This window comes from Sturnira hondurensis, unplaced genomic scaffold (assembly GCF_014824575.4).
Source record: "Sturnira hondurensis isolate 20B ecotype Veracruz unplaced genomic scaffold, ASM1482457v3 Scaffold0018525, whole genome shotgun sequence".
NCBI classification, from domain to species: domain Eukaryota; kingdom Metazoa; phylum Chordata; class Mammalia; order Chiroptera; family Phyllostomidae; genus Sturnira; species Sturnira hondurensis.
Genome location: NW_028091156.1, coordinates 6,838,996 through 6,911,084, shown reverse-complemented (window position 1 = coordinate 6,911,084; position 72,089 = coordinate 6,838,996). Strand labels below are relative to the sequence as shown.

At 44.9% G+C, this 72,089-nt stretch overlaps 1 long non-coding RNA gene across 2 annotated transcripts; it reads left to right on the top strand.

The window, feature by feature from the left end:
* Positions 1–16,387: 16,387 nt before the first annotated feature.
* On the top strand, positions 16,388–47,777 carry LOC119003221 (uncharacterized). Of its 2 annotated transcripts, XR_005069904.1 has the most exons (6): positions 16,388–16,682; positions 38,183–38,264; positions 40,662–40,841; positions 42,814–42,921; positions 43,523–43,605; positions 47,408–47,777. It is a non-coding gene; the product is annotated as an uncharacterized LOC119003221 (long non-coding RNA). The 2 variants fall into 2 exon arrangements; XR_005069903.1 differs by lacking the exons at positions 40,662–40,841; positions 42,814–42,921; positions 43,523–43,605; positions 47,408–47,777 and adding an exon at positions 40,198–40,482.
* Positions 47,778–72,089: the final 24,312 nt, after the last annotated feature.

The following is a 72,089-nucleotide window of genomic DNA, read 5'->3' as shown; positions in this document are numbered from 1 at the left end:
AATTTCAACCGTTGGAACTGAAAGTTTGTTTATTTATTTAATTTGGGGGGTGCACATAAATGCAACCAATCAGGGGCCCAGTAAAAAAGAAAAACAACATATATTTCTCTAGCTCCTTCTAAAGTCAGGCCTTATGTGTGGCCCAGACCTGGGTCACGTTGCCAGCTCATCACTGACTATATTATGTTTATGTTTTAGTTTTCTGGTTTGGGTTGTGGCTCACCTACTGTCCTGTGAATTGCTGGATGTCTGAGACTATTATCTTATCGATCTCTGCATTACCAGTAGTACCTCGTGCTTAATAGGCACTCCCTCAATACTATGTCATAAATGAATAAATTAATGAATGAGTCTGTTATATGACATTCATGTATGATTTCTACAGGACTGCTTCCTGTTTTTGCAACACTACTTTGCTAGCCTGAGAGCTTAGTGAACCAAAGCCTTTCTTTCGTATTAAACTCAAACCTACCCCAGAACTTCCCCTTTCCCACCAACGACATCTTAGCCATGACTTTATTCTAAACATGAACTGAGGGCTTCAGACCCAGTGAAGATGGCAATTTGGTTTTCAACAGGAAGTCCTGAGCTCATTCCTTCGCGTGTCCCGCCATCCTCATTCCAGTGGCAAGCTGGCATGCCAGCCACCCAGGTCATTTGGGGAGAGTCCGAATTCCATGTAGACAGAGTCTGCACGCCTCTGAAGAGTAAGTGTACTTTCTCAGGCTTCCAGCGAGCCAGTGTTTATCAGTGGATGAGTACAGTTACAGAGAGATCAAGGACTTAGTTTATTCTGGGTCACATCCACGAAAACGGCCCAGTTTCAGCCAGGGAGTGCTTTCGTTCTCAACCTGGGAACTTAGACTGAAATTTTCTGCCATGCAGCCCTCCTTCCCAGGGTGAACCCGTGTGCCTGGGCCATGCCTGCTCTTTCTTTATTCTAGATCGGTGGCGCAGTTGGGCATAGCTTCTGCCTGTGCTCACTGCCAGAGGACACAGTATACATAACCCAGTATCTCACACTCTGATTTGGCTCTGGGCTGGCCTGTGAGTCACATGTCAGAGCCGGACGCTAAGCCCTGAGTTCCACGCAGAGAGAGATGATGCCATCTGTCAATTCAGTGACCACCCCCCCGCCCCCAAATACTGTCCCCTTCTTTTTTCCTTGCCTTTTTTTTTTGAGATGTTTAGAATTGTGTCATCTTTGTGAATTATGACTTTAGGATAAGGTATGTCAATATTGTGAATCTGCACTAAAAAAAAAAAAGACTGCAAGGAGTATGTGACCATGATTATATCAGCTTTGATCACACTGATGCCACTAATTAAAAATTCCAGTGAGGAGAGTGCTGTGGAATCATGGAAACCCTGTGAATTACCTAAGGATGATAGAAATATTCAAAGCACTAGTGATTAATGAACAGATGTGAAGAGGCAAAGTTATGGGAAACTGTTTCTGATGGTGATGTCAGCGAGGAACAATTTGCAGACATAATTACTAAAAAATTATCAGAGACTTCCTTGTCAAGTATTTTGTATGTTTATAAAGCTGTTGGTGACTCATTTTCAGAGTCTGGGAGACTGACTTGATTTGGAATCAGGATTTTATTATAGCTTAGCTGTTATGTAATAGTTTACTCAGCCTGATGGGGAGATAGCCTTCCACGTCAACCTTGCTTGTATATGTGCTCGTGACATTTCCTTGTAGCTCTTTCAGCAATTCCTATCCGAGTCTTCCTGTATTTTCACGTGTGGGGTATTGTCAGTTTGTGAGATGAAGCACAGGCATGGATAAATAGGTTACCACCAACGCTAATGGATTAGGGCACTGAGATGCAGGTGCATGGTGAAGTGGGTAATGTTGCACGGAGTGACTGTCTCTGGCCTGCCATGACTCCGTATAGGAGTGTTTTGTTTTGTCTTGTCCTACATATGTTGTGTTATTTGGCATAGGAAGTCGAAGTGCTCTCGGGCTGATCTAAGGTCAGTCTAATACGGGGTCAAGCTCTATCCACGTTTCCCCCCCAAATTCCCGTGTTTGAAGGCCAAGTCATCTGGGTCCATCCAGTTTGCAGGGTGGCTGGGGAACTACTGTTGGATCAACCCCTCCAGTTGCTAACTAGAAAGAAGCATTTTATTTGCAGTTTCCCAAATACCGACAGCAACCAGGTGGACATGCTGCCTGTCCCTCGCCTCCTATCTGAATGGTGGTGTTGGTTCCAGATCAACCTGAAACGTGGTGCTTTCCGAGAAAGGTTGGGTGTCATCTTTGCTCCAAAGGGCGAGGGTGGGAAAATAATCTGAGAGAATGAGCGAGGAAGGCTCCTGTGTTCTGTTTCTGGCTCTTCCACTGCCAGGCTGCTACTGTACCATTGCTAGTTTTTCTGGTTTCTCTCTGTAAGTTTCTTTAGCTATTGACTCAGGGAAGCCCAAGGTAGCCATGCCATTAGCTGCATAATTAATCTAAATATTTGCCTGCATGGGCTTATATACACATACGGGGCTGTATTTAAACACTTTAAAATGGATTTATTGTATCACTTGATATCCTCTGGGATAGTCCTCTTGTCTCTGAAATAGATATGAACATGGAGAGGAGCATGGGGGGAAGTGTAGTACAATGGACAAGAAGACTTCCAGATGGCAGGTAAAATACTGGACTTGGTCCTTTGGGGACACGAAGGTCAGTAATATGTCCCGGATGGGAGCTACAGATTTCTTCAACACTAACAACAGAAATGGCTCTGTTTTGTAGTTGTGAATAATGAAGGACATTTTATGATCCAGAAAAGTCACAGTCCAAAGGCACTACTTCCTGTTGGCCAGTTTTTAGTTTGCAATAAACAAAGCTTCTATTTTAATTCCTGAAGCACACGTTGTCACGCAAGATGGTCCCAAGAGGAAGGAATTCTGCTTCCGTTTGGCATCTTTGAGAAGTTGTCTAAGACAATGGTGTGGCCCTTCCATTGCTCAGAGTACATCCATTCAGCCACTGAACGCCAGGTGGGATAAGGCTGAGGAAGAACAGGGCCCAAGGTCCTCCAGTCAGCATCACACACACACAATTCACATGTAGTTTGCAACAAGGGAAGATGAGTTGGTGAGGTCAGTGGCAGCATAGTCCCCATGTATTGGGAAGTGTCAGACAGCTGAAGTCGGTCCAGGGTGGAAGGGGACACCTGGATCCGCGCTGGGAACAGGTGGGGAGCTTCAGTGGCTGACCGTGTAACTGAATGTAGCTCTGGCCCTTACAGGTTCTTCCATTTGCACGGGGCTGCCTCTGTATCTCCAACGATCCAGAGGCTGAGACACGTAATGTATTAGCACCCACATCCTCTTCCTCTTGGCTTAAAGGGTGGACACGAGAGGTGACAGTCACAAACACAGCCCTCAGCCTTTCCTGAGCCCTCCACGTGGAAAGCGAGGCTGAGAGAGAGACCTGCGCCAGGTCACCAAGCCAGTCAATGGCAGTGCAGAATTCAAACCCAAGCTCACCGACTCCAAGCCAATGCTCTTAAACACTACGCAGCCCCTCACATAAGAAAGGGGGAGGGTTTGGTGTCGGCGCAGACCCATGTTGTCGGTCAAAGTGGAGGAAGAAGGCAAAGAGTCTGTGATTCCCAAAGCAGCCTTCCCACACTTTATCACTGAGTTCCTGCTATTTTGTCCCCAGGGCTAATACTAGAATTCAGGTTGCCATTTCCTCTTACCTGAACTTCTTGGGAAAATGTTATTTCTTGCTAATTATAAAATTATTATATGTCATAAGTTCTTTAGATTCTGTATCTCCCATAGTTTTCCTGCCTTCCCCCCTGTCTGTTTTCTTCCCACTATCTATGCTACTTATTTTCTGTGCCTTCTCCCCCCTTCTCTTCTTCCCACTCCCCTGTTGCTAACACTGCATGTAATCTCCATTTCTGTCGCTCCGCTCCTGATCTAGCTGTCCTCTTGGTTTGCTTTTGTTTTAGGTGTGGTTGTTAATAACTGTGAGTTTGCTGTCCTTTCACTGTTCCTATTTTTTATCTTCTTTTTCTTAGGTAAGTCCCTTTAACATTTCATAGAATAAGGGCTTGGTGATGATGAACCCCTTGACTTTGACCTTATCTGAGAAGCACTTTATCTGCCCTTCCATTCTAAATGAAAGCTCGGCTGGATAGAGCAGTGTCTTGGCTATAGGTCTTTGGATTTCATGACTCGGAATACTTCTTTCCAGCCCCTTCTTGCCTGTAAGGTCTCTTTTGAGAAATCCACTGACAGTCTGATGGGCACTCCTTTGTAGGTGACTGTGAATGAAAGGGGGGGAATGGTCGGGGAGGGGAGTGAAGGGGGAGAATAGGACAACTTAAAATGGCATAATCAATAAAATATATTTTAAAAATAATGATTATAAACTCATTGTAAAAACTATGAAAAATCAGGAAAAGTAGGTGGCAGAAGAAACACCGTGCTTTGTGAGGACAGAGTCCATGACATACTTATTTGTGTCTTTTATAGCGTCTACCAAGTTCCAAGCACACACAGATGCTGGATTATCAAATGAATTGATCTGGCCTCCTGGCTCTCCCTAATGATAAGAAACTACGGGTTTGTGGTCACTTAGGCTAAAATTAGAATCACAGGTGTTTGGTTATTGAGTATCTAGTACTGCTCAGTTGATGCTGCTGCATAGGACTTTGGAAACGTTAGGATAGTTTCTGAAGTATATGACCACGCTCATGTTACAGCCTTCCTAAGACCATGTTACGCCAGCACTGTGGGATTTTCGCAGTCTCTGGATTTGACCATTTAGTGTTATGGATAAGAAAAAGAGACTGGAGAGGTGCCTGATGTCCTCAGCTACTACCGTTAGAACAGGGGTAGGGGGGCATGTCTCTGGGCTCAGAGGTCAGGGCTCATTTGCTAGCGTTTGCCTCGACTCTCCCCAAACAGGAAGATCAGATTAAAACACAGTAAGTCTCCGGCCAGATTTAAGTACTTCTTCGTACCAAGCTTGGGGAAAACTGGAAGCAACACTCAGCAAAAGTAGTTTCCTTTTTATTTAGTCGCCACCCTTCAAGAGCTCTTAATTTTATGTCCCTGGCATTGAAGTAGGTATTTGCATCTGCAAGCAAGGCCCCCCAGCGCTTCAGGAGACTTCAAAGGTCAGATTTCACTACTAAACTCCACTTCCTTCAAAATACACTTTTGGGTGCCAGAGATTCCTTCTAGCTGAGTAATGAACATTTCTCTAGTATTAAATAATCACAGTCATCGGAGGTTAGAAAGGATCATAAGACTATTAGCTCCAATGATCTTCTTTTATAGTCAAGGAAACTGGCGTTTAAAGAGGCCCCGGCCTCTGTGGAGGCCCCACACAGGACTAGAAACAGAAGTCTTTCTAACACAACGTGATGGTATCATGACCTTGTATGAAGGCTGAAGAAAATAAAGAAACCCCCAGGGCTTGCACTCATGGGGGTTACATAACAATGCTGCAGCCGTTGGTCAACTCCTTTGCTTTATGAACATGGAAGAGATGTTTCCAAAGTTAAACGAGCAAGACTCAGACATCGCCTTGACCCGGATGATTCAAAGATGAGTGTTAGGAAGATCAAGGAGAGCGATGATGGAGAAGGAGCTGTTGTTAAAATAACCCTGTGCTTTGTCTTGGCCACAGCGTCCAGCCAGTGAGCTCACGGGTGTCTGGCACCTTCTCTCACTTTACCTCCAGCATTTAGGGCCCTGGCCCCGTGGACCTTAGTGAGTGTGTGGGGGGGATGAATGAAGGGCCTGATGACAGAGTGGTGGCTAAGTGAGTAATAAATCTGTCATTTACCAAAAAATGAAAGATAAAAATATAGCACGAAGCATCCCAAATATATGTCTCTAGTACCGAGTTATAAGCATTCAAGCTGTCTTTAAATGCTTTGTTAATGAAAAAGCTGGCTTGGGAAACTGACGTCACTTGCTTAGGTATGAAAAACAAGAGGCAGATAAATACATCATGTGGCAGAAACCACAAAAATGGTATATGAGTGGTCAGATAGGCTCCACCCAAAGCTGTTCTCTCGGGCATAGGTTGGCTTGCTCCTTCATTCATCCATTCATTTATTCATCCACCTGTCCATCACATATCTGCCCCTTTGGTGGAGTCCAAAAATGTCAAGGTGACTGCCTTTAAGCAGCTCAGGAATTTACTCCGATTTTCCTCCTTCTTACATCAAATGTATATGTTATGTACTATAAAGTAAAATGAGAAAATGCTGAGTGAATAACATCTTAAGCGAAGTTGGCATTATTTGTTATGTGGTCTTAATAGGAGTTTGAGGATGCTATCTACATAAGTTTTTATTTTTGCCCCCAAACCTGGGAAGATGAAAATGATTCTGGAATTTCCTCCGAACAAGATCCCTTTCCTCCCGAGGCCTTTGTGCATCTCAGGAATGTGGTCATCGTGGCTGCCCTTCCAGCAGGTCTAATGACGTAAACCCTGCAGAAATCCGCCCTGAGGTTGAGCACTTTCGGGGCTTGCGGTCGCCCTTACTTGGGCAAGAGTGTATTTGCTCTGCGCCTCCATCCCCCACAGGCTAGTTAATCAAACCCACAAACAATGGTTTGGCTATGAGATGGCATTCTACTCGGAGCGGCCTATGATTTCCAAAAACGTCCACGTCGAGCAACGCTGAATGAATGACGACTCACTATGTGGCGAGAGCCCAATCAATCAATAATCAGAAAAGTGCTGCCCTGGCTGGTGTAGCTCAGTGGATTGAGCGTGGGCCTGCGAACCAGATGATCACGGTTCGATTCCCAGTCAGGGCACATGCCTGGGTTGCAGGCCAGTTCCCAGCAGGGGACTCATGAGAGGCCACTGTACATTGATATTTCTCTCCCTCTCTCCTTCCCTTCCCCTCTAAAGATAAATAAATAAAATCTTTAAAAATAAGTGGTAATTTATCCCTCATTCTAAGTAAAAAAAATTTTTGATGTTCTGTATTTATTTATTAGTTATTATTTGAAATTACTATATGTTACATTTTAATACTTTCCCAATTTTTTTATTTCATTATTTTTCAAGTACAGTTTTCTGTCTATTACTCCCATCCCATCCCACCCCCATGCTCCCCCCCCCATTTCCACCCTTCTCAGTTGTTGTCCATGTATCCTTTATATAGGTTCCTCTAAATCCCTCCCCTATTTCCCCTGAAATTCCCTCCCCTCTCCCCTCTGGTCACTGTCAGCCTGTTCTCTATTTCAGTGTCTTTGGTTATATGCTGCTTGCTTGTTTGTTTTGTTGTTTAGCTTCCTGTTAAAGGTGAGATCATATGGTATTTGTCTTTCACCACCTGGCTTATTTCACTCAGCATAATGCTTTCCAGTTCTGTCCATGATGTTGCAAAGGGTAGGCACTCCTTCTTTCTTTCTGAAGCATAAAATTCCATTATGTAAATGTACCATAGTTTTTTGTTCCACTCATTTATTGATGGGCACCTAGGTTGCTTCCAACTCTTGGCTATTGTAAATTGTGCTGCTATGAACATTGGGGTGCATAGGTTCTTTGGGATTCGTGTTTTAGGGTTCTTAGGAGTAAAAAAAAAATTTTAAAGTCCATTGTTAGTGACCTCTATAGAAAAACAAAGATTCTCAGGAAATTTTGATGACGTGCACAATGACTATGGGTAAAGGTTATGATTAAAACAGAGAACTCTGAGCAGGGATGAGCCTCAAATCTTGAACATCAATCAATCACATCAAACCATCAAATAGCGACCACAAACACCTGCTCTTTGCCCGTGGTTGTATTGTCAGCTCTGCTTTCATGTCACCATCACTGACCTGTGACAAGGGAATGACACCTAGATGGTACCCATGTACCTTGTGTAGGTGTAGATCAACATTACATGCAAACCAAAGTGTTCTAATGCCCTTTATACAGGCGGATATGAATTGCAAATTCAAGTGTATGCATTCTGTCTCACTTCATCAGTTTTCCCTTCTCTAGTAGATTCTTTCTGGTAAGTGTGAAAGTGTACCATGATATACCTGCCCACCTGAAAAAACAGAACAAACACCGTCCCTTTATGTTCTGCTCCTCCCTAATCTCCCTGTACTATTTCGTTTCCTTGGAGCACAGTTCTTGGAAAGACTTTGTTCACACTCACGGTCTTCCTGTCCTCCTTTCATTTTGCTCTTGAATCCCCTGCCACCAGGCTTTTTTTCTCTCTTCTGAAAATACTCTTGTCAAAGTCACCAAGGGCATGGTCATGGCCAAAATGGACGGGAGCCTCTCAGGTCACCGCCAGGTGAAGATTAGCAGTGTTCAGTGTAGTGGGCTTCACTGTCTTGGATATGTGTCCCTTCTGTGGCTTCTTGACACAACTTGCGGGCTCCTCCTCCTCAACTCATCTCCGCTTCCCACTGTGTGCTCGGTTTTTCCCCTCTTCGCTTTGAAATGTTGGAGGACTTCCGGCTCCATCCTGGGACCTCCTCTCTCTCCACACTGTGCACATACTCTCAAGGTGATCTCAGCTCCCAAATTTCAAGGGCTACTTCTACACCAATCTCCCCGCTCACTCTCTGCAACGGCAGTGACAGTCACCTTTAGACCCTGGTCCCACACTGTTTTTCTTCATTTTGCTTATCACTACCTGATACTCTGAGATATCTAGTTTTGATCCTAACCTGAGAGCAATTTTTCATTGCTTTTAGAGAGAGAGGTAGAGAGGGGGAAAGGCGGGGAGGCGGTGTGTGTGTGTGTGTGTGTGAGAGAGAGAGAGAGAGAGAGAAACATCACTCGGTTGCCTTCTTGTACTCACCCTGACCAGGCATCAAACATGCAACCTAGGTATGTGCCCTCACCAGGAATCAAACCCATGACCTGTCAGTCGATAGGATGACCCTCCAACTAAGCCACCCCAGTCAGGGCCTCTAGCATATCTCTATAGTTTGTTTATTGTCTTACGTCTCTTCCACTGCAGGCTCCTCAAGCAGAGCAACTACCCAGTTCACCATTAGTATCTCTTTAGTATCTAAAACAGTGCTCGGCACCGAGAAGCAGTTCAGTACATGTTTGCCGAGTAAATAAGAGAGGATGTGCAAATGAGAACTAAAAAGACCTCAGGCGACAATGGGGCCGTCCAGACAGAGCTGGTGCATGGCCAGCAAGGCTGAAAATATTTCCTCTCTGGGCCTTCCCGGGAAACGTTTGCCCACCCTGGTGTATAGGTGTTAGGGAGGCAACAATGTAAAGGGTAAGAATGTAGCTCTGGAGCCAGGTGTCCTGGGTTCAAATCCCAGTTCCTCTCCTCACTAGCCATGGCCTGAAGTCAGCTGTCTTCTCCGCACCTCAGTGTGCTCCTCTGTGAAATGGAGACAGCAGCAGCATGAACCACGCAGGGCAGGGGTGAAGACGGAATGAGTTAATATGTGTGTGCAGTACTTAAAATCTCCCCGAGACACACTCATCCCCATTATTGTGTAGTGAGAAAGTAATTGAGTGTGGGTGGAAAGATGCGCACGTCTAAGTGGAGGGATGTGTGTTTCATGTCTCCCAAGGGACACGGCATCGATGCTGACAGATGACTAAGCGCCTTTCCCTCCTTCGCTGGTTCGTTCTCTTGAATTTTGGGTTAGTTGGTTATGAGCAGAGACATTTTCCTTCTATTGCACATGGAAAAACTGACACGCGGGCTGTAGTTCTGCTAAACTCATCTTTGTGGGATACATACACGAAGCAAATCAATTGGCCTGTGTCGTCTACTCTATGTTTTGATGGAATTCAGGAAAGAAAAAAAAAAAACTGAGTTGAAATCAGTCTCACAGACATTTCATGTGGGTGTTTATATGACGACTGGTCTAATGCTCCTCTTTTTATTTGATTCTTGCACTTTCTAGGTGGACTGTGTCACGGGCATCTTAAAACGACTCCTAGAGCATCCTTCCAAATTTCCTCCCCTGGTCCTCATACTGAAACTTCTGTGTAATCTGTCCCTTTCTTCAGTGTTCAGGTCAAGTTCTTGTTCTCCCGAGGGGGGGTTCCTGGCTCTCCCAACTTCCTGAGTCCAATGAGCCCTCTGTTCTTTGAATGTCCATGACTCGATCTCTCCTCAGCAGAAGGTCCTGGTTAATGTATTCTTTTACTTAAAAAAAAAAATCATGAAAAAAAATCCTGTTTTTAAGAACTTGACTTCTCTCTGATTGAGGCGAGGGATGAAGCCTTACCTCCTTGGTGTGCTCACCGCACAGAACAGCGGCCTACATGAAGTGTCCACCCAGCAACAGGCTATTTCAGACGATGCTTCTAAACGTGGCTTCCGAGGATTTGCGGGGCTTGCCTCTCACTTTACTCTGGCGACCACGATCTTCCTTCAGAATGCCCCCCCCCCCCGCCTGCCCTGTTCTGTTGCACCTCCTGCTGGTCTGTATGTCCAACGCACTCTTTCTGCATCTCTACCGGGCTGACAGCTACTCCTCTTTCAGATGTTAGTTCAACAGTCGCTGCGGTTGACATAGGAAGGAAGCTTCTGGGACAGGCCTTCTATCCTTGACCAGGACCAAGTCGGGGCCTCTCTTCCTATGGCTCTGCCTTTTCCTTCCGGGTCATTTCTCATTACATATGGCATTTTTAGGTGGTTATCTGGTTCCCATCTACCTCTTTTATGAAACCGGGCTCTCCGGAAAGAAGGATGGCGTCTGCTCGGATCCCATTTCATTCCCAGGATTGAGTCATGGGATTGACTGCTCATTTTTGAATGAGTGAGGGGTGAAGAGCTGACAAAGGTGAAAAAGAGAAACAAAGGTTACACTCCTGTTTTGCATGCAAATACACTGAATCCATTTTTGCTGAGTCTACGCCACATGCCAGCTCCAAGCTAAGTATTCGGGGTGCAGCAAAGAACAAGGCAGGTTGGGGAAGAGGGAAGATTCCAATGAACTGCTGCTATATCTGTGCGCAGCCCAATGAACCGCTAGGGTGAGCCTAGCCTGGCTTCCTAAAGGCAGGGAAAGTGACTGGTTTTTGTCTCTCACTGCCTACCATGCTATCTCAATATGGTTCGCAGTAGCAGATGTTAAATTCACAAAACTCACTGCCATACCTCATACCCCAAAGTGAATGCTTTGTCAATCAACAGCTTTGAAAGCAAGATTTTCTGGAATTTTTGTCATCAGTTAATATCTTTCTTCTCTCCACATTGCCAATAAATCTAATATGGAATATCACAAATCTTGCTGCTCTCTCCCATTCTCCACATTTTACCAAGCCTTTGCCTCCATATGCTATTAATTATGCGTTTTATTTGTTTAACGCTTTCTTTTCAATTTATGTCTGTAGGATTCTTATCTTTCCCCCTCAGACGGTCGTTTTGTGAAAATGCGAATGGAGACTAACAACTTCTAACTAATGGCAGTTAACTGGATTTCCATTTGTGTCTGTTTGTTGGGGTGCACTGGCCATTATTAGAGAAGAAGGAGAAAAACCTCACCGACCCTAAACCCCAACACAGCTCCACTGTAGAAGGATGCTGAGGCCTGGTAATAAAGCCTCACACCACCAACTCTCACAACGGCAGGAGACTGGGGACAATCTAGTCTAATCCTCTGTTTTGCAGATGAGAACACTGAGCCCCACTGCGGTAAGGTCACGTGTCTTCTTAGGCTAGGACAAGACCCCAGGCTCCCAATTCTCACTCCGTGAGCTCTCCCACTTTCTTCCGGGCCATCCCACTACTTTTCACAAGCCTTATGAAGTGACAGAGGACCCTCTTTTTGGTCTTTGACCAAACAGGCAAACAGGAAGAGGCTGTGAACACTGCCCCCTTGAGCTTTCCCGCAATGAGGCGTGTTCATGTCATTAAGGGAAAGGGGACAGCCTTGCAGGTTGCTCCTCAGTGGTGTTTAAGAATCGTTTCTGTGTGAGAGTAGAGTTCTCAGTGCAGCCGTTGATGTCCTGGTAGATCGTGATTGATGAGCGTCCATTCCCCCTTCCCTGTCTCTGACATCATCCATTTGCAGACATGCCTCCAAGCACAGGGGGCTGACATTTCTCAGCCCAGAGCGCTGCCTGAATAGCCATTATGTTCTGTAGACACAGATGATTTTGTTTCCTTGAGCTTTTTCTAGGGTTGCTACCCTCAGCCTGGTCTGGAGGCATGGCCAGCCCCAGAGCAAGGTCCAAGTTTCGGGCACAGACCCAGTGAACCCTTCTGGAATGGTGAGGAGGGAACCCCGGCTCCTGCTCTGGCTCGCTCTTGTCCTCCCCAGCACCCTGGGGATAACCGCTCTGCCCCGCAGGAGCTTGGCTGGGCCAAGACAGCCCTGATTAGACTGTCTGCTGCCAGACAGCCCTGATTAGACTAATGCCCAGCAGGTTCCTCCTTTCTCAGCCCCTCTACCTCCACTTTCCCACCCTGAAATAAATGGAGGGGACTGCTGTTGCTAAGGACCCAAATAACAAGACCTGGGTGCTTTTCATTGTTCCTTCAGAGACCAGAAGCCCCTGTGTATGGGAAGGAAAACGAAAGAAACTGGGACAGCAATTGGAGCCTACTGAGCTCAGGGAATAAGGATAATTTTTTAAAGGAGGTTCACACTTATTTGGGGGGTGGAACATTCTTCAGTTTCATCAGTATTGGCCAGATCGGGCAATGGTTGGGTGTGCGCAGTGATCCAGTCCAAGTAGATGACTGAGGGTGTAGGTGGGACCTGTATCAGATAGAGTTTGATGTTGGCGCTAGGCCGGGCTTCCATGCTTTTAGTATCTTTAATGCTGCTGATCCGTACGGGTCAGAGAGCTGCTTCTCCTCCCCTCCTCTCTCTCTCTCGTTCCCTGCCATTCCTCTTGCATTTTCTTCTCTTCTCTCTCTTTCTCTTTCGTGGATCCTGAGTTGGAGGATGGAGACTAACGATTTAGTTCTCATTATCCCCTCGAGTCTCTCACAAAAGTAATGATGGCATTTCCTGAACAAAACACCTGCTCACTAACGAGACGTGATCCACACAGATGTGAATATATGACATGTGTCAACTGAAATTGGTTCTCACCTATCTCTATGTGTCTATCTTGCCTCATCATGGACATTTTTTTTTCCCTTTAGGGACACATTTTGAAATGCAAATGTAAATTAAATGCTAAAGACAGACACAAGTAACGTGGGAGAATTACTGGGTATATAAGGAAGTCAAAGGAAAGATGATTTGGCTTCTGTATTTTGGTAGCTATTAAACAAGCAAATCTAAAAGTCTTACAAAATAATGACCAAACCCAAACAAGATGGCATCTTATCACCCACAGTGGTTGAGCTATAATCATGGCCAAAGAAGTCGAGATATATTGGATGGACTATGACATTGTTCTGTCGATAGTTTCTGTATCTCTAATTAAGTTTTAAACAGAAAATCTCCCCCTTAGAATACCATTTGGTGAGACTTGTTAGAATAGAGTGGAATGGACAATGGAGGGTGATAAGATATTGGGAGACATTGCAGGACCCAGGAGTTTAAAATCATTTTAATTTTGCCTATCTACCTATCTTTCTACCTGCCTACATACCTACCTGCCTATCTACTTACCTACCTACCAAGACTACTGATTCTCTGGAGGACTGCTAAGAGAAGTCCTGGTCGGTGAGTCAGTTCAAGTCATTATGAGTGATGACTTAGGCTCTGAGCACTTTAGGGGAATTTGGAAGTGCACACAGTCCTGCTGGTAGCCTCAAGGGGTCTGTGTTCACAGTGACTATTACCTGTTAGGGCTGATACAGGCTGAGGCTGTAGACGGAGTCATGTTGATGACACACGTAAGTCACTCAACTCTCCTCTGAAATGAGCCTGGGGTGTTATAGGACACTGTTCATTATTAAGTGGTTTTTTTTTCCCCTCTTGGGATCTTTAGAGAAGAAGAAAATATTGGTGTATGTGTGTCTTCAACAGATCCTCCAATATGTGGATCTCTGATATTTGGTTCAAGAGAAGGAAAATATACACAGAATACCTATGTAAATACATATAATATATACATATGTTTGTGTGTAAATATCTTTGGTAAAACATTAATAAAATTGATGTAATTTTTGGCCACAAAGAATCCATATATACATACATACAACGAACCCTTCAGGCTCAATTTTTTTCACTTTGCAAAACAATTTTTTAAAAGATTTTATTAACTTTAGAGGGGAAGGGAAGGAGAGAGGGAGAGAAATATCAATGTATGGTTGCCTCTTGTGTGTCCCCTGCTGGGAACTGGCCTGCAACCCAGGCATGTGCCCTGACTGGGAATCGAACCGCAATCATGTGGTTCGAAGTCCCATGCTCAGTCCACTGAGGTACACCAGCCAGGGCAGCAAAACAATTTTTTTATCAAGTTATCCCTTTTGAATTATAAGTGAATGGGTAAGATCCCATACATCCTTAAAATAGGATTTTATATAGTGCGTAAATAACAATAGTTCACATTTACAAACTTTTCCTCTTATGCCATGTACTGAGCTAAGAGCGTTATAGGAAGCAGCTCATTTACATCTCCCAGTCACTTGAGGAGTTAAAGTAGTATCATTACCCTTTATTTCAAGAAATCGGGGTTTAGAAAGTTCAGTAACTCACCCCAAGTCACGCCATGAATAAGAGGTATAGCTGGGATTTGATCCTATGTACTTTGACCCTAGAGCCCATTACCATCTTCTCAGCAATAGCATTTCTACATTCTGGGGTCCCATAGTGGCTCTTACGCACGGAGAGCTCGGGACAAAGCAACACACACAACTAAGGTGTGACTAGAAATGAAATGACCGATCCTTGGTTTGGATCCGAATGTCACTCATTTTAGCTGATGTTCCTCTTTCCATTCTTAAGGATTTTGCTTTTATCCTTTGTCAAAGTTTGGGAAAACCGGGTATCAAATAAACTCACTGAATTCGTGCTGTGTAACCATGTGGCCAATGCTACTTCTCTCGTGGAGAGACCAACAGACACAGACTGAAAAGCCAGAATGAGGAGAAATGACCAATCTAGATTTTTCTCTGTACAATCCTCCTGATACAGAATGGGTTATGTGGAGATCAAAGCTTTTCACTACTGGGCAAGAAACTGTTGATTTGCATGTGGTGAATCACCCCGCATGCACAGATCTCATGGAAGAAGGCCAGTTCCGGTATTCAGCGGTGTTGTCCAAAGATAATTCAGTCTAGCACCAGAGTGCTTGGGAAATTCACTGGGTCCCTCTTGCCTTCCACATGTTCTCTCAACGGACACACGCCTCCTGCAGGCCTGGAGAGATGACCGGTGTTTATGCCGTTCATAAAATACAGAACTGTTTTCCTAGAAACTCCAGAGAGACAGGCGCGGGCCCTACCAGAGGGGTGAGCGGGTGTGAGAAAATGCAGGGCGACTTCTTGTGTAAACATCACGGAGGTTAAAGGTTGTGGTAGCCCCAGCCTGGCTAGAATAGGGCAGGAGGAATGTGCCAGGCTGGGCAGGCAGGGCCGCTGTCTGTCGGGGGAGGTGGGGTCCATGACCCCTGCTTATCTGTCCACTGAAGTTTTGATCTCAAGACTGGGAAAGACGCGGCCAGAAATAAATGTTTAAGGCATGACATTCTTTCCACGTTAGGACACTGCATTCTTGCAATTTGGTGACAAATGACTGAACAGCGAACTTGGTCCCATGGATGATCTAATTCTGTAAACATGAAAAACTCTAGGCATCGGCTCCAGAGCATTCCAGGAAAGAGTTAAAGCTAAACACCGCTCCCTCACTCTCTTCTTCCTTCCCGGTGAATGATCAGCGAGTACTGAACGGGGCACCTTTGAGGGGTGTTTTCTTTTGTTCCCCTCTAGGTTCTGTGGTCTGCCTTCTGTGGAACACAGCATCTCTCTCACTTTCCTCTCCTCCTTGGCTTGCAATCACTCCCAGGGAACAGGTCCCTTCGATCTTTAAAGCACTTTGCGATAGCATCTTCTCGTCCAGAGGGACTGAGCAGTTATCACAGCCACAGAGGTAAAGGTAGAAGGGGAAAGGGACCAGAATTCCCACTTCTGAAAAGCAGAAAGCAAGGGCCCTGGCTGGTGTGGCTCAGTGGATTGAAAAGCTGAAAGCGAGCGTGTGGGAGTGTGTGGGTGTGTATGTCCGGTATAGGAAGTGTTTGAATGGAGGCCAGTGTGGAGAGCTTGCCGCAGTAACTCCCTACCCGGCGGCACAAAGCTTCCAATAATACACGGTGACATTTACACAAATATTTGTGGTTGTGCTTTCCATTGCTCCTTATAGGAAACAAGTGAGATTTTTAAATGCCGCAGGGATGTGATCAGTAGACAGTAGTGGGAAAGAATTTTCCCGAAACTTGACTTGCCATCAAAATAAGGAAAGGAGATCAGAAAGAACTGAGAGTATTTCAGCTAATCAGGATGTGGCACTTTCCGACAGCTGATGTCCAAACCAGTGTTTGGAATTCGATCCTATTAACATGTGTCACGCTAATGAGTATTTTCCTTTGGAGCCGATTGGGTGGTTACATTTTTGGCAAGGCCCTCGCGGTCTGTTGATTACATTACCTGACCCGCATTTTCCTGGTGCTGGCTGTGGGAAAGAAAAACGTGGAAACTCTCTCAGAGCCTGGACGACGGTCCTGAGAATGCAACCCATCCTGAGTGGAACCACTTCAAACAGAAGTTCTTGAAGGACATTCTTCTCCCTGTGGAACGAAAGGAGTGAGTCCTCTTTGTATCAAAGATAGAACAAATCCCACATGAGGGGATGGGAGTTCTTTTCTTCTTCTTCTTTTTTCTTCTTAAGCCTGAAATAGAAGGCCAGTTCTTTGCGTTCCTCCTGCTGACTTTGAACAAAATCAACCAGAGACCAGCATCTTCCTTGAGGGTCACTAATGAGATACGCTAATCAATCATTTGAAAAGCTCCACACGCAGGAACCTCAAGCCTCATATTCTGAAAAATCTTTTTAGGCCTCTGATTTTTGTAGAACTTTTAAAATACTGTTTTCAGTGAGAGAGAGTCCTTGGCTAACTCTGAGGACTTTTATGAGGAGGAGGAGGGGAAGGAGACGGCAGCCCTGTGCTGGATGCCATATGTACATGTGTGTGTGCTTGTGTGTCCAAGTATGTCTGTATATGAGAGTGCAGGTGAGCCCATGTGTGCATGTGTGTGAGTGGATGTGTGCATGCCTACATGTGAGTGTGCTGCTCACTAGGCTCTTTGAGGTGGTTCGTCAGAAAGCTTAAAGGCAGAAACTCTGGAATCACAGACTGGGGGTTAGATCCAGGTGTGATCACGGTCCAGGTGCACAGTCCCTGATGAACTACTTCATCCTTCTGGGCTTCAGTTTCCTCACCTGTGGATGGAGGGAACAGGCGCACCCACCTGGCAACTGGGCGGCTGTTCGCTAGCACGTGGGGGGTGACTGCCTGCTGGAAAAGTTCTCCCAGGAACCTCAGATAGCATCGCTGAGCTCTCTCTTCCCTTCCTGGTTCCTGGAGGAGCTGGGGCTTTTGTTTTTTGTTTTTAAACCCAGTGGGTGTTCCACCTGCATTGTGGATTCTCTGACTCACCCAGCAGCATGTGGATTCTTGTCTGCGAAGCCGTGGCTCGCTCTTGGGAGAGGCACGGTCACCCTCCCTGCTCTGTCTGCTCCACTTCCCACCCGACGGGGCCCCGGGTACCGGTGATGCTACCACCGCCCGTGTCTGTGTGGGAAAGGGGATTCCACCTCCCTACACACCCCCTGGGCCAAGGCACTGAGAGTCCTCCGCTGATGGGAGGGACAGACGCCAGGTCTGAGGAATGCAGTGGGTCCAAGATCCAAGTTCTGTTTCACACTGACTTGGAATCCCATTGAGTGGCCTCCTCAGTCCCCACATGTCACTCTCAGAAGTAGTCAGATGGACGCCCAGCAGGCACCTTGCCTTCCCCTCCAGAGCCCAGGCCCAGCCAGGTTTGATGAAAGACTTCTTGGTGGGCTATCCCCTCTGGCTGCTCGTGACAGTCACTTTCTAGCTCCCTCTCCTATTTTCCTCAAATTCTCTGTTTTCTAAACTCCTTTGGTAGGGAAATGTCCTATTTAGACTGCTGATTAGTCAGTTACGGTTTCAGAATTGTTTACTTACACACTTGACAAATGCTCACAGGACACCCTCTCTGTGTGTTAGATACTGGGAAAAGAGACTAATTCAAGACACTGTCCCTAATTTCAAAATGCTCGCAATTTAGTGGAGAAAAAAAAAGACAAGTTAGTGGTTTCAGTGTGGTGTGGTAGCCGCTGGGATGGATGCGGTGGCCTAGGGCTTATGGGATGACAGAGGGGAACAAAAAGTCTGAGTAACCTCTCCAGGGGCAGGAAGTTTGTTTTGCGGGGGTGACAGGTTTGAGCCTGGTTTCTGTGACTATGACTTCTGCCTCTTTCTTCAGTTGCCCATATCATCAGTTCTGATAGATAACTAAAAAGTGACACTTAGCCCTGGCTGGTGTAGCTCAGTGGATTGAGCGCGAGCCTGCGAACCAGAGTATTGCGGTTTGATTCCCAGTCAGGGCACATGCCTGGGTTGCAGGCTAGTTCCCAGCAGGGGACACATGAGAGGCAACCATACATTGATATTCCTCCCCTTCTCTCCTTCCCTTCCCCTCTAAAGATAAATAAATAAAATTTTAAAAGTGACACTTAGACTCTAAGATGGAAATAATTCTACATTTATGAATGGGGGGTGCCACCAAAAAATTTTTATAATTACATTATTTTTTAAGAAGCAACATTTTACAATTAATAATAGTAATGTAAACCAGGCTAATAGAATGGTAAAAGCTAAAACATACAACTAGGTAGAAAAGAAGAATTATCTATGATGTGTCTGTAATGTCTATGTCAAATTGCATATAAGCAAGGCCTTTAAAAGTTTCTTCTGTCAATTAGGATTGTGTTAGGCTGCATGTAACCACAACTAGGCCATGGTGGCTTCCACAAGATCTGAAGTGTTAGCTCAGGACTAGTACAGCCACTCAAGGAAGCCATCTAGCACCCCAGCTTTTTTGAGCCTCCTGGCCCACCATTCTTACCATGTGATTTGCATCCTCATGGTGGCAAGATGGCTGCTTCACCTCCAGCTATTGCATTCACCTTCAAGACTGAGGAGAAGGGAGAGGGGTGAGGACCTAAGGCATCCACCAGCTGAGTTTGGCCCTTTAAACTGGGAAAAGAACCCTATCATATTTCACTTTTCTCTCATGGTCCTTTGCTGGATAATACAACCACCCTGAGCAAATTCCAATTTTTGGAATTCCAGAATTCCAAAAATTCTGGAAAGGAGAATGCTTCTCCCCTGCCCCCTGACTAAACTACAGCCCTACACAAAATCTGGGCTTTGTTAGTAGTAAGAAGAGAAAGAATGCATGTGAGACAGCCAGCACTGTCTGCCACTTTCCCTTTAACTATTCACTTAAACTCTTATTTAAGCCATTTGTTCATTCACAAAACTCATTGAAATACACATAGGGTGTGAATACTATTCAGTTCAGGTTTGTTTGAATGGTCACACAGTCTAAATGAGTCTAAATTACAGTCAACAATACAAATGGACTGGGCATCTCTTTACCCTTCCTATCATGTTGCTATAACCCCTCAAATTTCTTTCTTTCTTTTTTTTTTTTTTTTGGTGAGAGTAAACGTGTTTCCCTATCATTTTATGCTTTCAAATGAAGTATGTCTATGCTTCTCGTATTATCCAATTCTCTCTTATTCCTAATATTTTTACCACTAGCTATTTCATTGGGGTGTAATGAAAGGGCTTTTTAAAAATAAAATATGCCTTGAATTTAGAATAAACATGAACAGAAGAAGAACTGAATAAGAGTGTGAATACGGAAACCAAAGGTTCCAATAATGAATCACTCAACACATATTTACTGACTGTTTTCCACAACCAAGGTAATTACTTTATAACACAAACCTTTATTATTTCCCTCAGCGCCTGGCATACTGTACCATCCACGATGGTCAATAAATGTTGCTGACAAAACTGCGCCTACCGGGGGGTGTAAATGGGAAATAATGTAATGATGAGAAATAATGTAATGTCACCCATCATTGTCACCCATCATTATCATATCACCACCACCACCAACAGCACCATCACCCACATCCTCATCCTCATCGTCTTTACTTATGGGGAATTGCAGAAAGTTATTTTTAAAGTGCAGTGGCCATGAGCTGGGATAGTACAGGAGAGAAAGGAGGAGAGCTCCGGGCTGGTGAGAAGTCCTAGAAAAGATGCGTGGAAATAAGACTATCGCCACAAGGCCTGGATGGAAAATCTTCCGGGCACCGGGGTGCCGCCACTTTCATTGCGCATTACTTTGATTATTTTGGTCGTACAGTGGCTGAGCCTTGCCTCTGACAGAAAAATGCACAGAACCATGCATGTCTGGCATGAAGATAATGCAGGAGGTCGCCTCTGTGCGGGGCAGCCCAGACGGAAACCTGCCCATCACAGACAGATGCCCCTCGGGTATGTGAATCAAGTCGGAATTTCGAGGCATGCTGGAGATGAGTCAAGGAGAACTGCAATGGCAATGTATTTTGAAAGAGGACAATGTAAATGTGTCCATTCATTCATTCATTCATTCAACAAATAAGCATTGAGGGCCTGCTATGCGCCTGGTTCTGTTAGATGCTCTGGCTCTAATAGTGAACAAAGACCAAGTCATTGCTCTTGGAGGGCCTTCTGCTCCGGTGGGAGGAACCAGATCATTAGTGAATAAGTAAACACACACACACACATCAGACATTGCTGAGTGCTCAAAGTAAAATAAAAAAGGTGAGGGGACTTAGCTGGGGTAGTGGGAGGGGCGCAGTGGGGCTTGGTAGGGGCGCAGTGCTATTTCAGATAAGCTGGTTAGGGACTGTCTCTCTAAGCAGATATTTGAGCGGAGACCTGAAGGAACTTAGGGAGGCGAACACATTGTCTCTGGGAAAAGACCCTTCTCTATCTTCTCTATAGGAAGGTCAAGAAACAGGGGCCGCTCGGCTTGTTTGAAAAGTGGTGTGTGCTGAAGCGCCAGCAGGAAGACAGGGTGGATGTAGGTGATTCACAGGGCTGCTTCTGCAACCCCAGGGCAGGACGGCGGCAGCTGGGGATGGAGTGGGAGCCAGTTACTTGTCCGCTGTGCCCTTTCCATGGTCCTCTGTGCTGTTTCTTTCGTCCTCTCCACCTTGTCTCTAACTCCACAACCGCAAAGCAGGATGGGGACCTCCTCGCCCTCAGCACCGGCCCAACAGGAAGTCATCTCCAGGCCTAATTTGTCATAGCATCATACCATCTGGAATTCCATATCTACTTCTGAAAGGACACTTTCAACAAACAGCTAAGTTTCTAGATAACATATCACAAGGCCCCTACTCACCAAGCTACCTATCCGGCCTTGTAAAGTAGCCTATGTTTTTATACCCAAGCAAGTAGACGTTCTGGGTCTTCTTTTGCATCCTCTGTCTCTCCTGCCTCCAACCATCATTGATTCTGTTTTCTTGGAATGAGACCTCTACTCTCTGTTAATTTTCTATATGTTTGTTGCTAACCGTCTCTGGTTCTAGTCTCCGCTTGGATAACTCCGCTCTATTAAGACAGTCTGTATTTACATGGTTCTGCTTTTGTGTTTTTTTTAATTGTTTATTTGTTGTTTCTGGCACTTCTAGGACGTATTTTGAACTTCTCAAAAGTGAGCGAGTCCTATATCCAGTACGCATTCTGTACACAGAAGGCACTTGGTGGATGGCTAGTTCTCTGTTGACCAAGCGTGACACCTCAATCCTTTCCGTTTGGGCCAAGTCCAAGTACAACTCTCTTATCTCCCACCCTGCCTGGTCCGCACAGCCATCTGCCCGGACCCGGGGACTGGAATTCTTGAACGTGGAGATCACTATCTGTGGGCACAAGGATGGCTTGATGCGTGACCAAAAGTACTTCCCACGCTGAGCACGCAAGCCTTTGGTTTGCAGCCAAAGGCAATTATGTGTAGAATCTGGAACTGTTTGTGATTCTACATTTCAGGTTTTTTTTTTTTTTATTCTAAGTCCTTTATGCTTTTCTCCAAGAGCCACCCCATTTCCAAGGGATTAACATGAAGCCAGCCGTTGGCCGCTGGCCGCCAGAGTTGTTTAGCAAACCACAGCTCTTTTGCATTGTTTGAAGTGCTGTTCGAGAATGCGTTTTCTCTGCTCACCTGAATTATAATCGGCTGGTCTCTGCGCACCACATGTAACAGCCACAAGGCTCTGTCTCTGAGTCTGAACTGTACAGTGTAGCATGGGCTTGTGTGCTAGCTCAGAGGTTTGGTACTTGCTTCATGTCCACATGTAACTCCCCGAGGGTGGAAAAGATTCGTTTAGAGCCCTACCAAGTCTGGTACAGCTGGTGATCACTCAGGGTTTGTGGTTCGGCTGAGGGACTGTACCAAGTGATAAAATTATCAAGATACAGGAGGGGAAAGCACAGTGGTTCTCAAACTTTAGTGTGTTTTAAAAATCACCTGGAGGGCTCTTTGTTATAACAGGATGCCAGGCTCCACCCTCAGAGTGTTGGATTCACTAATCCCATGAGGTCTGGAGTTGGCTGGAGATTTTGCATTTCTAGCAAGTTCCCAGGTGCTGCCGCTGTTGGTATTGCCGTAGGGGCCTCAGTTAAGAATTACTGCCCGAGGCTATATACTGGGAATCCAGTTTTTCGTTTGGGAGGTCGGCAGACAGAGGGGGACTCTTCTCTAACTTCAAGCTGCTGACCGTAATTCATGCCTGGAGAGTGGTGGTCCCACCATCCTTCCACACGGGTGTGGGAATGAACAAGCTGTTTGGTTTCTTTTCGTGAGCACTTTTATTAGTTCGCCTCTGAGTCATGCTTATTATACTTGATTATAACATTAGCCAGAAACACCCGGCTCAAATGCTTCCAAATATATCACTGCTGAAGAAAGTTTTAACCGCCAGGCAAATGGGGCTAGGATTGTCCATCTGCCCAGGGGCTGGAAATTTACCTGTGGGTCGTAAACATTTCCACAGGCCATGAAAGAAGAGGGTAGCGCAGTGTTGTAGAAAGAGCGGAGGCTCTTGGAGTCGGCCGCTGTGTGATGGAGTTATTAAGCATTCTAAGTTGCCCATTTTCTCTTCTAGAAAACAGTATACCCGCACCTCACAGAGAAGGCGTAAGAAGTAAATGTCTGTATAACTCCCCTTTTGTTCGGATGCAAGAGACTTCTTAATGAATGGTGACTAGGGTTCCTACCTTGGCAACTTCCTATCTGTCTGTTGCGGAAAAAGTCGGTCACACTCAGTTAGGATGGCGGAGCACTCTTTATTATGCGCGGGCTCAGAGGAGGCAGTCTCCAAATTCTGAGCCCTGTTCTGCAGGCTGGTTTTACTTTTAAAGGGCACGAAGCAGGTTACAGAAGCAGGATGCCGTTAGATAGTTGCTTATCTAGGGTGCACACAGTTCGGGGTGGGGTAAGCACACTCTTACTAAAATGTTGCAAATAACAACCTTAAAATGATATTTCCTGGTCCCTATCCTGCTTCATTCCCCGCTTTGATGCTTAGACAGCTTCTTCACTAGTCTCAGCATCACCTGTCTGTACTCTTTGATATTGGTATTGCTGGAGAGAGAGTATTTTGGTTGTGGCCTTGCAGACGACTGTGGCTTCTAACTGCTGTACTAGGGTCCGGAGTAAACATGGTCCCAAAGTAAAGACTAAGAATAGGATTAAAAGTGGGCCAAGGATCAGGACTAGTAAGGAGCACAGGGTGGACTGCCACCAGGTGGTACCTTGGGATGGGCAGTCAGAGATCTTCAGTCTTTTCTGTATCTCTTTTAATTTATTAAGATTTTCCTCGACTATCCCGCTCTCATTAATATAACAACAGCATTCTTCCTGTAAAAATAGGCAGGTCCCTCCTTTTCCTTCAGTGAGTAAATCTAGGGCTCGTCTGTTCTGCTGTGCTACTCGTGCCAGTGATGTTATCTGACATTGTAATGATACCATGGAGTTAGCGGGGGCTTCATTGGCTTCATTTAGTTCATCCCTTAACTGTTGCTTCGACTGGAGGCTTACTGCTAGTCTAGTCCCTCCTATACTGGTCCCAACTCTGGAAGTAGCGAAGGTAAGTCCTACTAACAGCGGTAGGAACACTGCTTGCTTTTCTCTTCTGGGAGTAAGGAGGGCACTAAGTTCCCCTGGCTGGTAGAGGGGTAACTGGGGGGCTAGGGCTACTAGGCAGCAGAGTTCTCTTTTACTACAGTTGTAGACCTGGGAGAGGGTCCCGTTGCACCAGAAGAAAAGGCCGGGGCGGGGGTGTTCTTAGAATAGCGAATAGTGTGTTGGTGCACCAGGTCTGGTTGTACTGTGTCTCATTAACTAGGAACTTGGGAAAGGGCTGGAGATGCCGGGGAGTTGTCGGTGGCATTGGGAGTCCCTGATACTGGGACAGCTGTCAAGGGTGGTCTGGTGAGAGAGGCACCTAGGAAACAATCAGTGTAGTTCCCAGGGCTAGATACATTCAATAACTCTGCCCCTTCCTGTATCAAGCTTATCCACAAAAAGGGCTTTTCTGAATCCCCAAAACTGCTCAGCGATCTCTTTCTCCGTGATGGCTTGTTGTGCCTGTTGGATTACCTTTAGGCCCGGGTAGGTTATTTCTTGTGCTCTATACATGTAAATGTCCCCTACTGGCCCGGAGTGGAGGTTGCTGGCATAGAATTTCCCTGTTACTCCTTTTTCCCATATTTTGTCATTTGGGTTCTTTAGAGTTAGCAGAACCTCCCTGCCGTTTGTACCATGACCTCGGCAGCTTCGGTAGGGGCAACCCCCATAGGTTTCTGGCCACCACCTGCAGTAGTCTTGGGTTTGATCTGCTAGTAGGCAAATAAAGGGGCTCCTACACCAGACCCCCCCGTCCAAGCTTTTCAGTTCCTGTGAAGGAAGCGGGATTATCGTGCTAGGCTTACATCCACCTTCTGGGCAGGGGTATACTTTAACACTGTGTGTGACAATGTTATCTCCCTTCCTATAGGTCTCCCTAACGTAAAGTTTCCACGAGGTCGTTCCCTTGTTAATTCCTAAGGTTAGCTTGACTAAGATGATTAAACCAGCCAGATATATAATGTTACAGTAAGCAACAGATTCCAAGAAAGGCAGAGGCTATACAGTAAAATAAAACTACAATCCTGATGGTTTCTCCTTGTGTCCACTCCTCAGGTGTGGTGGATCCCAGGCCTGGACCTAGGATCCCGGTTACCAGTGTGTGGGGGACTAGGAACTCGGCTGGGCATTTGTCCATCTCAGTCTGTAGGTATTATTTCCCACTGCTTGGCCGTGACTGGTCCGTGTCCTCGCAGGTTCAGCGGGTGGGGTGGTAGTGTCTCCGTGTCGTCCTCCTGCGGTGGGTCCGGCTCGGCGGCCGCCTTCACCCAGGAATGATGGATCCGTGGCATTATTCCTGCAACCTTTTAGGCAGTGGGAGTAGTTAAAAGAACTAGGTGTGGGCCTGTCCACACAGGCTGGAGGGGTTCCTTTTTCCAGTCTTTTACCCAAACATATTGCCCTGGCCAGTGGGGGTGCGCTGGCCCCCTTGAGGCTTGGATTCAAACCCTAAACTGGCTACCCTTATCTGATCTAAGGGTTTCCTAGTTGTTCTAAATATCTCCTCTGTCCTAGTTCTCCTTGTACTGGCATATTTGTGTTTTTAGTTATCCTTGTCACTGGAGTAGGCTTTCCATATACTAGTTCATAAGGGGTATACCCTGTCTGGTTCAGGGTGTTCCTCACCCGGAGTAAAGCTATGGGCAGTAAATCGGTCCAGGGTAATCCAGTTTCTTGGCACAATTTTGCTAAGGTCTCTTTCAATGTCCTGTTCATCCTTTCTACTTTTCCTGAGCTCTGGGGCCGATGGGCAGTGCGTAGTTTCCACTTCAGGTTCAGTGCCTTAGCTAATTCCTGTACTGCTTGGGAAACGAAAGCAGGCCCATTATCACTTCCCATGCTAAGAGGCAGTCCATGTCTAGGAATTATTTCCCTGAGTTAGACTCTGGCTACTTCCTTAGCTTTCTCTGTCCTTGTGGGGAAGGCCTCGACCCATCCTGAAAAGGTACATATTAGTACAAGCAAATATTTGGAGCCCCGGCTCGGTTTGATGTCAGTAAAGTCTATTTGTAAGTCTTCCAGGGGTTGGGTCCCCTGATGTTGAATCCCGGTTGGAACTCGGTGGTTTCCTGAGGCATCGTTTTTGGCACATGTTATGCATCTGGCCGCAGCTTGGGCACACAGAGTGGGGAGGTCAGGTGTGTATAGATACCTTCGAAGCAGGTTTTCTAACATCGTCTTTCAGGTGAGTTAGGGTATGGAAGTTCTGGACCACCTGTCCTGCTTGGCTTTGAGGTATGTAAATGCGCCCATCAGGGAGTCTCCACAGGCCCTCTGGGGTTTGATTGCCTGTGCCTCTATGGCCCATTGTTCTACCCCAGCTGGTAATCTTGGCTATTAAGTGGGGAACTGATTAAAGGGCCAGCGACTGACACTTGAGGTCTGGGTTTTCTGGTGGCTTCTCCAGCTGCCCTTGGGTTGGTTTGCAGCCGGCCTCTAAGAGCCAGAGGATTTCAGTTTTGTTCTTAATCTCTTTTCCCTCAGTGGTTAGCAGTCCTCTCTCCTTGTATATTGCCCCGTGTATGTGGTGGGTGGCCAAAGCGTATTTGGAGTCAGTATAGATGTTGACCCTTTTCCCCTTACTGAGTTCTAAGGCCCGGATGAGGGCGTGAAGTTCTGCCCTCTGCGCCGACCACCCTGTTGGCAGGGGTTCTGCTTCAAGGACTTGGTCCCTTGTGGCCACGGTGTACCCAGTGATTCACTCCCCCCTTTCAGTCACTGTGCTACACCCGTCTGTGTATAATTGAAGGTCCCACCGAGACTAGGGGTGGTTTTTCAGGTCTGGTCTGCTGGCATATACCTGGTCTGTGACTTCCTCGCAGTCATGATCCGGCTCTCCAGCCTCCGAGGGTAAGAAAGTGGCCGGGTTGGTCTTTCGCACCGTTCTTAGGTGCACTTGGGGATTTTCTTGTAAAATTCCTTGGTATTGGGTGAGCCGGGGGTTGGTTAACCATCGGTGCCCTTGGCCCTCCAGGAGGCTGTGCACTGCGTGCGGTATGAAAAGACTTGTCTCTTGTCCTAAGGTAAGCTTGTCAGCCTCCTGGAGGAGAGAAACAGCGGCTGCTATGGCCCTGAGGCAAGGGGGCCACCCAGCTGCTACACTGTCCAGCTGCCTCGAGAGGTAGGCTACGGGGCGTTGCCATGGTCCGACCTCCTGAGTTAAGACCCCGAGGGCTACTTTCTTTTTCTCATGAACGTAGAGGGAAAAGGGTTTATCTGGGTTGGGCAGTCCGAGGGCTGCAGCGCTTATTAAGAGTTCTTTTATTCTCTTAAAAGCATCCTGCTGTTCGGTTCCCCTCATAAACGTGGTGGTCTCGGGTCCCCTAAGGGCTTGGTATAGTGGTTTCGCGATTTCTGCGTACCCCTGGAATCCATATTCGACAGAACCCGGCGGCCCCCAGAAACTCTCGGAGTTGCCTCCTGGTGGCGGGGTCAGGCATTTGGCTGATCACGGCCCTCCTCTCTGCCCCCAGGGCTCGCTGTCCTTTGCTTATCCGGAACCCAAGGTATCGAACTTCTGTCTAGCATATCTGGGCTTTGTTCCGGGACACCCGATACCCTTTATCGGCTAAAAGCCAGAGTAAGGCCCGTGTTCCTTCTCGGCACTCGCTTTCTCCCGAACCTGCCAGTGGTAGATCATCTACCTACTGTAGCAAGACCAAGTTGGGATGCTCTTCTGGAAACGACTGCAAATCCTGGGCCAAAGCTTCACTGAACATGGTGGGGGAGTTCTCGAAACCCTGCGGTAGTCGGGTCCAGGTGAGCTGGGTTTTGGCCCCTGAGTGCGGGTCTTCCCACTCAAAAGCAAATATTGGTTGGCTCGCGGGGGCCAGGGGAATGCAGGAAAAGGCATCCTTCAGGTCGAGACGCGAGAAATGCGAGGCGGTCGGGGGCACCTGACTCAGGGTACATGGATTCGGCACCGTGGGGTGTAGAGTCAGGGTGACCTTGTTGACAGCCTGCAGGTCCTGGACTGGGTGGTACCCCAACCCTTCACTGGAAAGAGTGGCGTGTTCCACTGTGATTGGCATGGTACTAGTATGCCTTCACCCAGGTATTTGTTTATTGTCTCCGAAATACCTAGCTGGGCCTCCCTGGGTACGTAATATTGCTTTAGGCAGTGGGGTTAGGCTCCTGGTTTTAAATCTATGGTTACTGGGGCACGAACAACCGCGAGTCCTGGTGGGTTTCCTTCTGCCCAGACGTAGGGAAATTCCTCTATACGAAGGTCCAGAGAGGGAGGTCCCTCATCCTCCTCATGGATCCCATATTCTTCTCCAGCCACAACGAGGGCCACGAGGCTGGGTTCACCTAGCTCTAGTGTGGCTTGTCCCCAGGGGTGGAAGACTACCCGGGCCACCAATTTACCTAAGAGGTCTCTGCCCAGAAGTGGTACCGGACACTGTGTCCCCCGAGTTCAACCGCCCATGCCTGGCAAAATCCTTTCAGTTCGCTGGGCCACCCTGTTGCCTTTACGATGGAGACCTCTCAACCCAATGGCGGGGCTACAGGTGCCGTGACTACCGAGTGTTCGGCCCCAGTGTCTACCATAAAGTCTAGTGGTTGGCCCCCTACTTTGGCTCGGACCATGGGCTCGTGGGGGGCCAAGTTTCATCAAGCCCAGTCTGGCTCATTCAGTACCCAAGCCCGCCAGGCTGAGGATACCCGCGCCAGGGACACGAGAGGAACTTCCTTTTGCTTTCCATTTGGGCAGTCTCGCTTCCAGTGGCCTCTCTCTCTGCAGTAGGCACATTGGTCTTTCTCTACTTTAAAATGTCCTTTCTGCCCCTTCTTCGGCGGACCTCTCGCTGGAGCTGCCAGGGCAGCGGCCAGTAAAGTTGCCTTCTTTCTTTGTTTCTCCAGGGCCACGGTCTCTGCTGCTTCCTCCCGATTATTGTAGGCCTTGTTATAGCTACTTCTACTAACTGGCTGATGTTCACGCCAGCAAATCCTTGTAATTTCTGCAATTTCTTACAAATGTCAGGGGCTGACTGAGAGACAAAAGCCATGTTGACCATCCTCTGACTGTCTGGGCTTTCGGGGTCAAAGGGGGTGTAGACCCTATAAGCCTCAGTAAGGCATTCGAGAAAACCTCCTGGACATTCGTCTGGCTTCTGCATTGTACTGGAGACCTAGGCCATATTAGTGGGTCTCCTAGCCCCCCGCTCATATTCCCTGCGGAATGGCGTCCCGATAGCGCTCTAGGGCTGTCCTCCCCTGTTCGGTATTATGATCCCAGTCCGGCTGTGTCTCTGGCGCGGCCGCAGCACATATTGTATGGGATCTAAGGTTCCGGCCGGGGCATGGGGTCTCTAAGTACCGGTGGGCCTCTTGTAAGATCTTCCGTCTCTCCTTGGTATTGAAGAGGGTCAACAGGAGTTGGCGGGGATCATACCAGGTGGGCCGATGGGTCTGCATAATGGATCCTATCAAATCTAGTAGGGCCTGGGGCTTCTCTGAATATGAGGGAGTGTGGTGCTTCCAATTCAATAGATCCGTGGTGGTAAAGGGCTGATAGTAAAATATCATCGTCGGCAACCTGTGCGGGCCCCTGGGTTTCCCTCAGCGGCATTTGCAGGGCCTGATGGTGTCTGAGTTGGGCGGCCATGGGAGGGGTTCTCCCTGGTCGGGGCTCCTACATCCCGCGGGGGCGAGGCGGCGACACCGAAGGCGGTGGAGTCTCTGGTCTGGGAGGAGCTGACGGGGACCCGCTCACTATACGGGGGTAGATAGACTGGTGGGTCATCGTCCGGGTGTCTCTGATGGATGGGGTCTTTGGGCCTCTTTTTGTGTCTTCCTCCCACAACAGGACCGGCTTCCCGCTGTCCCAGTTATGCCTGAGTGCTTCCGGGCCATCTTTGTGCACATTTGGGCATATCCTGGGCGAACTCCTGCCACCGATGGATGTGGGCAAATTGATCAGGGTGTCCTGGCTTTCCTGTCACTACTAGATGGACTGCCCTAATGCTACTTAAATTCAGGGTGCCAGCCTACCCCAAAAGTGGGCCATTCCGAGGAACAANGTCTGGGAGGAGCTGACGGGGACCCGCTCACTATACGGGGCTAGATAGACTGGTGGGTCATCGTCCGGGTGTCTCTGATGGATGGGGTGTTTGGGCCTCTTTTCATGTCTTCCTCCCACAACAGGACTGGCTTCCTGACATCCCAGTTACGCCTGAGCGCTTCGGGGCCATCTTTCTGCACATTTGGGCATATCCTGGGCGAACTCCTGCCACCGATGGATGTAGGCAAATTGATCAGGGTGTCCTGGCTTTCCTGTCACTACTAGATGGACTGCCCTAATGCTACTTAAATTCAGGGTGCCAGCCTACCCCAAAAGTGGGCCATTCCGAGGAACAAAAAGTCTTTAACCAGTCTGGATCTAATGAGGGGTCCTGCCCCCGAAACTGGCTGAAATTTTGGAGCATACAATCTAAGATCGTTGAGGGCCCCCCTCCCATCGTTCCTCCCTCTCGGCACAGACAAACGAAGGGTTGGGTATAGACAAGCGCCCGCCTGGCCTTCCCTCTCGCGAGGCGGAGTCGATCTTGGCTAAGGCTTCCCTGGCAGAGGTCGGGGTTAACTGCCAGCCGTTATGCCGTATGATCTGACACGGGAACCGCAGGTTGGGGCCCACTCAGACCCCGTTAGTCAGCAGACTCGTGGGGCCAGAAACACAACAATCACTTATACTCACTTAAATCACACCCACAGACAGAAGTTAAACATTTCCTCCCTGAGTAAGGTCCAATGACTCAAAATGAGTCTCTGGCAGGTTCAAGAGATAGCTAATCTCTCTCCGATTTCAGGTCTGTTCCCCGGGGCACTTACCGATCTTGGCACCTCTGGTCTCATGGTTCGTCAATCCCGTGGCCCCGGGGGGTGAGCACTGGGTCCCCACACTGGGAAGCTCGAAATCACTGGGGCATGTGCGCCTTCCTCTGGGGCCAGGTTCCCCACTGGAGCCCCCGCTCAGCTACTGTCACTGGAGGCAAGTTGCCCGCTCGTGTGAGGTTCGTTCAGGTCAGGGAACCAAAATGTTGCGGAAAAAGTCATCCACACTCAGTTAGGATGGCGGAGCACTCTTTATTATGCATGGGCTCAGAGGAGGCAGTCTCCAAATTCTGAGCCCCGTTCTGCGGGTTGGTCTTACTTTTAAAGGGCGCGAAGCAGGTTGCAGAAGCAGAATGCCGTTAGATAGTTGCTTATCTGGGGTGCACACAGTTTGGGGTGGGGTAAGCACACTCTGTCTTACTAAAATGTTGCAAAAACAACTTTAAAATATTTCCTTGTCCCTGTCCTGCTTCATGTCCACTCTAGTTTCTGCCTGGTGCTTCTTTCTACCGGCCCTGCAGAGATAGGTGGTCTTGTGTCTGATGCACCTTGGGCTGTGTCAGGCCCTTTTCAGAGTAGTTAGGAGGAGGTCGGTGATTTGAACAATCAGTGCAGAGGTGCCGAGAGGTGGCATGGCAGCCGTGCATGAGTACGCACAGAAAGGGTGATGCTTTGGGCTATGACAGAGCCAACCGTGGGCAAAATTAAAACGTCCTCCCAGTGTACCTTCACTGCCCTTGACCTCCCTGTTCCACGGCTCCCGTTCTCCTAGTGCCCATCCCTCTCTCAGAGCTCATTCTTTGGAAAGGAGTTAGTGTCAGTGATTCAAGAGCCCTCTGCTTGTCTAACCTGAACCTCGTGAGAAGGACCGCCCCCAAGGGCCCCTGTGGGGTGGGTGTGGGTCATATCCTTCAGGTGAACTGAGGTGGAAATAGACCAGGTGTCTATTTCCAGGACACCCAGTGCCTTCGTCAAGGTGTCTCTATAGTTTGTTGCATTTTCACGTTAACCCCTGTCCCTACGTGGTGGATTAAAGGCTGTCTCCTCTACAGAGGTAAGTTCAGCCGTGGACAAACAGTTAAGGAAGACTGAAGTGCCTCGGGCAGCTAGTCCATCCCCACGTGGGTATGATTGGCCCTGGGATCAAATTAATACCCAAAATGTTACTACTTTCTGTGGACATACGGCATCGGGAAAATCAAACATACACACACAGAACTTCCATTTGAAAGCCACTTTTCTCCTTATAGACCATGACAGGGTAAGCCTCCTTTAATAGGATGTAGCATTTTGTCAGTATAAAAATGCTCTTTTGCTTAGAGAAAATAACTCCTTTGTTTTTTTACCACGTGGACCTCAGAAGAGAAAGTGCAAACATCTCGGGAAAGAAAAGGGTCCCCTCCAGCTCCGAGGGATTCCACATCGTGGCTCCAGCCTGTCTAGGGATGTCAAACCTGACGCTGAGGCCGTGGAGCAAGGAAGGGACAAGTATCGTTCCCCTGATAAGGAGGAAGCTTAAAATAGTAGGAACAAAGGCGAGCTTCTACGGTCCCTAGAATACGAAGTGATGACAAGTGGAGCAAAGGCAGCTGAGAGGGGAAAGGAAATTCACGAGAGGGCAGGAGGACGGAATCCTGAATACCCCCAGGTTCAAGTTTCCAAGAGAGGAAAGAATGCAAAGACTATCCCTGCCTTTCAAAGGTGTTTGTTCAAACACAATGGCCCCACTCTGCCAATGGGAGCACTTTATCTCGTTTATCTAACCCACTCAGATTTGCTCAGGAGAGCTGAAAATCTCAGAGCCTCTCCTACTGAGGTCTTACAAAGTCTCGGCTATAAGCCTAAGAGGACCATCATCGCTCTTAGTTACCACCGGAAGGGCTCACCAGGTACTATTTCTTGTAGTTTTACAGTCTAAAGGAGCTTCTTCTACACACTCCCTCCCCCCAGCCCCCAGGAGTTTTATGGAGGAGAGACGCCTAGGAGGAAAGACTAAGACAGCTGAGCCATATATGGTGAATTTAAACCAACTAGGGTCTTTATATGAGATAATGCACTCTTCTCAGATAAACATTACATACATGCTTTATGCAGAGAACATCCTTTATTCTCTGTTTAGCTTTATCTTTATGGGTACTTTGGGGAGGCATCTTAATGCTTGTTAAGTCACAGAGTTAAGACTCAAAGCAAGACCTGTGCATGGCAGGCACAGTGCTGGGGTGTGCACATAATTAACTCACTACCTTCCCATGAAGGCAGCATGCGGTAGCCATGCATTTTTTTATCGTGTTTTGAAGTGAGGCAAAGAGAGGTTCATTTGTTTACAAGATCACCAATCTTGCAAGTGGCAGGGCCCAGACTCTGGTATCTTAGATGACAAATGTCTGCATTTTTCCTGGTGGCACTGCGATATAAGCAACGTCATCCGTCAGGGGCGCTTAGAGGAAATAAAATTAGACAGTTGTTGAGATTTGGTAATTCATCATACCCTTGTCTTCCTCTGTTCTCTAACCCAGATAGACGGTGAGGTCAGAGAAGTGAATATTGGTCTTGGGGTGGGAACTCAATTTGGAAAACATGGTTTAGAGCAGGGGTGTCAAACTCGTTTTTACCAGGGGCCACATCAGCCTCACAGTTGCCTTCAAAGGGCCAAATGTAACTTTAGGACTGTATAAATGTAACTACTCCTTAACCGTTAAGTGAGAGCTTGGCACTGCTGCCGGATAGAAACAAGGTGCTGGGCTGCACTCAGCCCGTGGGTCTTGGGGTTGCCACCTATGGTTTAGAGGATCGTGCAATCAAGTTTCCTAAATGCGTCCCCCTAGGCTGAGGCAGTTTACCCAGCTTCATGCTTGTGCCTGGAAGACCAAATCCTGACCACGTGTGGCTGTGTATGGGGGGTGAGGTGGAGAGCAGGCTGGATCACGTGTGTACGTTCCTTCTTCCATGCGTGCCCATCCTACCACACTATTTCACTCTTAGGGAGTGAAATGGAATTTTCCTCCCTTCCAATGATATGTGAAGAGTTGGGGCTGAAGGGTCCCTCGACAGGTAATGCAACTATCTTTTTGGAAGTTTTTGGTTTGAACGTGAAGGCAAGATTCGAGACAGTGTCTGGTTGAGCTCGGCTGATTTCCAAGCCCATACCTTTTGTGCTCATAAGCAATGCTCCAGCTTCTGAACTGGCAACTCACTGTCTGTTCACCTGCTCCGTGTGAGGAAACTGTGCACTGCGGGTAATCAAGTGAAACAGCTGGTCACGTCAGCGGACGAAAGCAGTGGAGCCAGGTGTTTAACTGGATTGCCCCCCTGCCTAAAAAAAGAGGGAGAGAGGGGGGAATAGATTTCATATGTAAGTCATTTGCTTCTGTTCCAAAGTGGGGGAAAAACACATTCGTCAGGGATGTTTGGTTGAGAACATGGGTCTGGATGCTCATTTAGGTGAACACAGAGGAACAGCAAACGAGAAAGACAGAAGTGTCAAAAAGGTGATGTAATAGCTGCAGACAGATCCGCACATTAAAGATGGCTTTGATACCGGTGGAGAGGGTGGACTCATGCGGTCGATCCTGGAGGGTGACACGGCACCAGAAACACTTTTCCCCTTGCTCGGGGGTGAGTTCATGGGTTCAGATCACGTAGAACATCTCGTGTGGGAGGCAGCCGCGTCATCTTTGCATTGATCACAAAAGCTGCGTAACGGAAGGAAGACGTCATTGAGGGCCTGCTGGCTGGACCCTTTTGAAAGCACATGAGGACTCATGTTTAAAAGACGTGGTATGTTTTTCCCATTGGAGCTGTGGTTTCCACTGGGATAGGTCAAGAGTGTGACTGTAATATATTGTTAACAGTTTGGTGATGTGGCCAAGATTCGTCTAGTGAATTTTACCAGTTTGTTGACGAGTATTTACTGAGAACTATTCTATCACTCCCAATTCTCCAGAACATCCTTTCACCAGGTCACTGCTCTTTTATCTTCAAACATGCAGCTGAGTCCAAGCATGTTACCAGTGGGCCTCTTACTGGAATTGCAGGCTGGACTCTGGTCCCAGGCTGGAAGGTCACCTCTGTCCTGGAGAAGTCACTATATTTGTTCTTTCAACAAATGTCTTTTTGGCACCTGTATCAGGCACTGTTCTCCGCACTGGCTGTGGCTCATGCCTCCGTGGAATTTCAATCTGAGTAGAGAACACAGACCATTAAACAAACGGTGACGACAAAGTGCTTTAGTGGGGGCACATGCGGGGGCCCGAGGCAGCACAGAGAAGATACATCTGCCCCGCAGGGTCAGGTAAAGCCTCCTCATGCTTTACCCGGACTTCAAAGGTTCAATGAGTAGTTGAGGAAAGCATGTTTTGCAAAGAAGCTCTCGTCTGACTAGTCAGAGAGACAAGGCAGCTGCGAGCAGGGCACTTTCATGCTAAGAATATCAGTTTGCTGGGACCCGGGAGTGTGAGGAAGGCAGGTGTGGAGGGTGAGGGGAAGGCAGTGCCCAGGGGAATGTGGTGAGAAGTGAGTCTGGAGAGGTAGGCAAGGTCTTTGCTTTTCTGAAATGCAAAATCAGAATAGGGGTGTCCACCTCACGCATCTATTCTGAAAACCAAAGGAGAAAATGTACACAAAACACTTGGCAACCTAGGGACAAAATACTGGACAAAGGCAGTGTGCTCGCCAGCTCATCACTGCATTGGCCGTGGACTTCGGTTTACTGCTGCATAGGCACAACCCTTTTGCATAAGCTCGACACCCTCATTACTCTTTGGTCATAGTTGCATATCATCAATGATAGTTTATTTGTGAATTTGTTTTCGACCTCCTTATCTGTTTTCATAGGTGTATTTATTACTTAATAATGGCAACATTGTGCCCACAAGGCAGATGAATCTGAGAGCCATTTCCCAGAACCTACACATCAGTTGAAAGGGGCAGCCACCTCATGGAAAGGTGACCTCACAGCCAGCCAGGGTGACAGCTCTCTGCTCTGTCACCACATGTCCTAGGCCCTCTCCATGCAGAGCTGAATCAGGCCTATTTTGTTTAAATTTGCTCTTTCTGGTTCCCAAGAGGAACAGAGTCTGTCAATGTGTTACAAGTATCTGTGTTCGGAAGAGCTAGCTAGTATTTCTCCTCCGTTGGATAAATCCAAAGCCTAGGTTTTTGCACTCAGCGGGTGACTCGGGTCAACGCAGGAGCCTATGATTATTTTTGTTTTTTTTTTAAATATTTTATTTATTTATCTTTAGATGGGAAGAGAAGGAGAGAAACATCAATGTGTGGTTGCCTCTCATGTGCCCCGCTGCTGGGACCTGGCCTGCAACCTAGGCATGTGCCCTGACTGGGAATCGAACCGCGATCGTGTGGTTCGCAGGCCTGCACTCAGTCCACTGAGCTACACCGGCCAGGGCTATGATTCTTTATTTTTGTGTTTTCTCCCTCTGATGAGAGAGACACAGGCCAGGGAAGTGTTCAGGGCCTATGTGGACATTTCCCTCTGCTTTCGGACGGATTTGTGTTTTCTAAAGAAAGGCGTGTGTGGTGTGAGTGGATGCCGTCTTGCACCCTGAGTACCTGGCTTCCAAGCTTCTTGAGCAGAGAATGTGAGCGGAGACCAAAGTCAGAGGGAGGGTGTGAGGAGCGTATTGGCTTTTTGACTGTTGCTCGAGATTCCTATTTTTCTCCTATGGGTGTGGAAAGGGAAGGACATTAGGCTCACGACGGATACTCTGGTATTTCGTCAGCCTCATCTGCACTGGACTTTCTGGCATTGACTGGTTTTATTGTTCTTGGATCCCTAAGGCCTCTTTCACTTCGGAGAGTTTCCCTTTGTACCCGAAAGCCTGGGAGGCTTAGGGAGGTGTCTTGGTGTGTGCAGGTGTCAATACTGGAAGGCAAGGTGGGGAGGACGGTGAGGCCGGCCTGGGGGCAGCTATTTTGGGAAGTTAGTAGAGGAAACAAATGGTACATCTTCTGCCCTTGAGGAGTCTGGTTAGTTTTGGTTTTTGACAACATCACTCTGGGAATGTGTGCACATGTACGGTGGGGTGGGGAGGAGGCCTAAAGGGGCCACACTATGGGATTCAAAAGAGGTTTGGAAAGGAGCCCCACCCCCAATCGTTAGAACATCAGCTCTTAACTGTCCACTCCCCCTTATCCCCCGCCTCCACTGGCAGGGCACTGAAAGCCAGTAAAATTCTTAATTGTCCTTGCTGAGGCCGGTATCTGACCTGTTGCCACTGTTGCTCTGGCTGATGGCCTTGGGGCTTTCCCAGTCACCAGAGACTTGGCCGTGCCCTGTCCCTGCTGGGGTTGGTTTGGTGGCTATGTCACCCCGCTGTGCCTGTCCTCAGCTAGTCCTCATGCCTCAGTGCTCTTTGCTGGAGGTCCTCCTCCTCTTCCCAAGAATTACAGACCTCATTGAACTCCCAGCAGGGCCTAGCGCTGTCTCTTACAGCGCCCCCTAGTGTTAACACACTTAACTGTCTTTTCTAGCTACCTCCTACATTCAAGTTCCCTCACAGATTAAGGTGTGAATGACCTGGGATTGTCAGATTTAGAAAATAAAAAACAGAGGATTTAAATTTCAGGTAACAAATGAAAGAATGTCTTAGCATAAGTATGTCCCAAGTGTTGCATGGAACATACATTAGAGCATTCTTCATTGGTTATCTAAAGTTCAACTATAACAAGTGTCCTGCATTTTGTCTGGAAACCCACAACATTAGATCAAAATTAGTGACATTTCCACCTCCAGGCCCCGCCCATGCTTACAAGGTGACTGGGGTAATGGAATTTTCTCCTTTTCGTCAGCACATCAGCTGCCATAGTAGCTACATCCACATGGGAAGGTATGGAGGGTGCGGGTGGGTCGGGCCTGAGCTCAGATACTTGTAAACCGTGTGCTTTCCTTAAGGTTCAACGTCCAAAAGCTAACTGCTATCCCAGCCCGAATTTCCAGGAGCGTGAACCTTGAGTCTGATCTACAGATGAATCTTTAGGGGTCTAGTCACTTTTTATTTACCTCAAATGGGTGAACAGAATATGATGCAGACAGACAACACCTAAATTCTGAAAAGTCAACATATTTATATATTGGTTGGGTGGGGCAAAATCATTTTATGGGAAATGCAGTATAAGCAATCATTTCTCATATTCCCTTTTTGATAAAAAAAAAACCACACATTTATTTCCAGGGAAGGAGATGGTATGTCGACATGAAGACAAAGGGTCAGTAAACATCCTTGCAGAACTGTCAATAAAACAGCTTCCCAATGGGTGAGTGGACAAATCATATGTGAATTATATATATATATATATGTGTGTGTGTCTGTGTATATATATAATGAAATGTTATCCAGTCTTAATAAAAGAAGAAGATTCTGCCATATGCTAAAACATGAATAAGTCTTGAGGATTCATTTATTCTAAGTAAAGTAAGCAAGGTCCACTTACGCTAAATGAAATAAGGGAGTCGCAATGGAAAACAGTGTATGATCCCACTTACTTGAGGAACCCAGAGTTGCCATTTTCGTAGGAAGTGGAATGGCGTCTGGCTGGGGGAGGGGAAGTGTTTGCTGTGTCTGAAAATTTCGGTGGTCAGTTGCTCATCAGTGTGAACATACTTGACGCTACTGAACTATATACACTTAAAACGGTTATGAAGGTAAATTTTATATTACGTGCATTGTGCCAGAGTTTACAAAAGATAAAGAGGACCCACCTTCTTAATTTTTTTCCCCTAACACTATCTAAAAGCATTATTAAGCTGTCCACTTTGGGCCAGGTACATCCCTCCGATTTCTCAATCCCATTGACAAGTCAATCTCACGTGAACTTTTCGACCCCTTCTTCTTACATTTTTCCTTGGTGGTTGGATTTATCTCATCTCAGCCTCAATAACGGCAAACAGAGAAGAAAAAAGGATTTCCCCCCCTTCATTTACACACGATTATGAAGGGAAAGGTTGATAACATTAGAGTAAGAAGGGCGATGTGTGAATAAGCATTCCTGAAAGCGCTAGGGAGAACCAGTAAGACTACCCATCTCAGAAGGAGCTGCATGAAATGAAACGGGCCCTTGTTCTGTTCAGATTCGCAACGGTGAGATTTCTTACATCCGTTACTGTTGCAACCCCAAGTCAGGAGATACTGAACTTCTATTTATACTGAGCGAAAGGAATGATGAGAAAAATCAGACTCCAATATAACCATCATTCACAACAACGGTAAAGTGTTCATTTACATTAATGAATAAATCATTACGGGAATATCAACACCTTAATATGCATGTCCCTAAATGTTGTCTTTAATATAAGGCTAATGGTCCCTGTTTTAGTCAACTATTCTCCAGATAGCTCTCATCTGACATTTTTCTCCAAGAAATCATTTTAGTCCCCCAGAAAAAAAAAAGTCATAGTTTTTGCAACCAAAGACTGCATGATTCCTTCCTCGGCTGGTGCCATAATTTCAGGAAGTGGTCTTGCTTTTGCAAGAATGCAACGTCAAGAAAGGAGGCCAGTGTCTTTGAATGGCTGGCAACGTTTGGACTTCTGCATAAATTACTGAGGGAAGGTGTGTGAAATGTCCAACATGGAATGTTTCACTTTAGGTGCTGAGGTGCCGTCGATTTAGGCAAAGTGCACAGTGAAATAGAAGCCCGCAGTTTGTTCAGTTTTCTCATTAACTCATTTCTTCGTTCATTCACTAGGGAAATACGAGCCACATCTTCAACATAGCAGGCAGTATTTTGAATATCATTTAGCTAGATAAGCTGTCAAGATACATTTTGAATGGAAATACGGGACGTTTTTGTTGCGCCAGTCGTTTTTCTTTGGTATGAGTTATCTCGATAACAGTCCAACTTTTGTATTAACTGTGGCTGCAGGACGAAGCAGACAGCCTACGCTTGGAATTATTCTCCAGAACACTGAGGAGGTGGAGGACAACATTCTGGTTCCGAATGCTCAGCATCCTCCCCCACGAAAGGTTCTTTGTCATCATTTACATTTTCTAGGCCTCTGGTTCGCTGAGCCCTAGTCTGGCTGTGCCCTGAACTCGCTGCAGATCCTAGATGTAATCACACAAGCAGCCGCCTGTCCATCTTCTCCTTCATTTGGACAGGGAAAGCACCTCACCTTTTAGAATCCAATATTCATTCTCAGCGTTCCTACTTAAAAACTCTGGTCAACATGTTTTATTATCATTTCCAGTTTTTTCTATAAACAAACTTTCCGGGGATGCTATTAAAACTCTGAAAGCCATGGCAACACCCCTGGAAGAGGGCCACCAGGCACGGGAGGAGGACCAGGACAGGTCCAGTGTGGCAGAGGTCCCGCCCCTGGATGGCTAATAAACGAAGGTGGACAAGAGGAAACCCATGGAGCCACCATGTTGTACGAATGAATGAAGCAGCCCACTGTATTCCAGAAACAGGAAATAATGCCCACAAAGAAATGTTTCCTGTTTTGTTCCATCAGTAATAAAATCTCATCACATAAGTGGTAATCAGTCTGTAACTTTATCCCCACCAAGCTTCAGCTTTTGTTCTGTCTCTTTCTTTTCCTCTGCCTGGGAAGACTTTACGGTTCCACAGGGAGAAAGGAGGGGGGATAGAGCCGCTTGGTACTTTTTAAGCTTTTAAAAGAACATTTGCTTTATTTTTCTTTTCCTACAGACCACAGCCAATTGCGGGTCCTCCCCCTTTGAAAGAAACCTCAGCTGTACCTGCTCTTTCGTCTCTTGTGTGGAAAAACGTCTATCGGCTGGAAGTCCTAGGAGTCCTAATTTTCAAGGATTTTTGTTGTAAGCTGTTCAAGGCATGAGCTAAGGTTTCAGGCGAAGGTAACTTTAGTAGGTAAGCCTCACTTCAACCCCCACTCTATGCTCTCCAGGGCCATTGGGGTAGCTTTTTGCGAGTGGATAAGCTCCTTAGCGAAGATGTAAACTTATGTTTTCTGGTATCTGATAAAGGTTGGTGGAAACTGATACTTAAAAAAAAAAGAAAAGAAAAGAAGGAAGGTGGGGGGGAGGAGAAACTGAATGCAAAGGCTTACAAAGGGATTAGAAAAGTACACTCCAGATGGAAAATTTTATGGGAGCTGGAGAAAATGTATAAGTGAAATATCAGTATCATAAAATAACAGGAAATCATGTAATCTACCTGATGGAGAAAATTGTCACTTAAAAAAAAACTGTCCCAATTTCCTTCAAAATTATTCTTGTTTTTGAGCCAATAAGCTACAGCTAAGCTGACCACGGGTCTTTCTTCTGCCAAACTCACATTTGCCCACAGAACCTCTGTGTGTTTACAATTGAAACATTTCCATTCTGTATTTTTTTTCTTCTTCTTCTAATTAAAATAAAGCCACCCAGGGGCAGACAGAAATCACGCAATAAGGAAAGAAAATTGCTAATGATCTGGGTGAATTATGATCCAGAAGTTTAGAGGAAAATTAGAGTGAGTGTCGGATCAATGGCCTCAAAGCAAATTTGGGGTCAACCAGGAGAAAAGCATCAGAGGGAAATCCTGTGTTTGCCTTTAATAAGTAACAATAATACTACAATTTGTCTCAAGCATGCACATGGTGGAAGATAAATCAGAGGATGAATGCCTCAGGCTCTTACTCCGGGGAAATATGATTCTGATGTTATTCTTTGCCATAGTTATTACCGACCCCCCCCCACTGCCAACCTCTAACATCGATTTTGTGACTTAGTACGCTATTGCTTAGCATATGAAAAACATTTTTTCTCTTACTTAGATAGGGTATTATCAGGATTAACTTCCCGTTACCTATGCATATTATTTTGAGTGAGGCAATGGTGGCATTTCCAAAGGTAGAGACTTTCATTGGTTTCATAAGCCATGATACACACACACTACTTATTCAACGGCATGAAGGTTGGTCAGGCATTGTACTAAGCGCAGTGGAGACTAGAAAGACGGACTGGAGTTCAAAGATACAAGTGGAAGTGTGCTTCCAGGTGGAAAGTGGTCATTGCCACAGGAGAGGGGCACATACAACTTTACTGAAGTTCAAAGGATGGAGGATGACTTAGGGGATGGAGTCCAAGAAAGTCTTCTTAGAAGGGCAGCGTGTACTCTGCACCTTTGAAGTTGGGTAGGAATGAGACATGGCCCTGAATAGGTCTGCGTACATTTTAAAAAGACCTCTGCACATTTGTCGACTCATTCACTCATTGACAGATGTGTACTGTGGGTGCTCTGGAGAAAGAGCAGTGAACCAGTCCGATGTGCCCCATGGAGCAGAGAGCCTGGCGGTGGTGGTGGTGATAGGGGTTGTATTGGAGTGTTCTATTTTCTTGGAACAAGTGTTGTCTTTGAACTACTGGTATTGGCTTCACATTGAGAAAATGTATCTTTCCAATGAATCAGTTTGTGGCTATTGGAAGATTTCGGACAGGTGCCAAGAAAAATACTGAGCTAAGGTTCAGGATACCTACATCAAACTTCAAACAAAAGTAACAGAATTATGTAACGTTCCAAAGGAAATAATATTTGAAGTCGTGTATATCGGGTACAAATTGGAAAGAAGCTGAGGAGATACGTAAGCCCTAGCAGCTAAGAGGTCTTTGCTTCTACCGGAGAAGAAGGAAAGCACCAGGAGGAGGCCCACCTCATTTGTAAGGTGGGGCGTGGAACAGAAGAGACGTAGAATGTATGAGATTTGTTCAGGAAGCATAGGGTTAAGTCTGGAAAGAGAACACTCTTAATGGCGAAGTCATAATGAATGTGTGAGAATTAGTTTCTTGGCAAATAGCTTTCAAGTTCTTTGTCTTACACACAACCCTTTAATCTACCCAAGGAAGGAGATCAGCTAAGGAAGATCAGACGGCTCACAAAGGTTCCTATAAACAGCAGGGCTAGTTCCTGAATACACCATGAATAAACTAATCCCGCTCTTAGAAAACGGGTAAGCATTTGCTCATTTGAGGTTGTATAATCACTAGGAAATGGTTTGTCAGTATTTAAATAATTTTGGTTTTACTATATAGAATAAGCAATCAAGATTTCAAAGAGCACTTAATCCAGTGTCTTTCCCTTAAAAGTGGTTTAATCATAGTGGAAGAAGAATCATTGAATAGTCACAAATCTGGCTGTTTTATTCTGGCTCTTTTAGAAAGCAGAGTCTGAGGCAAAGATTTCAAGGTCAACAACTGATTTGGGAAGTACTAGCCAAGGACACTGGAACTGAAGAGAGGGACCGCAGAGACGAGGGAAGCTGGGAAGCAATGTGACACGGTGGGTTACTTCGCTGGCCATTGCTTTGCCATAAGTTGCAAAGATACAGAGCAGGTAGCTCAAGAAGTGTGTTCACTCCCCTCGTGGGGAAGAAATCCGTGGTAGGTCTGCAAGGAGAACCACATCTCAGAGCAGCCCATGGAGAGGACAGCAAAGACAGGAATTATGTGTGGAGTTCCCTCTGGTCTCATTCCCCCCAGTCAGGGTTTAACCACTGAGAAGCGCATTTTTTTTTTTTCTGAAGTCCTATCTGCCTCCTTGCATCCTCTCAGGAAGCCGGACCCCTCTGCCGTAACCCACCCAGGAAGGAGAGGGCACTTGTGAAGAAGACAGAGGGACTCTGGGAAGACAGAAGGTTTGTGTCAAATACACCAATCCAGGGTTATTAACAAGAGACCCCCCTCTATGCATTTGCCCCACTGTTTAACTCCTCGGGCTCCTATAGCGCATTTCACTCCAGTCCTAATGAGACCAGTCCGGTGAAGTGCTCTGTCTTTATGGTTCCCACTAAATAAATTGTGTGTGTGTTTCCCTAACTGGATCTTCCTGAGCTCCACAGGAACAAAGGCTGATTTATTTCTCCATCTCTCGCACTCTCCGCAGAGGTCCTGACATACAGCATTCCTCCGAAAATACCAGGAAAGGAGAGGGTGGATGGAAAAATAAGAAGCTAGGAGTCAGTTGGTGACTGCAGACGTACTATTTCACTCTCTTTTCTTTCCATTCAGTGTGTAAAAACATCAACCCTGTCTGTAGTTACTCGGTACTTTATAAACCAGGATCCCTAATGGCAGGGGGAGGGGAGAGTCAGGAAGCGCAGTGAAGAGAGGCATTTGGAAAATTGTCCATGTGATTAGGCTGTGACCTGCCCTTTCCCATACAGATAAGAACCAGCATCCTGCTCCAATCCATTCCCCAAATCCATTCCCCAAAGATACTGACCAACACTCCCAGCAAAGGCATGGAAGTGGGAGAGCAGAGCATGCTGGGAAAACTTCCAGTAGCCTGTGAACCTGTCTCTTTTCCAGGTTCCTTTTCACCTCTGAGTTACGTTCATTAGGTGGATTCTGCCAGAACAAGGTAGGAAAGGCTCCTGGGTAACATCTAGGTTTTTCTACCACCTGGGATTTCTTGAGCGGGGTTGGGTACACCTCCATTATAAGCCAAATCAAGGAGGCCAGATATACTCTCCCCTCGCATACTTTCAGAAAGACAGCATTCCTAAAAGAAGCTATTAGTTCCCTAAATTGGAGATAGGAGTAGAGAAACCCTAAGTGACTTGCCAAAAATATAGACGGCGCTGATGCTGGAATCTGGACTTACTCTTACATTATAGCCAAGCTATGGGCTTTCTTCCCTGACCGGTCAGCGTTTTCAGCTTTCTTGGGTTAAACATAGCCCAGAAACACGTTGCTACAAAACAGAATGGAAACACCAAGCCCAGTTTAACTCAATTTCTCTGCATCAGGGTGGGTCACTGTTACCCTGAAATAGCATGTGAACAGCAGAATTTTCTCAAAGTCCTTTTACCATATTAAATTACCAAAATAAATAGCAGCTATATTTTATCTGCAGTATCAGCATGATCGTATAACACAACGTAGGCTGGTATCACTTAACAAGCCGGGCTTTAAAAAAAACCAACAACACAAAAAACCCATAGTGGAATATTGGAAAGCGTCAGGCGCTAATGCATACCACAGCATGTCTGGCTTATTACCGTATTATGATGAATTAAAGCTTTAGATCTGACTAATTGATTCAGAATCCCTGTGCTCTGCAATGCGATGCCCTCTCTTATAAACCACACTGAAAGGCTGATTTCTATAGTTAATGCAGCCAAGGGGCTGCCCTCGGGGAATGAGGAGGTGACTCTGGGTTGGCATAAGGTGTGTTCAACAGTCCAACAGTCCTCTTACTTTAGGGCTTGAAAGACAGTGAAGAAAGGACAGGTAAATTTACTTCCCCAGGTGCACCAGGAGGAGAAAGGAGAAGGAACAACTTAAATAAAAGATGAAAATGTTTCATAATTTTGATCTCATCACTTGTCGATTTCAAACCAGAACCAGACTTCCAGAACTGGACACTTTGAACTCACTGGTAGGGGCAGCACATCTAACTTCTTGAAAATGTATAGGTTAGTTAAGTGCAACATAATATTACTTCTTTTTCATGGAGGTGTCATTCACATAGAAAGCATATTAATTCCAGGTGGACAATGAAATGATTCAGTGTTTGTATACGTGGCCGAACAATCACCACAATTAATTTGGTTAACAGCTGCCACCATATATAGCGACAACTTTTTTCTTGTAATGAGAACTTTTAAGAAATACTCTCTTGGCAACTTTCAAATATGCAGTAATAAGTATTATTAGCCTTAGTCACCATGCTGTATAGGACATCCCCAGGACACTTATTTTAAAAATGGAAGTTTGGACCTTTTGACCACATGTACCTATTTCTACCGCAACCCCTAATTGTATTACTTTTAAGAGCATATATTAATTAAATTAAATGCCTGTCAATACCCCCAGATTCCAAGCAGGCCTTCTATATAGACCATTCTTCTAGTCTATTATTAAACTGTTCATATTTTAGTACATGACTTACTTTAAAGTTTAACAGCCCCAGTAATCTTATTGATAAGGTAATATAAACATATTATAAATTGAGTAGATGAAAAGCTAAATAAAATGAGTCTAAGTTTTTGTGCTTAGATAAGAATTAAAAAAGAGAAACCCAAAGGGCCACAGTCTCTTGATTAGTAAAATTAAAGTGGTACTTTTAAAGGTATTTCCATTTGAATTTACATGGTGGTTGATATTAAATAAGTGGATATTTAATATATAGGGTTTGGGTTAGGGACACATTTATTAAAACATTAGTGTGAGCCCACATCCACAGTAGCAAAGAATTATGGAGTCTGAAGGGACAAAGTCACCCAGTTAACCCAACGCTGGAAGCTAGCTGCCAATCCATTCAATTTCTGTACAGCTGAGACGGTTAAAAAATTCTTAACATGAACGGAACCCTGCCAACCTGTAACTTTCCATCTGCTTGCCCTACTTTTTCCTCTTGGAAAAATATAAACTAAACACGATTCCTTTTCTATATACTAACTATCCAAATATTTGAAGACTGCTATCATATTCTCCTTGTATTTTTTTCATTTTCATTTTCATGCAATCTGTTGTCAAGCCAAGTTTCCACATTTTACAATTCTATTAGGGAACTTGAGGGAAACGAGTGCGGAACCTATATTTTTGAAATCTCATTTGGTCAGAGAAAATGCAAATAGCTGACAAAAATGCAAGAAGTAACGATCTCAAGTCAGGAAAGTAAGTTCAAACAATTGAGATGCCACTTGTAACATATACGTGGACCAAGACTCATGATCTGTCAACAGTCACATTGTAGGAAGTATCTTAAAGAATTATGGGCCGGGGCAAGCATTTACTTAGGAGCATGTTCATGGTAACAGTGTCCAAAATAATAAAATTGAAAACAATCTTATAACGATTAAATAAATCCCAGAATGTCTAGTGTGGTATTAGAAAGTGGTATTTGAGAAGAATACTCAATAATGTGGTGTTAATAGGACAAAGTAGATTATACAACAGCATGTACTGAGTGATCCCTATTGTCTAAAAAAATAAAAGTATATACGTATTTGTCTCTCTGTACATGTTTGTATAAAATAGAGAGACAGGTAGGTAGGAAGGTATAATGACAAACACTGGAAGGATTTATAACCCAGTGAAGTCAGTGGTCATTTAAACAAAGCCTGTTTTTGGTTTTACCTAATTATTATGTCATTATGGCCAGTCATTCCGAATCACTATCCTGACATGCAATCTATTAACTCCGCCCACACCCTTTCTGTGACAAACATTTGTTTCTGCTTCCATCCAAATCATTTGGTAAAATGTCCAACAGGACAGAGCCCAGGACTGAGTATGTCATGCTCTTTGTCATCAGGAAGTGAGACAAGGCACGCCCATTTGACAGTGTGTTGACATCAAAGATGAGAGCCGTTAATTCAATCATGTGTTTTTTTTTTATCCAATACTCAGGAAACCCCGTGGTCTATCAGGCCTGTGCTACATATCGGGCTTCTCAACCATCTGTAAACCAATGTCTTGTTCTGCTTTCAGGACACTTCACCTGGGCTGGGGACTCTTCATCCATTCACTCAACAAAGGAGTCTTGAGTGTTTCCTGTGAATCAGCCCATCTACGCTAGGGAAACCAGGCGAAATGACTCTCTAAGATCGGAGTCACAAGCAGAACAAGTCTCACTACTCTCGGGCTAAAGGTATGGTTCTGGTCCTTGAATTAGGCTGCAGATTTGACCCCTTGGTCATTACTGGGCTTCAAGAGCATGAGCCTAGGAGGTTGCACTCCTTCCTAGCCAGAAGGATTTGCTGCGGCTCAAGTTCAAAGCCAGGGCACCTTCCCCATGCCTGAGATTACATGTGGATGAGTAGCCAAACCAGACAGAGAACTCACAGCTTGTTTTTCCCCCTTTCAGAGATCAAAATGAAAATTGTTCATTTTAAAGATAAAAGTAGTCTCCTCCACATCGCACAACATTTATACATGTGTGTATGTAATATTTTATTTATGTCTCCCATGTGGTGATTTAGGTACGAATGATTCTGGAACATATGGAATACATTTTCTTTGAAAGTAAACAGAGATTATTAATATTCAGGAAGAACCAATGTCGAAATGAGTGTTGGCGTCTCTACATCCCTCAGAGGGTAAAAGTTACTAACTTCAAGTTTGAGAAACGCACCCACCTTTCCCGTGATAATAGCAGTTTCTGAGCTAACCTAAGTTTGGCCTTTGTTTGGGAGTAATGTGAGGTTTATTTTCAAGTTACTCAAGTGCTACAGCAAATGATGTGGTGACGTAACCTGAGTTCAAGGAAGTGCAATCCTGAATGTTAGATCAGAAGCCAATTATATTTACATACATACTGAGTGATCCTGGTTTGGTCCCATTACATGAGTTAGCTGAGGTCAGCGGGGCTGTAGACCAGGGTCACGGTCAGGTTTGAGACTATTAGATTTGCTCTAATCCATGATCCTACACCATATGCTTAATCATAAACTATGCACTTAACCATATTTACATAATCATGCAGTTTAATGAATGCTGTAGGGAAAATCTTTACCCTCTTAGGCTCAGTACCTGGAGCTTGAGAATTAAACTGACAAAAGATTAACAGGAGATTAACACATTTTATTTGATATTGATAGTCTAATATTTTATGTGCATAGAGACCTTTACAGAAAAGAAATGAATATCCAAAGAAGTATCAGACCAGGGGCCCAGAGCCACCTCACAATCACCTGAGCTAAGGGGAAGATAGAATAGATTAAATACCTCTGCTTTGTTAATTTTACAAAAGTAACTGACCACATAAAACACCGTGTGAGTGAGACCTTCGCCAGCCTGGAAGGGGCCTCATGCAAACGAGCGGTCTTGAAGTTTAACCTGCACAAGCTTCATGGAAAATCCATCTCTGTAGTAAGGCCTAGGGGCCAATGAGAAGGACAAAACTCTCCTTCTGTGGGAACAGACACCCCATTCATGGGCCCTCCTCTTATCCCTCCTTTTATACCGGCTCTCGGGATTCTAGGTGGGCCCATTAAATAGATTCCATTTGCACTGCCTGTGAAGGAATTTGCATTGGTTTACAACCTGTTGGACAATCGGCTCTCCAGCTACCGATTATTACGGAGGAAATGGCTGGCCTCCAGGGTTGGTGAGAACAGTCCCTCTAAACTTTCTGTTTCCTATATGGGGTGTCTTTCTGTATATGAGAAGGATACTAAACATGGTTTGAAAACAGCATTTTGGGGTGTGTTATTATATCACTTAAGAATGAGTAAACCGAAGGATAAATAAGAGAATTTGAAAACCCTTTGCAGCGTGAGGAAAGAATAAAACATTACTGAGGGAAAATGATTCATCTCATGAAGTCCAAGCAATATTTAGAGAACATCTTATTCTCCTTGAGGACATTATTTCTATTTTGAAGCAGGCTGAAATAAGAAAACTTCAAAACAAAAACAACAAGCAAAGTGGATTATACTTCAGAATACTAAAAAGCAGACTCACAATTACAAAAAATTGTGAAGAATGAAATAGATAATCAGCCGAAACACAATCTTAGAATTCACAAGACATTAGTATAAAAATTAATATATGAGAGAATTCCTAGCTAATATGAAAGGCAATTCATGGGTACTCAAGTCCTGAATAACTATTCCCATTCAGAAAAAAAAAAAAAACTTCCCAGGTATAAAAAAATTCTCAGATCTTTATAGATTTTTTCCTTTTGCAGCCTGTATTATCAGTAAAAAGTTTCATACAATTAAAATATGCTGATAAATATGCAAAACTTCCAGCATAAATGAAGACTAACCTCTCAAAGGAAGAAATAATATTTACCAGAAAATAAAACAAGACATGATGGTTTTATAAGTGATTTCAGGTGTCTTTTCTGAAACAACCAAATATGGGACAAGAGCTATTATGGCTTTAAAAAAAAACATGGTAAAAAAAAGCAACAACTGATCTTAGAATTTTACAAATAGCCAAATCAATACTCTCATATCTACAAAATTTTGTAAAATTTATTAGCTGACTACCACAAAACCACTATACTCCAGATAGTCAAAGGGTGAGTTTCAATAAGAAGCAGACAAGAAATGTGGTAAACTCTTTTCTTTTGCCTTTCATACCACAAAATTCTGAGGTTACAGTATTTGAGTAGATCGATCATTTTTATATTTTCTTTATGCATTTTGGAATGATATCTAGAGAATATCACTTTATATCATGGCCTTTCTCGATTAGGGGAGATTGAGTTCAAGCTAGTTAGATAAGAAGCGTCCTCTTGTTTGAATTTTACTGATTGGTGTGTGTGTGCACAGGTGAATGTGTGTGTTCCAGGTATAACTATGAATTTGCTGAGAGAACTAGATTTTCTATGAACTAGACACAGTTTTATTTATTCCATTACACGAGATAACACATTCTATCTGGATAATAATTAAGCTGTAATTAAAATGTAGGTAGATTAGGTAAATCAGGATGGTTATTTTAAGCTTGACTTAAATATTGTCCATACAAATGCTACTTTATTTTAATAAAAAATAGACCAGCTACTATATATGTTAACACAACTTACATTTTCCCCATATTTTTGCTAATATGTATCATACTATTTTGCATGCAAGCCTTTAAAAATAAATATCCACATTTAACCAAATTTGTATGCCCTTATTTATTAGAGCTGAAATATTTTATAAGAAATAAAATTGGAAATTAACATAATTGTCGTCTAAAATTGTTACTTCAAAATACAAAAATAAACCTATGCCTCTCTTTAGTCATTTAAAAACAAATGACTAAGTAGTCATAACATAATTTAAAGTTAAGGACTTCACTGTTATGGAAATCATGGTAAATATAATGTGATGCATTACATGCCAATTTAATGTGAATTTCAAAGTGTACGTGACTTATTTCAACCACCTACGCTTCATCTTGGTAAATACAAATTTGAACTGATTTGTTTCTCTTAGACTGTTTCTTGTGTGACTACAAAGAAGCACAGAGATTTAAGGCACTCATTCTAAAAGAACATTTTCTGGCAAATATTATAGTTTAGAGAAGGAAAAGAACAGAGCAGACTGGAGTCAGGGAAGGCAGGTGGTTCTAGACTGAGAGCTAAAATCTTACCTTAAAGAATAAATAGCCCTTTCCTCCCACTCCCCCCAGGGAGGAGTGCTCTTAAAGAGGAAGCTGTCTATTTTCAGACTAGAACCTGGGTGACCCTCCGGGCAGGGGGCTCATATAGCACTGGAGCCAGTGTTCTTATAGCTTTGTTGGTGCCCATCAGTCACGTCTCCTGGCCTCCAAAACTGTCCTCATTCAAGTTAAACCTGAGGATGGACACGTCGATCCCTCTGCTTGCGGTGACCCTTTCACAATGTATGCGTATATCAAAGCATCACATTGTGCTCTTTAAATATACACCATATCCATTTGTCCAAAAGGAAATGAGACCCGAGCAAATCCACAACTGTACGAGCAAGGCTGACACAGACCTTTGCCGAAAACGCAAATCCAACCTAAATGGCCACCCTGTTTTTTAGGTTAAAGCATTCTGGCTGGCTATTTTTTTTTTTTTCCAAATTAATTTCGGATCATGAGATTCTATTAGCTGGGTTTTGCTGGCACCGCATTACTGAAGGATGACAAGAAATCGGGAGCCTTGGAAATTTTACATGTCTGCCCTGAGAATTCCGGTCCCATTTTATAACCCCCAAAGTCTTGGATCATGCAGATCTGGTTTAGATAAGCCCACGAAGATGAAACCAAATCAGTGAATCTCCTAAGCTTCCCCCAGCCACCCTTCATTAAGGGAAGAGTCATTTCTGCCTTTTATGAAAACCAAAAAGACCAATCTTTGCTGACTTTCCTTTCATCTGAAACTTTTCCCACAACTCTGCGGCCAACTCCAGAGCAGAAGTTTCAATTTTTGCATTCCTGTTTTTCAAATCCAGGGAAGTTAGATGGGAACGTTCCCTCGAGCCGAGCTCGCTGGACCATGCGCTTCCCTTTGGTTCCGAGTTTCGAGACAGCTGGACATTTGTGAGTGTTCAGACACCACCCTGTCTGCCCCTGAAGATGTGCCGTGGATGTACACCTTTGCTGCTGAGGTCTCCAAGGAGACCCCTTAAAGGATGCTGCAAGTGTTGTAAGCTATTGTTGGCCTCCTGCACACTCTAGCTCTCTGTGAAAGGAACAGAGTAGAGCAACTACAGGGGAGAAAGGTCAGTCTTCTCTGCCCTTGGTGGACACGCTGTGCCCTGACTTCCTGGGAATCTCATCATGGAGGAAGGCCTTTGGCTCCGCATTCACTTCCAACAGGAGGGGTCCTGCACAGAGCAGCCTTGTACTACACTGCAGCCCGTAGCAATGACAGCATCATCGAACATGAGAAGAAGAAGCTGTCTTTGCGAAGGTCTAGTCCAAAATCTGCCTTTCACGTACAGAAAAATGTGGCTCGGAGAGACTGGGTCTTTCCCATGGTCTCCCGGCCAGTCGGAGTGCGAACTAGGGTTGCCGCCCAGGTTTTTCCAGGAGCCTGGAGCTCCTGATCTGTCCTCGGAGACTGATGGTTTCTTTGGGTCCTCATAAATTTCGGTCAAGTTGTTCCTCTCTGTTCAGGTTGTTACACTGCAACTTTTAGTCTCTGCCCTTAAGTAGTTTACAAAACTGGCTTAAAAATCTCTCACTTTCTCAGTGGTGATTGTGAATGTCTGTATGAATACACAGTTTGGCTAAAGTCAAAAAGATTGAGAGCTCAAAACTTTAGAATATATTCTAAATATATATTCTAATATATATATTCTCTCTCCACATGTATATTTTCTCTCTCTCTCTCTCTCTATATATATATATTCTATAATATAAAACATCAGTCCTCTATTTTAACATAGCTTCATGTACCGTCCACCTACTGGCTTCACACTGCGCGCGCGCGATATATATATATATATATATATATATATATATATATANTATATACACATACATACATATACATATACATACACACACACACACACACACACACACACACACACACACACTTACATATTAATGGAGAAAGTTAGAGAGAGTGTTGGGGACCACCCTGCCTGGTTTCAGGAATTGTAACTGCCCCCCAGGGCTAAGCAAGTGACCTCCGGAATGTGAGCCACAGGAGACAAAGCTTGTCTCTGGCAGCAAGCGCTAGTTCTGCTTCTTCCCCTGCCCCCAAAGCGTGGTCGATGTCCATGGGGGGTACGACCCCTCAGAGAGGGGCAACCTAGGCCAGACACGATCACTTGGGAGGCCATCATGGAAGGCCTGGGGGGGCTGTGACAAAGAGGGAGCGATGGACCCTCATACCCCCGGCTATTGTGACATATTTCTGTCTGGGAGGAGTGCTGCCTGGCTCTAATCCACTGAAGCCTAAAAACCTTTGATGGGGAAGGCGGTGCAGCCCTGTGCTGGAAAGGGCGTGTATGGGGGGTGGTGGTAAATCAGGCATAAGAAAGAATATGTAAAAATCCTGTGAAACCTGCTTTGTTAGAATGCTCTCATTTAAATGATAAGGGTCCAAGCAAGAAGTTTGTTCCTCAAGGTTTTATGGCTCCTTAGCTATCTGACCCTGACTGAGAATAAGCCCTCATGGTTCTTTGAATGCTATCTATTGTTTGCTCCTTACCTGTATTCTTGTGCAAACGAACCCAAGAAAAGCCCCTTGAGCAGGGAGCTCTTGACCCTTCCCCTTTGAGGGATGGCCACTTTTCCTCCCCAAGCAGATCACATCATGTCTTGGTAGTGTTACTTTCATCCATGGCGGACGGGGGGTGGGGGGTGGGGGGGGTGTCTTGCGAGGGAAGTTGCCCCCATAAGAGAGCAAGATGCTTATGAGTCCCATGAGGCACTTTTCAGGGCCTACGACAGTACTGATACATAGTAAGCACCCAACAAATATTTTTTCAATGGATTCTTCCCCTGTTAACTTGTCCAATTCAGTGGCTCAAGTAGCGGTGTCCTCCTAGCAACAATTCCCATTTAAAAAGTTTCTATAGTCAACCCGTCCACCTCACACTCATCTCCCGTTGGGAGTTCCATACTCTGTGCCGTGCCTTTGTATTTCTTCCATTGGCTCAGCCAATGTGTTGATTGTGTGCATTGCTTTGTTTGGTTAAATCAATTACAACACACACAGGAAGATGCTCATAAGTGGGTAAGTGTATAAGTTTCCTGCATTTCTCAAATTAAACATAGTCTGGTTTTTTTCATGGAAACTACAAAAATAATAGTAGAGCATGTGCCTGTCATTGGGAAATTTACAATCTCTTGAAAACAAAATATGCACATAAAAATTACTTCTGCAAATGACATATGCCAGATGAATGGACAATGTGACATTTGCTGGCAGAGTTCAGAGGAAGGAAAAGACTGAGCTGGAATAATAGTCTGGGAGGGTTTCACAGAAGACAGAATTTAGGCTAGGACTCAGAGATGGCTATGCATTGGAAAAGGATAAAGAAGGAAAGAATGTTTTTGCGGAAGGGACAGTGTGATCAAGCATCACAATGTTCAGTGGGAAGGCAGTAGGTGAATGGTAAATGAAGCTATGTTATAATAGAGGACTGATGTTTTATATTATAGAATTTCAGTTAATATACAAGATTATACTAGAGGAGTGGATTTTTTTTTTTTTTTAATGGGACGGGAGTTAGAGGAGAAGAAAAGCCTGACGCAGACAAGCACACTGCCGTGTGGTTTATCACCACGGTACGTCCTGGGGAAGATCAGGGCTCAGCCTGTACCAGCCGACATGCTAACCCTGACGGGGACTGACCTCGGCTGACGGCATCAGGGGTGGAAAAGAAGAGAAGATGTGTGAGAGACTGTAAACTCACTTAAGTGTTGTCGAACACAGCTTAATTGGTGGTAAGAAATTAAAGGCCAACCATGGTTTAATATGTCATTTCCCTAATAACATTTTAGGCTGAGCTCTTGATGTTTTAATTCCAAAAACTAACTTGTGAGTTTCACTATGAGGCTGGGCCGGGGGAGGTGATATATTTTTGGTCAAAGGCTTTTTTGATGAGCCTTAAGAAACAACAACTCCATACTTCTTTCATTTGTAAGCTTGACCCCATGTGGAGGTATGGGCCAGGCAAATAAATAACAAGAATAAGAACGTCTTTATTCCTCTCACATTCCCTTGACTTTGTGCTTTGTACCACGGCAAACTGGAAGGGGACATTGAAGCATTAATATGGTTCTGGGAGGCACTCACAGTGGCCCCTGAGGAACGCTAAGAAAGTGTGCAACCCAGATCGTTCGCCTCAGTGCCCCTCTAGCAAGAATCAGCAGCGTCAAGTTGCTCAAAGAATATTCATGAAATCAAAATAAGTCCGAGCTCTTTTCAAATTTTCCACACAGGTTTATTGGGTTCCTCGGAGTGGCTAGCACCCTCAAGTGTCTTACTGGCGTGTAGGCTGGGGCTCAATAAATATTTACTGGAGGAATTAATGAATGGGTGCAAAGTCGTGCTTTTAGGAGGTGAATGCGCTGGAGTTGAGGAGGGGGAGGTCAGAGGCGAGCAAATAGATGACTTTTGTTGTCACCCAGGCCTTGGATTGCACAGGCTTCAGTGTGGATACAAAGGAGAGGGTAGGGGAGTGACATTCTGTGGGTGAAGGAGGTGGTGCATTGGGGCTCACTGGCTGTGAGGAGACTGTGGAGACAAAAAGAAGAGTCAAAGGCAGTTGAATATGTGAATTTCAGTAGAAGGAATGGTCAAGCCAAGGGGAGCGAGCAGCAACAGTATTTCTTGTAGGCCCGTTTGGTTGGGGTCAAGGCAGAGCCTTTTGCGTGCAGGTAGAATTCTCCACCCAGCATCTGGGCCAGAGGCCTGAGCTCGAAGTCCTCAATGGGCCAACCCACTGACGTGTGCGTGCAGTGGTCATTAAGTTAGACTGACATGACAAGGCAAAATCAACCACGGGAGGTCAAAGGAAAAGTGCTTATTTCATCCTAACCCGATAATCAAATTTCTTTTGTCGGACCGGTTCATTTCCTCTAAATCCAGAGTGCATGAAAATAGGGCTGCTACAATAGCACGCGCCACTTTGACCTGTATTCCTATGGTGTCCCCAGCAGGGGCCATGCTCTACTGAAGTGTCTGTCTTTTTTTTTTTTTCCATTACCATCCCCCAAGGAGTTTTATCGACAGCTCTGGAGGGACAAATGGCATTTGGGGATAATAAAAACGGACGAGTTCACTGGGAGTAGGGTGTCAGGAGCAGAAACATAGGAAGCTCACCAACGGGAAGGTGGGAAGGAGGAGACACAGGCAAAACAGACACGACACAGTTAAAGGACTGAAGTGTAAGAAAATATGCATGTTACTGAGGCAGGGGAAAGGAGAGTTTTCACGAAGAGGTAATAAGAATCATCAAGGACTAAAGAGAAGTGTAAGACAAAAAAAAAAAAAAGAAAATCAAGAAAAGACCGTTGGATTAATGCCTTACAAACTGGGCTTATTTAAAATTTGGCTGCGGCCACACATATGTGACTTATTTATAACCAGTCCGATCAGTTTCACAGATTAAGTAGAAATAATTGCCTGCCCCCAGTTATTTAGAGCTATGCATACACTGTTAAATAAGGCCGTTTGGTTTGCGGCGTTCCCTATGCTGTGTTGACACTGGGTAGCTTTATCACAACAAGAATTTTGATAGACAGCCCCTTTCTGAGTTGTGAAGGCTGCTTATTGTTAGCATCAAGGAAAACACAGTCCATCCAAGGTGGAGACTTATTTTCAGCAGGAACTGGCAGTTCACTCATTGGGTGGCTAACAAAGAATTTTCAGTGTAAGGACCAAGGGGGGTGGTCCCCGGGCTCCAGCGTGACACTGTGCGGCTGAACGGGAGTGACGACGTCACTGACCACACAGGGAAGATTTTCAGGCCGCTGCTGTGTGGCATTTTGTTTATGGGTCCATTCTGCAAACAACTGCCCTCAGACCAAATATTCAAGGAGCGGCAGCTTGGAAATAACTAGGTAGGTGGTTCTGTGTCCCTGCTGAGTCATGGACTTGATAGGATCAGAGAGATCATCCAGCCCTGCCTCTCGCCCCACCGGCCTTGACTTTTGAGCTATCCTGCTTTACTGTTTCCTGACAGATAGATACTCAGACAGTGTCTCCTTGATTGCTTCCAGCACAGGGTCACTCACTACACTGCGAAGTCCTTTCTGATATCAGCGATCAGTATCTTAGAATTGTTTCCAGTCTCTGGGAACTAACACTGTTTTTAGCAACACACACACACACACACACACACACACACTAAATCCTCTAACTCGATGGATAATATGGCCATATAACATAGTAAACGCTATTAATATCCCTATTTTTTAGATGAGGAAATCAAGGCATTGATCGTGTAATGCTCCCACGGTCAAAGGGTTTAAACCGGCATCTGAGCTAGCGTAACTGGTTTGCTCTAACGCTTAATCCTTCCTGATAGCCATTCAATTTTGAGGACAGTCGTTAGGGCTTCCCTAAGCATTCTTCTCCCAGGCTGGCTCCAGTTAATGTAACCATTTTTCTCATGCCATGGTTGTGATTTTCTAGCAAAGCTTGTCATTGTGCCCAGACTGAATACAGACTCAGCTGCCACGGGACTCGTGCGCAGAATCGTGTGGATTTACACAATGGCCGGATTCTGGGATCGGCGCGCAAGGTGAAAACTGAGTACCGCCGAAACTGCCTTTGAAAAAAGCCCTTCACGAACTCATAATGGAGAGTACATACGATATGGTGCGTGCGCTCCCACACAGACGCTCCCCTGTTGGCTCAGACCTGAGAACCATTGTGCTCGAGGAAAGCAGGAAGAAAAGGAAAGTCGATCTGCGTGCGGATGCCTGGGCTTTGAGATCACTCCGTTTTGCAGGCGATGATCGAATTCCTGGTGGTGAGCGGAGGAGGGGCGGGATACATTATTTAATTTATCCCGCTTGTTTGCAGGTGGTTCTAATGAAATATTCAGCTCTATAACTATATTAACAAATAAACGTTACACAGTTGATTTCATTAAAAATAATGTAAGTATTAAGCTCTCTGCCATATTGGTGTGGCTGTGAGGATTACACGGGAAGTCAGAGAACAGCAGGCTGTCCACCAGTTTGTAAGTTCAGTGTCACTACCCAGGGCATTCGCAACAGGGGAGGTACTGCCCCCAAAGGGCCAGCAATTGGTTCTTTGGGCATGAAAATCTTAGAACACTCACAATGTTTTGTAATTAATTTTTTAACATTCATGTTTATCCTTGATGTTCTAAAGCTACTGTTTGACTAGTTAATAAATGCTAAGTTTGTCTTTCAGAAATAAATTTTCCTTAGAATACACAAATATACATATGTGTATATATCTGTATATATCTGCCCATACACACATATTCTACATATATTTTAAACAGATACATATTTTTAATCTTCCTGTTCATCCAATGTCTCTCCAAGAAGCCCATGCTTATGATTATGGAAAGATTAAAAGGTTCCACAAATTCCTTAATGAGAGCTGTAGAGGTGCAAAATTAACAAAGAGCTGATTTCCTGGAGAGAACACTTGTACAGTCGAGGCTATCTGCATGCGACAGAAAGCACCAGAGCATTGGCTATCGACTGTGAAGGTGAGCTCAAGGGCGCCTGAAATCTCAGCAGCGCAGCCCAACCCAAGAATATTTTCTACATGTCTTTGTATGAATGAGGCAGATTTTCCTTCTGTTCTTCTTTAGGCAGAAAATTTGAAAGGGAAATATTACTTCAAGATGTTTGTCAGTCACTCAACCGAACACCTGAAATATTTGCTATGTGCAAAACAATATGCTAACCTCGGTTCTCCTATACTTAGTCTTGCCCCTTGGATCAAAAGTCACACGATACTCAGTATCACTAGCTATCGGAGAGATGCAAATAAAACCACAATGAGATACCACTTTCCACCGGTTAGAACGGCCATCATAAACAAAGCAACAAACAACAAGTGTTGGAGAGGTTGTGGGGGAAAAGGAACCCTAATCCATTGCTTGTGGGATTGCAGACTGGCACAACCACTGTGGAAAACAGTATGGAATTTTCTCAGAAAAATAAAAATAGACCTGCCTTTTGACCCAGCAATTCCACTCCTAGGATTATATCCTAAGAACCCTAAAACACCAATCCAAAAGAACCTATGCACCCCAATGTTCATAGCAGCACAATTTACAATAGCCAAGAGAGCTGGAAGCAACCTAGATGCCCACCAGTAAATGAATGGATCAGAAAACTACGGTACGTTTACACAATGGAATTCTATGCAGCAGAAAGAAAGAAGGAGCTCCTACCCTTTGCAACAGCATGGATGGAACTGGAAAGCATTGTGCTAAGTGAAATAAGCCAGGTGTTGAAAGACAAATACCATATGATCTTGCCTTTAACAGGAAGCTAGCAACAAAACAAACAAGTAAGCAACATATAGCCAAAGACACTGAAATAGAGAACGGGGGCGGGGGGGGGGCAGTGACCAGAGGGAAGAGGGGAGGGAATTTCAGGGGGAAAAGGGGAAAGATTTACAGGAACTAGTATAAAGAACACAAAGACAGCAACTAAGGGGGGTGGAAATGAGAGAGGTGGGGAGCACTGGGGGTGGGGTGGGCTGGGATGGGAGTAAAAGACAGAAAACTGTAGTTGAACAATAATTCAATAAAAAAATTATTACAAAAAAAAAAAGAAGTAGCCCTGACTGGGCAGCTCATGTGGTCAGAGTATCAACCCGATATGCCAAGGTTGTGGGCTCAATCTTCGGTCAGGGCACACACAAGAATCAGCCAATGAATGTATCAATAAGTGGAACACTAAATCGATGTTTCTCTTTTTCTCTATCTCTTCTCTCCCTCCCCTTTCCTCTCCCTCTCTAAAAAACAACAAAAAATCACAAAGAGATAATCAGTTTTGTAAATAAAATATGCATTCAAAATACAGAAAGTTATCAACAAGAGGAAATTACTATGATATTAATTGGTGAAAACAAAGGAGAAAAAAGTAAATAGTAATAGAAGATAATGTAATATGGTGATTAAGAGCATTCCAAATCCCTCATGTTTAAATTCCCCTTCTCCTATTCACCTGCTGTGTGACATTAGACGAGCCCCTATTCTCTCCGTGCCTCAAATTGCATATCTGTTAAATGGACACCATAATGGGACCTTTCATAGAATCCTTCTGAGGATTAAATGAATACATTAATGTACCTAAAGTACTTGACAGAGTATCAGGAATAGAATAGCATTCGGTAAATGGAAGCCGCTATTATTATCATGTTTAATAATGAAACCTAGAAAAAGGTGAATCTCAAATGCAATCTGTGCTTGAATCAGAACTTGAGACTCGCACTCATATTGAGACCCTGGATTGCAAGGCAAGCTTGTTCCTCTTTTAGGAGAATCTGGCCCTCTTAACAAACTGCATTTCTTAAAGAAACTCAACTTCTCAGTTCTTAATTATATTTAAAGTCACTAGGATGGTTATATTTAAAACCCCTTTTCTCTTGGGTAACATAACATTTTTCCTACAGTAGAATAGCCAAATGAATATGTATACATTTAAGTTGATTACACTGGCTGTTTTTCTTTTCTTTTTCACTGAAATGATGTGAGGACTGAATACACAAGCAACAGAGATAATACAGAGTTTAAAATTCAAGCCTGTTAAATTCAATTACTGCCTCCTCTTAGATTTTAATGAAACAGGAAGAATATCTTAATCAGCAGTTGGAAGGTGGGTGCCACGCATACAGAATTTCCCAGTTCCCTTTTTGTACTTAGCATCACACTGGGAAATTATATTTCAGTGGCTTCCAGTTCTTTGTGTTTGCCACAATGAAAAGAAAAGGGAGCTGGGTCAAGGATACAGAGGTTTGGAATACGAATCAGGAGGCCTGGGGATCTGGATCATGTTCGCTACCCACTTGGCAAATCTCTATACCGGAGGCAAACGGCTCCACCCTCCCAGGCTTTAGTTCGCCCCTGTAGGCAGTGGTGAATTTGGGGAACGCAAGCCTTCACGGGCAGCTGCAAAGTTCTGAAATTCGCAATGCTTCTGCAAATATTTTCTACCTTTTAGACAAATCATTGTATTTGTAGCAGAGAGCAATATAAATAAATGCACACTTGACCCTTGCGCAATAGAGGGGTTAAGGGCTCTGAACCCTCCTCCACAAACACCTGTGTATAACTTTTGACCACCCCCCCTCACAAACTCAACTACTAAGAACTTACTGTTGACCAGAAGGTGTGTTGATAATATAAATAGTCAATTAACACATAGTTTTGTATTGTATGTGTTATATATACTGTAGTCTTACAATAAAGTAAGACAGAAGATTTTCTCTACCTTATTGAGAAAGCCATAAGGAAGAAAAAACAAATTTACAGCATTTATTTACAAAATATATCTGCTTATAAGTGGGCCTGCCTACACTGTTGCAAAATTCATGTTGCCCAACTATAGCACTGTTGTAGGTTTCTGTAAATTACAGCCAAAATTTATTGAATGCTTCTTGTGTAAGCTAGTAGGCATCTTACAAATATATCCTCAGTGAACAACACTGAGTTATTTTGCTCACTTTATAGACAAGAAAACTGAGACAAACAGCAGTGAAATACAGTGACAAAAACAGACAATATCCAGGATTTCCTTATTCCCCAATAAAATCTGACTTTTAGCACACTATTTAAAAACAAAATGAACAACCAGTGAGTCTTCCCAGCTTCCCTTATAGTTAGGTACTATCATGTGACAATGTCCTGATCCATGGGACATAAATGACCAGAGTGTGGCAGTTTTAGGGAACCGTCCTTAGGGATACTCCTGCTCTCCCTGTGAACTCTTGTTTTTCTGTCCTGCTAGAAAGATGGCCCAGATGTCTGAGACCCAAGGTGCCCTCCTGACTGGCATGGCGGTGGGGGGCACCCTGGGGATGCTGGTGCTGTCCCAGGTCACTACGATGCTGAGCTTCTTCCTAGTCCCTGACTAACCAAGTCCAGACTTTCAGACAAGAAACAAAGTTTTCTAGTTTTTGCCACTGATATTTGGGGTTAAGATCAAACCCAACCTTAACTAACCCGAGTATTGCCTAAGGTCACACATCTCGGGAGTGGCAGAACTGGCGTTCAAACCCTGGGGTGCCCGACCTAGAACACGAAGAGCATCGCCATAGCATCACACTCACTGGGTATACGTGTCCTGGATCAAGTCGATCTTTCGTACCCAGATAGTCTGTCTTCCTAATCGCATTTGACTCTGGCTGACAGTTATGTTGAGTTCTGTACCCTAAGTACATACACAGTTTTGGGCAAGAGAAAGTCTCCTGAAGGCCAGTTGGACCGTCCAGTTTTGAGGCAGATGCTTAGAAGTAGTAGATCAGGCACACCAAAGTGAAGATTAGACTCACACAGCAATGACTTCCACTCACCTCCTTTATTGGCAGGGAGGGAGGCCAGCCTGAAGGGCTTGCTCTGTGACATGCTGCCGTCTGTATCTGCACCTGAACACTGTTTTGCTGGGGCCCTACAGACTATCCCCACAATCTGAACAACACAGTCACTTAACATTTCTTTGGCTGTTTTAAATAAATGGATTTTGGATCTCTATTATCTGCAAAATACCTCGATTCTGCACTCAACATTGAAAATGCAGTGGTTAGCAAACTCTCCTTTCTCCTTGTAGATGCTGACAGCAGGGAAGTGAGAAAATGAGCATCATTTGTAGATTAGTTAATTCCACTGCTCAACGTCTCAAGAGAATGAATGGAGAAGGTGGTCAATTCAGAGTTCATTAGGTGGACAGATAAGATACATAGTTAGGAATATTGGGAGTTTCTTGTGTAAGAGGCATAATCATATGACACGAAAAAATGTATTTATGTGAGCAATCGAAAAGCAAAACAAAACAAAGCCATTAAATTTAAGAGTAACCTTAACAATAAATACACTGGACTTTTGGAAGAAAACTTCAAGTTTTATGAGCATTAAAGGATGATTTAAATTAATAAAAAAAACTTTACATTCTTCTGTGGGACAACTGAACACCGCAGAAGTAATTTGAAAAGGCTTCTCCAAATTGATTTATAGGTTATGACATTCTGATCAAAATTATATGGGAAATTTATGAGAGCAAAACAATTCTAGAGCTCACCCGGAATAATAAATTAATGGAAAAAAACTAAGAAAATTTTGAACGTTTAGAATAATGAGGGCTTCAAATTTTAAAATATATTAGAAAAATAAAATTAATCATGCAGTATGATATACATAAAAATATAGATAGACCAAGTATGCATAATGACTCAATAAATAAAAAATTAGGGAGTAACAGATTCTTTAATAAGTTAGGAGATATGCTATTTGAATAAAAGTTAATTTTGACAGTAGCCATATATCTTACACTAGCATAAATTCTGGGCTTACCAAAAACTCAGTGTCAAATTAGGAAAACATAAATATAGATGAATATATGTCAACTTTCTGGATGGGGATGAACTTCCAAGCATAAAAGCAGTAGAAGAAATAACAGAAGAAAAAATGAATAGATTTGACTCTATAAAAATTTATGACTTTTCCCCGTCAAACAAACAGTCTAAGGTTCAAAGGACAGGGGGCAGTTCCAACTCTGGAACGGCGGCCGAGGAGCCCTGTGCACCCTGTCTCCAGTGAAGCAAGCCTAACTGTTGAAAATTATACATATAATAAAAAAAAACAACCACTGAAAGTCTCTGGCAATGGTCCTAAAGACATATAGCAAACGGATAAATATTTGTTCAAGAGAATCTACTAATGTCAGTAAGAACAGCAAGGGTCTGTGGGGTTTGGTCTGGGGCCTCCTCTCTTTGCTCTTGCTTTCCTAGCTCAGTTAGAGGGAAGCTGCAGTCCGAGCAGAAGTAGCCAAGCGGACGTGACTCCCTCTCCCCTCGGCTCCCGATCTCAAAGCACGGAATTTTATCAAGGGCAGGTGGTAGCATTTCTCATTCCCTTCCAGCTTTAGATGAAGAGGCTTTATTTCTGGTATGTGTACTGAGAGGCAGTGGGCTACCTTCCTCCACTCAGCCCCGGCTCTCAGGATGGTGGCGCTGGCTCAGATGTGACAAGAAGAGAATACTGGGGTGCCCACTGCCCTCACCCCAGCTCACCTGTCCTTGCGAAGGTGTGTCACAGCACAGGAAGCCATCGAGACCAGAGGCTACATTTCCACCCAGCTCCCCCAACAGTGGCTCCGAAATTTTGCCAAGGGGGATGGGGAAGAGCTTTGAAGCTTTCCCCAAAGGCATTGATTTTATTTCAGAGTGTTGGGAAGTTCAAGTCTATGGGCACTCTTGCAAACAACAGGTCCTCTGAGTTAAAAACAATACCATAGCTCAGCTCATCCTCTGGAGAGGACTAAGGAGGGAGACAGCAGATGAGAGAGCGCTCTCTTGGGCCCAGAGGAGTCTTAAAGATTGGCATCAAACACTTTCTGTACCCAAATATAATTGGATCAGGCCACAATACAATTTATGCCTCCAGGCACTGTGGGAAATAAGTCAATACCAGCCAGCAGTGAGTGAAGCCCAGCTGCTATTGGCGAGACTACCTGGGACACTTTAACAGAGGGGTTAGGGAGAGAGGTGGTACCCTATTCCTACTAGTTGGGTACCCCAAATACTCAAGCCACGAATGTAGTCTAAAGTACTCTTGATGGGTAATCTCTTTAGAGTCTTAACAAAAGCCAACACCATGTTTCTCTGGAAGTATGTACCTTTTCTCCGGGCCTCCATAGATTTTTTTCAATCCTTTTTCAAAAAGACGGGGCATCTTACAGTCAAAAATGACTAAGCATGCCAAGTGTCCACATCTGTTTCTAAATGTACTTCCTTTCTTACAGGGAACAGGATTTGGTGAGGGCAATAGCTGGCCCAGGCCTAGAGCTGGGAAAGTAAACATTGAGCCTGCAATATCTTTTTGCATAAAAAAATAAAAATTCAGAAAGTGGTCCATGTGAAAATGTCACTGAAGCCCGCTTAAATGAGTTTTCCTCAGAACAGAAGGAAAATTGAGTATCGAAAGGATCATTCATGGTAATACATGATAATACACTGAATAAGATAACTAAGAGCTCATGTTGACACTGAAAAATATAAAGAAGCTAATAAAGCGAAGAAGCAGCTTTATTTTTGTTCATTTGCTTATATTGTAGAACTGCCAGATAACTAGTAAATCTAGACAGAATGACAGAATTAGAAAATCACCATTTTGCAACCTTCATAAGAATACTTGATTTGGGCTAGAATTATCAACGGTTGCTAAAGCTACTGAGTGAAAGTTTGTTGGGTAATTAGATAATCTCAGAGCATCTCCCACAGATTATTTATTAATTAGAAAGTTGCAAAAGATAACTGTGGACTGGAGGAATCCTGAAAACCACCTTAACTGAGGGAGCGAAATCAACATCTCTACAAATACGACCAGCTGAAGTCCCATGCCTCTTTGATGAAGGACACAGATGACTTATGTCCTGTTCCTGCCGAAAATGCATAACCTGAAACCAGCCGAGGGGAACCTACCAGACAGAGGCAAATTGAGGGACATTCAACACCACCATTAGACCATAGTCTCCCGTGAGTTCCACTTCCTTCTCATCTCTCCCGTCCAATAAATCATCCAGTTCTGGGGATTTCGCCTCCTAAATACTGCTTGAATTCATCCACTTTTCTCCACTCTCTGGTGCATCATGTCACCTAATTGCTAAAACAGTCGCTGGCCGAGCTCCCCTGGAGTCCACGTTCTGCAGGTTAGCCCACTGATCTGGTTACAGTCTGAATCTGATCCCGTCACCTCCTGGCTGAGACGGGTTCAGTGGCTGTTAGAATAAAGGCAGACTCTCAGGTCTGTTCCTCAAGGCCTGTCCCTATCCGGCTGCCTGCTGTACTCTCTGGCTGTACCCCTGGCCACTTCTCCCCTCCCAGTCCCCTTAGTCTTTGCACTTGCCACTCCCCTTCATTTTCGGGTTGAGGAATGTTCTGTTTCCCACAGGCTTTTATCCATGTCAAGAATGACTACTTGCTTTTTCTACACAGCCTACCCACTTCTCCCTTGTTGAGACTCAAACCCTCTTCATCCTTTGGGCCTCAGCTCAGGTATGATGTTCTGAGAAGCGGCCTCTATCCAACCTCCATGACCTCGCCCAGAGCAACTGAGTTCGTCTTGTTCCTGTTTTATTACCTAGGACCCATCACAGAGGCTCGGCCACAGGAGAACTGAGATTGAATAAGTGGACAATATAGTCACAGCAGGGGGAGAAAACCGGCATTGAGTAGCTAGTTGTACATGTTCTAAACAGCATAAACGGCATGACGCTAACCTTAGGCGTCTGGCTGAAGATGAGAGTGAGAGGCTGAGGAGCACCTTTCTGAATTTCAATGAAAAAATTACTGTCAGTATCCAGGCCTTAATTTCTAAATGCCATTCTCTGATAACACCAGGGCTTCTAGGAGAAGTGGCTGATTCCAGGGAAAGTATAAGATGAGCAGAGAACATCTCATAAAGCCTGAATGCAAAGAAGTGCTAAAAAAAAATGAGGTGAAGGGATGAAGTATAAATTGGCAGTTGTAAAAACACAACACAAAGGCGCAGCATGGGGAACAGAGTCAATAGTATTGTGATAATTACATGCGGTGCCAGGTGGGCACTGGACTTAACTGGAGTGACCACTTCGTAAGTTATAGAAATGTCAACTATACTGTATACCTGAAACTAATATAATATTGTACGTCAACTGTAATGGAAAAAAAAAAATCTCACAAATTTTTAAATGAGTTCATGTTGAAAGGACAGAGCAGCCAAATGAAAGAGATCCCATTGGTGAAAGCTGAAGCAATTTGAGCAACAAAATAAATAGCACTGCATTGTCGCCCCCAAAATAAAATAAATATCCAGCCCTGGCTGGTGTGGCTCAGTGGATTGAGCGTGGACCTGCGAACCACACGATCTTGGTTCGATTCCCAGTCGGGGCACATGCCTGGGTTGCGGGCCGGCTCCCGGCGGGGGAAGCATGAGAGGCAACCACACATTGATGTTTCTCTCCTTCCCTTCCCTTCCCCTCTAAAGATAAATACATAAATTTTAAAAACATTAAAAAAAATAAAAGAAATCATAATCTTTAAAAATAAATAAATAAATGAATAAGCATCCACAAATCCATACCGATATAAATTGACTGAATAAATAAATGCTTAGGGAGAAGACATCTTTCCGAAGAACATAGAAGGGAGGAGGGAACTAGGAAATCACCATTAGGCAAACACTAGAGGATTAATTGTTGCAGGTAATTGTGTAGGATTCACTGACGAATTCTAAAATCAGTGGGCCACTGGAGGAGGAGGAACGGAATATTCGTATAGCCTCACACTATCTTCCCTAAGACATGCATTCATTCACAGGACACTTTCTAGTTACGAAACTGGCCGACACCACCTCGCCCAAATGACCCAGTTTAATAAGGCCAGTAATAAGATACATGGACCTTGTGTGCCCCCAATACGACACACTGAGGAGCATCAAACATCCCCTGGATGCTTTTTTGTTAAAAATGCACACATTCAATCTAATCATGAGGAAATATCACACCGAAATCGAGGGACATTCCGTAAGACAAGTGACCAATACTTTCCCAAAGTGTCAATGTCACAAAAGGAAAGAAAAAAAGACTAAGTCACAGATTACAGGAAACTGAGGAGACAAACTTAAAGCAATTCTAGATCTTGTGTTGGATGCTGGCACCAAAAAAAATGATATGAGTGGAAAGCAAAATCCAAATAGCCCTGGCTGGTGTAGCTCAGTGGATTGAGCGTGGGCCTGTGAAGTAAAGGGTCACTGGTTCAATTCCCAGTCACGGCACATGTCTGGGTTGCAGGCCAGGTCCTCAGGAGGGGACCCATGAGAGGCAACCACACATTGATGTTTTCCTCCCTCTCTTTCTCATTCCCTTCTCCTCTCTGTAAAAATAAATAAATAAAATTAAAAAGAAATCCAAATAAAGTCTGCAGGTGGGTTACCAGTACAGGGCAGAGGGTCGCCTTAGCAACCAGATGATTGTAGAAGAAAGCAACAATTTCCAAACACATTGAAGGGCATTATACGTGGAATAGTTATGAAATGAAACACAATATTCAAGGTGTTGAAATGTCTGTCCACTTACTTCTACATGGAAACAAATCTTTCACGGGGCCTGCCACTGGCCCAAGGGCTGGGAAGGCTAACAATGTTCTTTCTGAGTTCTGCTGTACTTTCCCTCCCTTGGATTATGCCAGAACCGCGGTCTGCATGGTTCAGGGTATCTGTTTGTTGTGGACTGTTGGTCCTTTTGGCTCACAATGCTACAGCAGTGTTTGGAGTTCCCGGATGTGGGGCGGCGGGGCTGACTTCTGAGGATGGGTTAGCATGTGCTTGCTGTAGTGCATGGGGTGCAGAAATGACTCATGGGAACACTGTCCATCTGGGGGCCTGCCTGGGTGCAGGCAGGCCCCTGGGTGCAAATAATATATAAATTGTGCAATAAGCACAGGTGTCACCCCCTCCCCTACTGTCTGGCATATCACCTCCTCTTAGGAAAAGTCTCCAAGGGCAGGGCCACTTGCCTCTAGCATAGCTTCCAACTGCCCCTCTTTGCAGACCCCAGAGCCGGGGGTGGGGTGTTATGGTTGTAAGGAACCCGTGATGATTGCTTCCATATGTCAACTTGACTGGGCCCCCACGTGCCCAGATGTTCCACTGAACATTACCCCAGACGTGTCTATGAGGGTGTCTCTGGGTAAGACAGCACTGGAGTTGGAAACTGAGGAAAAGAGACCGTCTTTCCTGAGGGTGGGCAGACCTCGCCCAGCCCATCGGAGGCCTGAATAGGACAAAAGGCGCAGTAAGAGGAAATTCTGTGTCTCCGCCTGGCCCTCTTGGAGCTGGGACGTTAGTGCTTTCCTGATCTTGGACTGGAACTGAGACTGTTGGGTCTCCTGGTCTCCAGCTTGATGAAATTGGATGACCATGTGAGTCGATTCCTTCATATATGTGTATACATATATATAATGATGTAGGAATTACAATTCAACATGTAATTCTTTTACATATTGAATAGATGGTACGTATGTATGCGCATATCTATACATACATACACACACCCTCTTGGTTCCATGTCTTGGGAGAACCCACACCAACATGGCGGCATTGACCAGACAGGCCTGCCTCTACGAAACTAAAAAAAGCCTAGCAAGTGCTCCCTGGGGGACAAGTTCGTAGAGTTCAGGAATACTAAGCTGTCTTCATGGAAAAATTACATAGAAATTTCACATTATACAGTTCGAATCTCAAATTACAACGTGCAGCCTAACACACACAATGGAAGGAGAATAACATGCAAACATCTAACAAAGTGTTATTATTCGCGTTAGTAGAAAATTTCCTATTTGTCTTTTCGCCAAGAAGCAAACACCAACAAAACATGAAGTGACTGAATTATAATGGATGGCTGGGTCATGGCAGCTTTTCTCGGCGCACATGACTTCATTTTATTCTTGTGTATGTGTGTTTTTTTTAAATAGCACATTCACAGAAGAACTGGATTAAGAAAAACTTTCAAGTCATTATACTGAAAAGAACCAGAAGTCATAGATGATATTTCTTCTCGAAATAATTTCAACTCAGATTTTTCAAGTTTATCTTCCCACTAATTAATGAGGGTTTAAACATTTTTCCCCCCAAGCTCCAGAGGCCGCAGGAGGCCCTTTCTATGACTCATTTCCTGCACCTTAAATGCTCTGAAAAGGATATTTGAATTTATAATATTTTACTCACAGAAGAATCAGGGCAGCCCTTTGTTCGGGGACCGGTGTCACTGGGCCCACGGGCCTCCCGTGTTTCTGGAAAGAGGTTGGCCTCTGTGAGGCGTCGGTTGAAGGGAAACCGCCCTCGGCTGCCCATGACTAAGGCTGAGCACACTTCCAACTTTTTTCCTAAGAGAACCAGTCAAGTTCATTTACTCACCCAAATATGATCAACCCCATCCAACATGTTGCTCTGATATTTTGATGCTGACTGACCAACGCTTTGACAGAGATGGACTGGCCCACCCTTATTAAAATGATTAATGCGTGCAGTCCGGGTGAGTCACAGCGGGGGTGTTCCCATCCCTGGTCCCTCGGATATGCCAGGAAGCCCTTGGCAGAGGTGGTCAGACCCCCCTCCCCCAGGAGGATTACCTACTGGCATCACCTGCCTCAGAAAGAGGACCCCTCTTTGAGACTGATGGAAAGCAGAGTGATTTCCTGAACCCCAAGTTCTTGGCTAAGCGTTTCCTGGAGCAAAACCTTCACTGTAACTCAGATCTGTTCCCTGGGATACCCCAGACAGGGCTGACTGTAAAGATGACCACACAGTTGACTAACGTCCCCGAATCCTGTCATTGTCTGATTGTGAAAGGAGGGCAGCGGGTTTCCCGGCCTCCTTTTTCATTCCTTCCCCTTCTTGAGCTTCATCGATCAAGCCCACACAACCCTTCTGTGATGGGCGATTTTACGTGTCCACTGGGTCAGGCATGGGTGCCCGGCTGTTTGGTCGAACACTGGTTTAGATGTTGCTGTGAAGGGTCTCTGTAAATGGGATTAACGTTTACAATCCATTCACCATAAGTAAGCAAGAGAGATTACTGTCTAGGATGCGGTTGGCCTCATCCAATCAGATGAAGGCTGTAAAAGCAAAGAAAAAAAAAAGAAAAAACCCTGCAAATTTCCAGGAAAAGAAATCCTGCCTGGGTTTCCAGCTTGCTGGCCTGCTCCGATGGATTCCAGACTTGCCAGCCTCCAGAACTGTGTGAGCCAAAGTCTGTGAAATCAATCTTTTCCCTGAGAATAAATATCTACTAATCTATCTATCTATCTATCGATCTATCTATCATTTATGTCTTTCTCTCTCCCTCTCTCTCTTGTTCCTGTGGGTTCTGATTCTCTGGAGAATCCCGACTAATACAATTCATTAAAGGCATTTTTTTTCTTTTTCATTTTAAAGATTGTCTATTTCCATCTAGCCAAAAAAGGAAAAACCCCAAAAGCAAAACCAAATTAAACCCTTCGCCTTTGCCACAAAGAAGTAGTGCAATTCTACCTTAAAAACAGATTAATTTTCCTGTTCATCTGTGTGACATCGAGATTGCAGTGGGGGCTGAAAAGTCTCTCATGTTTTGATAGAAGCCCCACCCCCAACCCACCATGTCGGGACATCCACCTGAAAACATACCCTATGTGGCTGATCTTTTAGGGGAAATTCTCTGCAGCATATCAGATTTGTGATAAAGTGAGAAAAAAGTAAACACTCACGGCTACAATTTACAGGGTGCGAGGTGGTAAGACCTGTGAGCGTCTCACAGGGCTGAGGACAATGGATTCAAATACCCGAGTAGTGAGCGCAGGAGTATTCCAATACTTTCCCTTTTGGTGTGACTCTCAGCAAGATTTAAGGTGCTTGTGAGTTTGCAAAGGCTGTGCTCTGAAAAGGAACCAAAAATCACAGTACTTCTTTTATTTCCCTGCGTGTAAAAATAGTCACTGTTACTATTTTACATAATGACCATAAAATCAGTCCTTATTTTTCAACTTCTCTAAGTAAATTGCTTGGTGTCAAGACAACTCCATGAAGCCAAGCTATGGATTCTCGACGAGAAGAGCGTCTTTGGAGATGTGTTCAGAACTCTGGTGCATTAGCAAGAAAGCGAGGTCAGTGCTGTGCCTGAGAGTCGATTTTCCTAGCTGTTCTTCTGGTCTTCGTTAACAGTAAAACAGAAATTATTCCCACCAATGTGTGACCTCCTTGTTTGCAGTTTTTGAATATGCTACTTGTTCCCAGCAGCATTTCCCCCCAAATCCGGCGGATTGTGAAGAGTACATTTGAATGTGGGAATAGGCATCGTAATCTGGAAGCGTTTATTAGAGACACGCATTGTTTCAGCAAATGGCCCACATTCAAGGAGCAAGCACGGCCTCTATCCCTTCTGCCTGCCCTGGTGCTCTGTTTGAAGCAGAACAGAGGGCTCATTGGAAGCACAGATTCAGGAAACTCGCACTTCGAGGTGGCTCTGAACCAGCCGTGGCCATGACACAGAAGGGCTCTCAGATGAGGAGGCC